Source organism: Pristiophorus japonicus, chromosome 10 (genome assembly GCF_044704955.1).
Source record: "Pristiophorus japonicus isolate sPriJap1 chromosome 10, sPriJap1.hap1, whole genome shotgun sequence".
Taxonomy (NCBI): Eukaryota; Metazoa; Chordata; class Chondrichthyes; family Pristiophoridae; genus Pristiophorus; species Pristiophorus japonicus.
Genome location: NC_091986.1, coordinates 123,605,539 through 123,677,627, shown reverse-complemented (window position 1 = coordinate 123,677,627; position 72,089 = coordinate 123,605,539). Strand labels below are relative to the sequence as shown.

The following is a 72,089-nucleotide window of genomic DNA, read 5'->3' as shown; positions in this document are numbered from 1 at the left end:
AACTTACCGCATCAACGGACGCACCCCAACCGAAGACTATGCAGTCCGAAGTCCTCTCCTCCGTCCGGGGTGCAGCTCGCCGAGAAGGCCAAGTGCAGCGAACCCCGAAACCGTGATTCACCAGCAACTGTCTAAAGGGATTGGTGAGCATAGCCCCTGAACCCTCAGAGCTATAACTTAGTTAGTTAGGGGAATTGGGAGGGGGGAGACTGGGATAACTTGAGTAAATGTATCTGCATTCTCCTCTTTACCCCATTTAGAGTTTAAGCTGTATTATTTTCCCCACATGCTGTAATTTGACATTTTATTCAATGTGTTGTACCCTTCAGTGTGAATTGGTCTGTGTGTGTTATTAAAGGTGTGCCTTTTACTTATTTTTAAACACAATAAAGCCATACCTGCTTCCTACCTTGAAACCGATTGTCTGTCCAAGTCTGTCACAGTCCCTTCATTATTCCAGTGTCTAGAACCAAGGGTGTGGGAGCGATTCGGAACTGCTCATATAAGGTCAGAAGGGAAAGCTGACCCCCCGGCAAATCACCCCTTACACATGGTGACCCAGATGGGACACTGGTACAAGGGATGTGATAAGAGAGAGACTGGTTTCAGGAAATGAAGCAAAATGGAAGAGGGGATTTCCTCGTATGTGTTTAAGAGGGTAAATGTGGCTGAAGAGTGGGTACTTGATCTATTGTATGCTGAGTGTCCAGAAGATGCTGCAGCTCAATGGACCGAGAGCAAGGGTCATAAAAAGTCGAAGGCTAATTTGCCTTCAGCAACAGATCCGGCTTCTAGATGAGGAGAATGAGAAATTAAAGGGAGTATTGAGACAGGCAGAATAGAGGTCCAGCGCAAGGGCCACAGTCGGGGAAAGGCTGTGGACAGATGTGGGACAGTTAAAGGAAAGTAGAGAGCTCACTAAAGAAAGGCACAAAACCGAAATGGACCTTTTAGAGTGTCAGATTATTGAAGCCAAGAATAGCGAACTGGCATTGCACGAAGAGAATTCCTGCCTTGCCAAGCAAGTTAAAGAGTACGAGGAGAGGGTGAGAGACATTCAGATAGCCTATAAGGTAGCCAGTACCAGGGAATTTGAGGCAGGAGACCACGGCCCCTGCCAGCAGCAGATCCAAAGCTTGAAACTTGCTCTATCCCGGGCTAAGGGCATGGTGTGCCTGATAAACCCGGGTTTAGCCCAGGAACACCTGGTTGGGCAAGGAGAAACCCCTCAGTCACCGCCTGCAGCTCCCAGGAATGGCCCGGGGCAGCAGGGGTGTCAGCCAGAGTGCGGGGCAGGCAAGGATTGCGAACTACCGGCAGCCCCGAGTTTTAACTCGGCTTGGCAGCATGGGGAAGAGGGTGAGCCAATACAAGAAGGGCCGGAACCAGGGCCAATGCACCCGGTCCGGCAGCAGAAGTTTGGTCCGCCTGATGCCAATGGGGCAGCAGGACCCCTAGAAAGCAACTTCATAGTCCCCCACGGCACCCAAAAACTGAGGGCTATGATAGGCCACCTAAGTAAGCTCACCCAACAGGGGGATCCCTCGGTACACTTCCTGGAAGTGGAACACACAGGGGATATTAACGGGTGCGATGATTCAGAGCAGGCTAAGCAGTTGCTCTTCTCGCTAGACACCAAGCTGTGCCATTCCCTCTCTAAAGACAGCAGAAAGGGGCGAAACACGTACGCTATGGTTAAGGAGGAGGTTCTAGAGGCCATGAGTATGAACGATGGGAGTCCTTTCTCCCGAGTGGAGAAAACAGTGCAGCTCTATGGGGAGACTCCACAGGCTTTTGCCGACAGGTTGTGGCTGGTCTACGAAAGGGCCTGTCGTGGGGTTCTTGACCGGGCCCACCTGAACCCTAACGAGCTGGCTCACTGGCTCCGCAGCCTGGTGGCAAACAGCTTACCTGGAGTAAAGGCAAAAGTCGAGGTCTGGTTTGATCCAAGAGATCCCAGAACCACCGAGGAAACAGTGGTCAGACAGTTGACACTGGCTTACCGGAACGGTAGAGGAACAGAGGAGCCCTCCTTTAAAGGGAGGGTCCATGAGATTAAACCCAGCCAAGGCAAGAGAGAGTGGCATCAGGAAGGTGGGAACCCTCCCCACAAAGGGGGCGAGTGTTGTGCGTGTGGGAAAAGTGGGCACTGGAGGAAGGACTGTAGGAACCCATGGAAAGAGACTAAGGGGAAGGCCACTTCAGCCCCAGCCCGTAAGGCCGGGGCAGGAACACCAGACTCATATGAGACACTTGTAGCCGCCCTACAGACACTCATAAACGGACAGGGAGCAGTAGCTATCGCAACTGGTGCAGTAGCCGGTACGGTAAAACCCTCTGCTCCAACCCACCCAGATGCATGACTAGAGCCAGCGCAGCCTGTGTACCTGTGTTCCCTAGAGTACGATGCCTGGAAGAGACTGTGCGTTACGCTGGAGGTGGGGAAAGTGAAAGGGACCTACCTGCTGATACTGGTGCTTCCAGCACCCTTGTATATGCAGATAACCCAGCTACCTCACCTCTATCGAACGGGGTCCTGTACAGTCTAGTGGGGTTCACAGGCAATGAGCAAACTGGTTCATTTTCTATCCCGCTCACCATTTAGTTAGGGACACTAAAAACCAAATGGAAGTGTGTCCTGATGAAATGGGAGCAGAAGGGAAAAGGGATCCTGGGGGCTGATTTTATCATTGGCCACCAGATCCTAGTGGATCTCAGGAACCACTGTCTATGGGGAGCCATAGTGACTGACAGGGAAGGTGAGGTGGCGGTGATCCCAGAAAAAGAGGCCAAGGGAACAATGTGTACCGTGAAGCCAAAGGAGGGTTATGACTTGGAATTACTGATCAGTAACACCCCAGTGGAGTACCAGGCGTATGTACGGGCACACCTTGCAGCATGACTGTGGTAGGGTAACGGGGGTGGAAGTTAGTATAGTAGGGGACCCCATGACCCGACCACAAAAGCAATATAACTTCCACAGGGAGGCAGAGGCAGACCTGACAACGGCGCTGGGATCACTGGTAGAGCAAGGGGTGTTAAGACCGATAGCAACCCATGTGAACTCTCCACTGTGGCCGGTTAAGAAACCGAACAACTCATGGAGGGCCACCGTGGACTATCGAGTACTAAATAAGAATATCCCTGCCTGTGCACTCACTGTAGCAGCCGTAGCGGATCTCATAGGCAGTATTCCAGCATCTGCGACCACTTTCACGGTGCTGGACATTTCAAATGGGTTCTGGTCCATTCCTTTAAAATGGGAGGACCAGTACAAATTCGCCTTTATCTTTAAGGGTCAACAATACACGTGGAACTGTCTTCCCCAAGGCTTCCACAATAGTCCCAGCATTTTTCACCAATGCATGGCGAACTGTTTAAAAGGCTTTAGCAGACCCCAGCAGTTGGTGCAGTATGTGGATGACCTGCTCCTGTTCACCGATCAGGGGGAGGAACATGGCCCACTGCTGGCTGAGCTGCTGAAGCTGCTAAAAGAAGAAGGGTTTAAAGTAAACCCCAAGAAGGCACAGATCGGCCAGAAGGAAGTCAAATTTCTGGGGCTGACTGTGCGCGCTGGGGAATGGGCCATAGTCAAGGCTAGAAGGGAGGCAGTACAGGAGTTATCAGCCCCCAACACAGTGACAGGGGTAAGATCCTTTCTAGGGCTCATCGGGTACTGCAGAGATTTCATTGAGGATTATGCAGGCACCGCAGCCCCTCTGCTCAGGCTCCTACACAAGGGTGTAGAGTGGGACTGGGATGAGGGTTGCAAGGCAGCATTTAATCAGCTCAAGAAGGACTTGCAGACCACGCCAGCCTTGGGAGCGATAGATGTAGGAAAGGAGTTTTTCCTGGAGGTGGCAGCCAGCGGGGACAGTTTGAGCTCAGTGCTGCTTCAAGAGCGGCACGGCCAGCTGAGGCCGGTTGGTTACTCCTCCAGGATCCTCACAGATGTGGAGAAGGGATACTCCAACTGTGAGAGACACCTCCTAGCCACACATTGGGCAGTGAAAAGATCCTTGATCTTCACGGGAGGGTCTCTTCAAACACTCCAAACCCACCACACACCGACTCAGAAACGCAACTTACCGCATCAACGGACGCACCCCAACCGAAGACTATGCAGTCCGAAGTCCTCTCCTCCGTCCGGGGTGCAGCTCGCCTAGAAGGCCAAGTGCAGTGAACCCCGAAACCGCGATTCACCTGCAACTGTCTAAAGGGATTGGTGAGCATAGCCCCTGAACCCTCAGAGCTATAACTTAGTTAGTTATACTAACTAACTTGAGTAAATGTATCTGCATTCTCCTCTTTACCCCATTTAGAGTTTAAGCTGTATTCTTTTCCCCACAGTCTGTAATTTGACATTTTATTCAATGTGTTGTACCCTTCAGTGTGTATTGGTCTGTGTGTGTTATTAAAGGTGTGCCTTTTACTTATTTTTAAACACAATAAAGCCATACCTGCTTCCTACCTTGAAACCGATTGTCTGTCCAAGTCTGTCACAGTCCCTTCATAATTCCAGTGTCTAGAACCAAGGGTGTGGGAGCGATTCGGAACCGCTCATATAAAATCATGCACATTTTGAGGAATATCAAAATAGATCATTTTAATAAATGTGCTTATTTATATAACCATTTTTTCATCTGCACTACTGTATAACATTTAACTCAACAAAGATTGGACATCAATCTGGAAACACTCAGTAAGTAGCAATGGAGAGAGGAAGGTTTAACATTTTAAGTTGAAGGCCTTTTGTCAGAACCCAACAGTCATTGACCTGAAACATTAATCCTACTTCCTCTCTCCACAGATGCTGCCAGACCTGATGATTTTTTTCAAATATATTCTATTTTTATTTCAGATTTCTAGCATCTGCAGTCGTTTATTTTTTGGACATAAATCTACCAATTAGTTAACCAAAGTGGTGAATGGAACTTGAGACATTTATTCTGTCCCATGGCATGATATGAATAGAGATTCGTCATAAGACATTGCTTTCTTTTCTTGACGAGCAGCAGTGACCTTGTTTGTTTGAAGCCCATTCGGCAAAAAAGATGGTGACTAAATGTCATATTCTGATGACTAATTAGTGCAAAATGAACCATGTAGAAATGTTCGCATTACTAAACTAAAAATCAACGTGATTGTCAATGACCTTTAATTTTAAATGACAGTTGGCATGAAGGTTATCTTTGTCAGCATTCATATTTTGAATTACAGAACTAAACTGATTTCATAACTGCCATGGTAAATGAAGAGGAAAGGCTGTGCATTGATCATTTCTCACCATTTGATTACAACTCTAATTAATTTATATAGCTGCCTACTAAATTAAATGTATCTTGTAAGGGAAAAATGGTAATTAATTTTAATTTAAAGTAGATATCTTGTTATTGCAGTCAAGAAATGTTGTGCAGTATATCAGCAAGAAACATTCTTAATTTGTATTGAATTTGCTCAAACTAGCACCTCTCACAGCAACTGAAGTTGTAAACAAACAAAACAATGAAGAGACCTTGTACTCCACACAAATATTTCTGGTCTCCAAGAAATCAATTATTGCGATCCAGTGCACCACTGCACAGCAAAAGACTGTTGTCTATCTGTAAAGCATGCACTCTCATGTTCTGCCACCAGGGAGCGCATCCCCTGAAGTCTCAAGGGATCCCAGCATCCCTTAGGAGCACTGTATAAAAGCCGGCCCCTACGCCCTGTTCCTCACTCTGGAGTGTCTTATTAAAGACTGAGGTCACTGTTACTTTAACCTCCCTGTGTGCAGCCTCATCTGTGTTAGGAACACAATAACTGGCGACGAGAATACGAATCCAACGCAAAGATGCAGCAAACTGTGGGCATCGCGGAGAAGTTCTCGGAGAGTGAGGACTGGGAAGCCTATGTCGAACGACTAGACCAGTACGTTATAGCCGACGAGCAGGACGGAGAAGGAAGCGCTGCACAAAGGAGAGCGGTCTTCCTCACAGTCTGCGGGGCACCGACCTACAGTCTCATGAAGAATCTTCTGGCTCCGGTGAAACCCACAGATAAGTCGTATGAGGAGCTGTTTACACTGGTTCTGGAGTATCTTAACCTGAGGGAGAGCATGCTGATGGCGAGGTATCGGTTCTACACGTGCCAGCGATCTGAAGGTCAGGGAGTGGCAAGCTGCGTCGCCGAGCTAAGGCGACTTGCAGGACAATGTGAGTTTGATGGCTACCTGAAGCAAATGCTCAGAGATTTTTTTGTACTGGGCATTGGCCACAAGACCATCCTATGAAAACTTCCGACTGGAGAGACACTGACCCACAGTAAGGCCATTGCAATAGCACAGGCGTTTATGTCCACCAGTGAAAACACCAAACAAATCTCTCAGCACACAAGTGCGAGCAATATTCACAAATTAACTGGAACTGTGTTTACGAGCAGAAATGTACAGGGCAGCACCCAGAAGTCTGCAACTGCCAGCAGGCCTCAGGTGACCCAGATGACTTAGAGTCCCCAACAAAGGATGAATGCAAGGCAATTCACACTTGTTGGCATTGTGGAGGCTTCCATTCAGCCTATTCATGCCGCTTCAAAGGGTATGTTTGCAAGAGCTGTGGAACAATGGGGCACCTCCAACGAGCTTGCAAACAAGCTGCAAGCTCTACAAAACCTGCTAACCACCACGTGGCAGAAGATCATTCATGGTGGATCAAAGCAATTTCGAGCCTCAGAGAGAGGAGGCAGATGCTGAAGTACACGGGTGCACACATTTTCGACGAAAAGTCCACCTATAATGCTAAATGGAAAATTGAATGGCTTACCCGTAGCCATGGAACTGGACAGTCGCGCTAGCAAATCCATTGTGAGTAAAAAGATGTTTGAGAGACTGTCGTGCAACAAGGCATTCAGACCAGCCCTGAGCCCCATCCACATGAAACTGAGAACGTACACCAAAGAGCTTATCACTGTCCTGGGCAGCGCCATGGTCAAGGTCACCTACAAGGGCACGGTACACGAACTGCCACTCTGGATTGTCCCGGGCAATGGCCCCATACTGTTTGGAAGGAGCTGGCTGGGTAAAATCCGCCGGAACTGGGGTGACATCCGAGCGCTGTCACATGTCGATGAGGCCTCAAGTACCCAGGTTCTTAAAAATTTCCTTCCCTTTTTGAGCCAGGCATTGGAAACTTTTCCGGGGTGAAGGTGCAGATCCACTTGGTCCCAGAGGCACGACCCATTCACCACAAGGCTCGAGCGGTACCGCACATGATGAGGGAGAGTGTGGAAATCGAGCTGGACAAGCTGCAACGCGAGGGCATCATCTCCCCAGTGGAATTCAGCGAGTGGGCCAGCCCGATTGTTGCAGTGTTCAAAAGTGATGGTACGGTCAGGATTTGCGGAGATTATAAAGTAATTATTTATCATTTCTCGCTACAGGATCAATACCCGCTACCTAAGGCAGACGACCTATTTGCGACGCTGGCAGGAGGCAAAACTTTCACCAAGCTCGACCTGACTTCAGCCTACATGACGCAGGAGCTGGAGGAGTCTTCGAAGGGCTTCATCTGCATCAACACACACAAGGGACTGTTTATCTACAACAGTTGTCCGTTTGGAATTCGGTCGGCTGCAGCGATCTTCCAGAGAAACATGGAGAGTCGACTCAAGTCGGTACCACATAAGGTGGTCTGTCAGGACGACATATTAGTCACGGGTCTGGACACCGCCGAGCACCTACAAAACCGGAGGAGGCCCTCCAGCGACTGGATCGCGTAGGGCTGCGGCTGAAGAGGTCAAAATGCATCTTCATGGCAACAGAAGTGGAGTTTTTGGGGAGAAAGATCGCGGCGGATGGCATTCGGCCCACAGACGCCAAGACAGAGGCTATCAGGAACGCGCCCAGGCCACAGAACGTCACGGAGCTGCGGTCATTGCTGGGACTCCTCAACTATTTTGGTAACTTTCTACCGGGGTGATGCACCCTTTTAGAGTCTCTACATGTTTTACTGCGCAAAGGTGAGAACTGGGTATGGGGAAAAAGCCAAGTAATTACTTTTGAGAAAGCCAGAAACATTTTATGCTCCAACATTATATAACCCATGTAAAAGACTTGTACTCGCATGTGACGCGTCGTTGTACGGAGTCGGGTGTGTATTACAACAAGCTAACGTTGCGAGGAAGTTGCAACCTGTCGCCTATGCTTCCAGGTCGAGAGGATGATTGAGAAAGAGGCATTAGCGTGTGTGTTCAGGGTAAAGAAAATGCATCAGTACCTGTTTGGCCTCAAATTTGAGCTGGAAACCGATCACAAGCCCCTCACATCCCTGTTCGCTGAATACAAGGGGATAAATACTAATGCCTCAGCTCGCATACAAAGGTGGGCACTCGCGCTATCAGCGTATAACTATACCATCTGCCACAGGCCAGGCACCGAGAACTGTGCGGATGCTCTCAGTCGGCTACCATTGCCCACCACGGGGGTGTAAATGGTGCAGCCCGCAGACTTGTTGATGGTCATAGAAGCATTAGGACTTGGACCAGCCAGATCCTCTGCTGTCCCTAGTAAAAAACTGTGTACTGCATGGGAGCTCGGCCAGCATCCCCGTTGAAATGCAAGCGCCAATCAAGCCGTTCCAGCGGCAAAAGGACGAGCTGTCCATTCAGGCAGACTGCCTGTTGTGGGGTAACCGCGTAGTGCTGCCAAAAAAGGGCAGGGAGATGTTCATCTCGGATCTCCACAGCACACAGCCAGGTATAGTAATGATGAAAGCGATAGCCAGATCCCATGTGTGGTGGCCCGGTATCGACTCTGACTTAGAGTCCTGTGTACGGCAATGCAGCGTATGTGCTCAATTGAGCAACGTGCCTAGAGAGGCACCACTAAGTTTGTGGTCCTGGCCCTCCAGACCATGGTCGAGGATCCATGTCGACTATGTGGGCCCGTTTTTCAGTAAAATGTTCCTGGTGGTGGTGGATGCTTTTTCAAAATGGATTGAAAGTGAAATAATGTCGGGAAGCACCGCCACCGCCACCATTGAAAGCCTGAGGGCCATGTTTGCCACCCACGGCCTGCCTGACATACTGGTCAGTGACAACGGGCCATGCTTCACCAGTGCCGAATTTAAAGAATTCATGACGCGCAATGGGATCAAACATGTCACCTCAGCCCCATTTAAACCAGTCTCCAATGGGCAGGCAGAGCGGGCAGTACAAACCATCAAACAGAGCCTCAAACGAGTCACAGAAGGCTCACTCCAAACCCGCCTGTCCCGAGTACTGCTCAGCTACCGCACGAGACCCCACTCACTCACAGTGGTGCCCCCGGCTGAGCTACTCATGAAAAGGACACTTAAAACCAGACTCTCGCTGGTTCACCCCAACCTGCATGATCAGGTAGAGAGCAGGCGGCAGCAACAAAATATAAACGATGGTCGCGCCACTGTATCACGGGAAATTGATCTGAATGACCCTGTGTATGTGCTAAACTATGGACATGGTCCCAAGTGGATCATGGGCACGGTGATAGCTAAAGAAAGGAATAGGGTGTTGGTAGTCAAACTGGACAATGGACAAATTTGCAGAAAGCACCTGGACCAAATGAGGCTGTGGTTCACAGACTGCCCTGAACAACCCACAGCAGACACCATCTTTTTTGAGCCCACAACATAGACCCAAAGGATCAACGACAGCACGCCGGACCAGGAAATCGAACCCATCACGCCCAACAACCCAGCAAGGCCAGGCTCACCTAGCAGCCCTGCAGGGCCAACAACACGCCAGCCCAGCGAGGGCACAGCCAACACACCAGAACAGACATTTGTACCGAGGTGGTCCACCAGGGAAAGAAAGGCTCCCGACCGCCTCACCTTATAAATAGTTTTCACTTTGACTTTGGGGGCCGGGTGGGGGAGTGATGTTGTGTATCTGTAAAGCATGCACTCCCATGTTGCACCACCAGGGAGCTCATCCCTTGAAGTTCCAAGGGATCCCAGCATCCCTTGGGAGCACTGTATATCAGCCGGACCATAAGGCCTGTTCCTCACTCTGGAGTGTCTTAATAAAGACTGAGGTCCCTGTTACTTTAACCTCCCTGTGTGCAGCCTCATCTGTGTTAAGAACACAATAAAGACAAAGGGAAGTTTCTATGGCAATGTGTCAGGAACGCTATAGGGGTGGTCAGGAAATTGTCCAGGTGCTGGGAGTTCATAGCGTCTTCCCAGATCACCAATATAAAACACATCTTTGGCGGAGAGAAGAAACAATTTGCCTTCCTCCATGGCACTGTTGCAATAGCAGAAATGAATTAGCCTAGTTGCAGTCATGTGAAGGTTTATACCCAGGTGCAACATTACCACTGCTGTTTATTAGGCATTTGGCAGTTGTTCTTAAGATTTTTTCTTCTGTTTGGGATACATGGTGCAACCATGACAGTGATTTCAGCCTGCTTCTACCACTGAATAAATGTAATTCAGTAAATTCAACGCTCTGATGGTGGTTAGGATCACAAGTAAATTGAATTCCAACAGTCAACTTACTCTGCAGTGGGTTTCAGTCTACCACTGAAAAGTAATGTTAATTTGGCTATTTCAAGAGGGAAAGGGTAGAAATAGATTAAAACATATACTTTTCCAATGGCAGTCAAGGAGGTTAGTGTAATGAAATGGGACAGTAATGAAGTGAACACTATATTGCCTCTGTCTATTGTATTACTGTTTGTACTTTACAACAGGTTAGAAACAGTGTAGAAACTAAACCAAGACTTTTCCCCTTGGATATTTTTGATTGATACTTCAAGTCAGATCGCCAGAAATAGGCACGATTTTATCTGCTGCTGAACTTTAAATTGATAGATTAAAACATAATTGTTGTTAACTCAGCACCAACGATAAAATATGCATTACTGCACTGTTCAATTTTTCTTAAGATGGACACCAACATCTTGTGAATCCTTGAATGATATTGTTGGTTGACCTAACCAAGTTATTAATATTGCTGGTCATTGAAATCTCTGAAACTGCAGAGAACTGGCACATGGGTGAACATCATAGACAGTCCCTCGAAATTGAGGAAGACCTGCTTCCACTCTAAAAGTGAGTTCTCATGTGACTGTACAGTCCAATACGGGAATTACAGTCTCTGTCACAGATGGGACAGACAGTGGTTGCAGTAAAGGGTGGGTGAGGAGTCTGGTTTGCCGCATGCTCCTTCCGCTGCCTGCATTTATTTTCTGCATGTTCAGAGACGAGACTTGAGGTGCTCAATGCCCTCCTGGATGCTCTTCCTCCACTTAGACCGGTCTTGGGCCAGGGATTCCCAGGTGCCGGTGGGGATGCTGCACTTTATCAAGGAGGCTTTGATGGTGTCCTTGAAATGTTTCCTCTGCCCACCTGGGGCTTGCTTGCCATGTAGGAGTTCCAAATAGAGTGCTTGCTTAGGGAATCTCGTGTCGGGCATGCGGACGATGTGGCCCGCCAAACGGAGCTGGTCGAGTGTGGTCAGTGCTTCGATGCTGGGGATGTTGGCCTGAGCGAGAACACTGATGTTGGTGCGTCTTCCTCCCAATGGATTTGCAGGATCTTCTGGAGGCAGCGCTGGTGGTTTGAAGACCAGGACCTCAAATCTGGCACCAAGCTTTGCAGTGTCTACTGTATATGGTCTACATCTCTGAGCTATTAAAGAGGGCGAGTATCATTACTGCTCTGTGGACTATCTGGCTTAGTGCCAGATTTGAGGTCTTGGTCTTCAAACCCTCTCTTCCTCGGGCGACCGAAGGCTGCGCTGGCACACTGGATGTGGTGTTGGACCTCGTCATCGATGTCTGCCCCTGCTGATAGTAGGCACCTGAAGTATGGAAAATGTTCCACGTTGTCCAAGGCCGCGCCATGGCTTTTGATGACCGGGGGGCAGTTTTGTGTGGTGGGGTCAGGTTGGTGGAGGACCTTTGTTTTATGGATGTTTAGTGTAAGGCTCATGCTTTTGTACAACTCGGTGAAGATGTTGATGATGGCTTGGAGTTCGGCCTCTGAATGTGCGCAGACACAAGCATTGTCCGCATACTGTAGTTCGATGACAGAGGATGGGACGACCTTGGATCTAGCTTGGAGGCAACTAAGGTTGAACAGGTTCCCATTGCTTCTAGAGTTTAGTTCCACTCCAGCAGGGAGCTTGTTGAGAGTGAGATGGAACATTGCAGCAAAGAAGATCAAGAAGAGCATTGGCGTGAAGACGCAGCCCTGCTTAACCCCGGCCCGTATATGGATTGGGTTTGTGGTGGATCACGGCTTGCATGTTGTCGTGGAGCAGGTGGAGGATGGTGACAAACTTTTGGGGGCAGCTGAAACAGAGGAGGACGCTCCATCATCCCTCACAGTTGACAGTGTCAAATGCCTTTGTGAAGTCGAAGAAGGCCATGTACAAGAGTTGGTGCTGTTCCCTGCATTTCTCTTGTAGTTGTCGCGCGATGAAGATCATGTCCATTGTACCCCTTAGTGGACAGAATCCGCATTGTAACTCTAGGAGCAGCTCTTCAGCCACAGAGAGAAGATGGTTGAGGAGGATTCTTGCGAAGACTTTCCCAGTGGCCGACAGCAGGGAGATTTCTCTGCAGTTGCCGCAGTCGGATTTATCCTCTTTTTTGAAGATGGTCACGATTACGGCATCTCAGATCTCCCGGCATGCTCTTCTCCTTCCGGATAAGGGAGATGAGGTCATGCATTCGTACCAGTAGTGCTCCTCCGCCATACTTTAGTGCCTCAGCGGGGATTCCATCTGCTCCTGATGCCTTGTTGTTCTTGAGCTGACGGATGGCCTTTTCTACCTTTTCTAATAAATTGCAAACGCAAGGCACTTCTGAACTTAAAGCAGCAACCCAATTTGGGAGCAGCTGAAGGCCGAGGTCCAACAACAAACCTAAAGAACAGATGGTGGGTGGAGAAAGCACAGGAGATCCAGCAGCTGTCCGACAGCCATGAGGATTCTTCACCACAGTTAAGTCAACCTAGAGCCCAAGCACCCAAGGCCCCACCCCACTGCTGGCCAACAATGGGGAGGCACTCATTAAGGACACCGAGGTAATCAGGGCCCATTGGAAGGAGCACTTCGAAGATCTCCTTAACCAAGACTCTGCCTTCGACAAGAGTGTCCTCGACTCCATCCCACAGCATGGTACCCGCCCACCATCTCAGCAAAACCCCAGCCCTGCACGAGGTAGAAGCAGGTGGATGAACAGACCAGAGGCTAGATTTTACACTTTTGTGCAGATCGCTCAAAAATGGGCATTATTTCCGACGTGGGTGGTAAAAATGGGTTTTCAGATCACCGGCTTGTCGCCCATTCTCAAAGCCATTGGTCTCCAATTTTGAAATTGGGCGTTACCGCGAGCAATATGAAATGGGCGTTAGCATTAAATCTCTCTGACTTTCTGCCATAAAGTGTCGCCGACCTTAGCAACGGCATGGCAATGCTCAATTCCCGTGATTCAGGAGGTCAAGGGACATCATGGCATGCACAGAAGAGAAGACAGAGAGAGAGGGAGCTGAGAGCGAGTGAAGGAGTGTGTGGCTTTGGCTGCTTTGGGAGGAAGAAGGGATTAGAGCTTTAGAGCAAATTGGGGGAAAAAAAATTAGCTGTTACCAGCCAGATATTTGCCCGAATTTGGTGCCTATAATGGAGGGAGAGGAGGAGGTGACACAGCACGCTGTGGAGACTGATGCTGGCAAGAGCAGTGAACAGGGAGAGGAGCACATTGGAGGATGCAAAAGAGCGAGGAGGTTCTCGGATGTGGCAAATGCTTCCTCCTGCAGGAGGTCGAGTTACGCTGGGGTGATTTGACCCAGGAAGGGCATGGGAAGCCCATCCCAAAGGCCTCCCAAAAGATATGGGTCGAGATAGCAGAGATGGTTTCGTCGGCGACAAACGAGGTGCGTGAGGGCAACCAATGCCGCAAACGATGAAATGAGCTTGTTGGATCCGTAAGAGTAAGTATTACATTTATTTACATGTACTTATATATTTATATAATTTGATTTGTAACAGTCATAAGTGACTAGAATCAGATGTGAGGTCTTTCACTTTTACCGGGAAAGTTTTACTCAAAGCCTACGATCACGGTGTACGTCTTTAGATAAATAATGATAATTATCATAATAATCATGATTACCTCTGTCGGTTATGTGTTGTATCAGTCTCTGTGATAGTACCTAGCAATGATATCACGCAATGATCTCATGTCATGTCATCCTGTTACCTTTTACAGAAGAAGCGATTGACAATGAGGTCCGTGTAGAGGCAAACGGGTGGGGGGGGCCACCAGTCATCAGCGACATCACCGATATTGAGGAGCAGGTGCTCGCACTCATGGGGAAGCACACCTGGATGGCCACGAAAGCAGCTGCAGACCCTGAAGTGAAACGACGTGAGTAAAGTATGCACCATTGCGTGATGTAAGGTCAATTGATGCCACACCCACTTATATCCAAAGAATTATAGGTTCTATAATTGTCCTATAAATAACGCTGGCCTAATGAAAATCATTGCAATGCACAATGTGTTGATGGTCATAAATGTGATGTCTGCGATGATTTTGATAGTGGTGGTGCTTTTGTTGTGCCTGTGCTGTGTGTAGCACTGGACTCACCTTGTGATCCTAGCACTCCCTTCTCCTCTAATAACCTCATTTGTGTTTTGCAGCTCAACCAGCAGCGTGTCCCAAGGCAGGACCACGGAGGCCAGAAGGTGGGGATACAGGGCCGGACTCGGCGGACGATCCATCATCTGCTGCTGAGGAGCTCCGATTCTCGCCCGTCAATCTGCTGGGTCTGTTCTCCATGGCTGAGAGCGCCGACTTCGAGGAACCTGCATCGCCAGGTTCCAGAAGGCATTCCACCCCAAGGCCATCTAGTGCTCCTCTGGGCATTGCCGCCTCCACTTTGGAGGTACCAAGCCCAAGCACCTCACCAGAGGGCACCCCATTTGTCCTCAGGATGGCGCTGAACCCACGGAAGTTTCATGGATGCAGCAGGTCTGGTCCATGAGTGGCAGATGAGAGCGGAGAGATGGTTAAGTTCTCCAGGAGAACTGTAGACATTGGTGACCAGATCCTTGATGCATTGGGGGGCATATCCTGACAACTGGTCACCATCTCCGGCACCATGACTGAGTACGTTCCGCGGATGGCGGAGGCCCTGGAGGCAATAGCCAGGGACACTGCTGGCACAGGCCTCCCAGTGGTCCCGAAGCATGGCAGTCCACCCCTAGGTTCCGCACCACGACTGTCAAAGGCACATGAGAGGCAGGACCAAGATCCTGCTTCTGGATCCAAGAATGTTCCCAACTCGCCACCCTCTGCTCCCGTACCCGTGCAACCACCGCCTCTGCCTAAGGAGTTCTTCGGCCAGACGGCGTGGAGCGAGGAGGGGAAGAGGTAAAGGTGGGGAGAAGAAGGGGGGGGGGAAGGAAAGTGAGGTGCATGTCCACAGGTGATGGCTGTGTTACATCTCCATCTGGGTGTATGCAATTTGTTGTAATATATGGGGGGAGGGGGCCACCCTCCAGCTTTGCATTTGTGTTCTGTGTTGCTGGACATGTTGACCATTTGATTGATGTCAATGGTTGAAAAAGTGGGGTGGGGGTGGAGTGTTTTTGCCCGTGATACTTATGATTTCAGACCAATGGTCACATAAAATGTTTTTTATTCAACATAACTTTGTTGCGCATTGTCTCAGATAGCTAGACCGTTGCACACTGGTGATTCCTTAACATGAAAAAGTTAAATAAAACTTACCTTGCATCAACTTAAACTTTAACTGGCACCAAGGTGGTGCCCACCATTGATGTATGAGCTGCACACACAGCAGTGTGTCAGCTTTGTCAATTACAGCAATGTTCTTTCAGACAAATCTCTCATTTATGAGCTCCTGACGTAAGAGTCTTGTAGCCACCACGGGCCCTTTCATGCGGTTGGAGGGGGGCATGGGCATGATTGCATAGTCAGCCTGATTGTCTGGCCCTCGTCCTCCTCTTCCTCGCTCTCCTGAGGTGGATCATCAGTCCTTCTGGCAATTCTTGTCCCCTCCTGATTTCACCAGGTTGTGCAGCATAGAGCACACGACCATGAATTTAGTTACTTGCTCAGGGTTGTATTGTAGCTCCCCTCCTGAGTGCTCCAGGCATCTAAAGCGCTGCTTAAGCACAATAATTGTTTTCTGGACCACATTGCGTGTGTCTCTGTGGTTCTGGTTGTATCGCTTCTCAGCCTCGGTGTGGGTGCCACGCAGGTGGGTCATCAGCCAGGTGGTTAGGCCATATCGGTTGTCACCAAGCATCCAGCATTGTCCTTGTGGCTGACTCTTAAAGATGTCAGTGACAGCGCTCTCATGCAGGATGTGTGCCTCATCGAAGCTACCCGGACATTTGGCATTCACTACCATTATGAGCTGGTTGTGGTCGACAACTAATTGGACGTTCAGAGAGTGCAATCCTTTTCTGTTACGAAAAAGCTCTGGGTCCTGAGAAGCTGCCTGCATGGCGATGTGAGTACACTGTATTGTTCCCTGCACTCTGGGGAACATAGTAACGAGGTAGAATGCTCCAGCCCTGTCAATCTGAGCCTCCGTGGTCATGGGCAAGCTGATAAAGTCCATTCTACGTGTGTACAGGGCCTCTCTGATCTGTCTGATACAGAGATGTGTGGCATGGTGAGACATAGGGGAAATGTCGACTGCGGAGGCCTGAAAGGAACCGGACGCGTATAACAACAGTGCCCTGGTGACCTTGATCTCAACGGACAATGATGGCCTGGTGGCAGGCTGCATATCTGGCCTGATGAGCTCGCATATTTCAGTGATCACCACCCCGTGGAAGTGCAGTCTCCGAAGGCAGGTGCGCTCAGACACATCGAGGTAAGACCTCTTCTCCCTGTAAGTGAGGGATGTGTATCATCTGGACCTCCTTCTCATTCTGGCACATCTTAGATTTGGCCCATAATGATGTGCATTAGAGATTGTGCCATTTGCACTCTGCAGCATCTGCATATTAATCGATGCAGGCTAAGAAATGGCTGGTCCCATTCCAATGAAAGTATAATAGCGATTGATCAGAAGCAATAATTTCCACACTAAAATACACCTACAGTAAAACCCAATCATCCAGAATCTGAAAAGATGTCTGTTGAGATGGTCACTTCACCTGAGAAGAATTCTAGAGTCAATCCAAACTCCCCCAAAGTTGAAGCAACCTTTTCAATGAAGCGACCTGCGATTTGAAAAATGGCGTCCACACCGCTATAATTAGTTCAGAACAGTTCCACTTTTTTAGAGCGGTGTTTTGGGCGAGCAATATTGTGGGCGAGATGTATGCGAGGTGATGAAAGTGACACTGGGCGATCTCCTGGGCGTTAGTTTCGGCAAATTTGATCTTTACGACAAAAAAAAGTGGGCAGTCGGTATTATTGAATCTCAGCATTAATTACGTGCTGAAAGTAATGCTGGGCAATATTATGGGCGTTGGTTTTGCCCATTCTGATGATTCCACCCCAAAAAAGTGGGCAGGCGGTATTATTTTTTCCTGGCGTTACGTACCATGGGGAAAGTAACGCTCAGCGATAACTGTCCGAAAAATGTGCGTTAGTTTCCATTTTGTGGACAAATGGGCGATATCTGAGCGTTATACCTCATTTCAGCAGTAAAATGGACATTAAGTGGGTGTTATGCATGCAAAAATAATGGAAAATCTCGCCCCAGGTGCTGGGAGAGATTTGAGAATAGGAGGAAATATGAATGAGATAAAGAGAGAGAAATAAAGAAACAAAGATTACAGAAATTCTGGGGAATAAATCAGGAAAATAAGCTGATGGGGAAAATATAGATTAGAAAATTATTAAAAGGTCAGGAAATGAGACAAGTAAAAAGCAGAACAGGAGGAGAAAGAAAGGAAGAAGGATAAAGATTAAAGTAGAAAGAGAGGGAAAGAGGAGGAAGAAGGAGAAAGAAAGAGAGTAAAGCAAGACAGACAAACTGACCAATCAATGAAAAATTTTAATCAAAAATAAGAACCTTCTAAAGAGAAAAAAAATATTTTCTCCAAATAATATAACTTAGAACAAAAATGATTTTATGTACTATTTTTGATGGTGCCTGTATCCCAACTCTTGCCAGAATTGCCTAACTTTGGCTGGTAGCTAATTAATAAGTTGCTTTGTGAGCTAAGAAGTTACTAAGTACACCATGTGATAAAGATAGCATTACATAACCAGAATTTCGTAGTCTCCCTGTATGCAGTGATTATGAGGCGGGTGGTCCTGCACAACATCGACCAAATAGCGACAGGCAGCTGAGGGGCAGGTAAAGTACAAGAATAGGAGAGACATAATAGTGGGGGATGCTATAGTTTGGGATATAACCATTTTCTTTTTAAGTTCCAAATGATATGTTGCCTCCTAATGCCAGGATGAAGGACATCATGTAATGAGTGGAAAAACTTCTGGAAAGGGAGGGAAGATATTCAAAAATTGAGGTTCACATTGGAACTAATGACAGATAGAAATAGCAGAAGGAATTTTTAGATGCAGGATTGAAAAACATGACCTCAAGCATGGTGTTCTCCAGATTACTTTCTGTGCCACCCACTGGACAGGTTAAGTGGAGGAACGTTAGGGAGATTTGTGTGTGACTGCAGGGCTTGTGCAGGAGGGAAAGGTTGCCTTTGTGACAGCACTGGGGCAATTTCTGGAACAAGGGAAAGTTATATTAAAGGAATAGTCTTCGCTTGAATCAGTGGCACCAATGTCCTCACAGAGAGAGTAAATAGAGCATTGCTGGAGAACGTAAACTAATATGGCAGGAGGCTGGAGAAATATTTGAGAACAGAAAGGGAAACCAGGAATAATAATAGACCATTTAGCAGATAAATCAGGAAGCACCTTTTCCCGTGGATATTTAGAACTTATTCCTGCAAACGGCTGTGAATGCTGGTTGAACTTTTCAAGACTAATTTTTATTAGCTAAGGGCATAGAATTAGAATCATAGAATGCTTACAGTACAGAAGGAGGTCATCTGGCCCGTAGAGCCCGTGCCAGCTCTCTGCATGAGCCCTTCAGCTATTTCCACTCCACTGCCCCATATCAAGGGATATGGATCAAATGCTGATGAATGGAGTTGAGGTACAGATCAACCATGATCTAACTGAATGGCAGAATAGGCTCAAGGGGCTGAATGGCCTACTCCTATTCCTATGTTCAGCAAGCTTACTTTGGCCACACCAACCTTTCTGCAATCTCCATTACTGAGAAGAACAGGAGCAGCAATTTTGTGGAAAAATCATCTCTTTCAAGTTATACACCATTTTGACATATATTACCATTCCTTCATCATCACCAAGTCAATATCCTGGAATTTCATATCTAACACCATGTGGGAGCATCACAAGGACTACTGTGATTCAAAGACACAGCCCACCACGACTTTCTCAAAACAACCAGGTGTGTGCATTAAGTGCAGTCTTGCCAGCATTATCCACATTACTTAAAGTTTCTTGTATCTAATGAAAACCCATTGAACAAATTTTGCATAATAATGTCCCATAGGATAATTTGTCGTTCATATTTCTTGTATTGCTTATATTCATTTCGCTGCATGGAATTAGTCAATAAAGCCACACGGTGTGAAAGAATGTTTGTTTGATTTGGCTCTGCAGTACCACTGGACCATTTGGTACCATTTTTGTTTTTACTCACCAGAAAGTTTCATTCGTGAAATTGCAGCACTGGGCATATCTTATGACATTTAAAAGCCGTGAAGCCAGTGATTGATTGGTTTGGTTTCTGATATGACAACTATTTCAATCGGTAAGGATGGGGATCTTTCACTGAAAATTACTCCAACTAGATACAATCCCAAAGCAAACTGCACTCACCTGAAGCATCCCACAGGAAAACACTCAATTTCTCATCTCATTAGTCTTGAAGGGGATCTGCAATGGAAAGTAAAGTATAATTTTGATCATCATGGTATTATTATCTGTGATAGCCAAGCATTATCATGTGCACCCAATTGAAAGTTAAACATCCCAGTTTCTAAAGATTTGACATAGAGTATCACATTCTCCAGAAGACCATGCACATAATTGGCAGGGTACCCTCTTTAACATATTACCAAAGAATTATGCCTTTCAATAATAAGAAACTATGCACCAACTGCAGTCAAGCAGCAAAATCTTTATTTCCATAATCAAATCTGCTATAAAGTTTAAAATATTATGAAATGAAAAATGAGCTTGGTTCTGTGAGTAAGCTAAAAGGCTGCTAACCTTCACAGATGCTATTTTACAATAGAGATATCAGAATGCAAATTTTATTTATATGAGAATCTTAGAAGAAATATCACACTGCATTATCAATATTGTAGAAATGTAAGCCTTGATTTCTTTAGGCAAATCTAAGGTTGAGGGGGATGGAAAATTACTCTGCGATTCATTCAACCACACATTGCCAACTTAATATCTGTCACCTCCTCGCCCCTATTTCCCACTCCCAGGGCTTAGCAAAGTACAGATGGGCATATTCCAACAAGATGAAAATTAGGGAAATGAGTCATCTGCGATTTGTATCTTTACAAAGCTGCATACAAGGAATATCTAGAAGTCTCAGATGCCCAGCACTCTCCTGAAGCATCCCACAGGAGGTGGAATTGGAGGGGATCCAGAATTTAATGTTTGGTGCCAAGGTGTGTGTATTTGCTCACAGAGCAATGAAGAGGAGACCCAATAAAATTTTAAAATATTTGGCTCCTTTGCCAGCAGCATGGAGACTGCAGCAGCAAAACTGCTCCTCAGACTAGTACACCGTCCCAGCAGAGACCAGCGAACCTACCGCCAAGATTGAAATGATCTGAGGCCAGAAGTCAGGAGCATATTTTTGTCATGGTAGCAATTCCACACTGCAAAATCTAAAGGTGATTTGCCAGTCTTGCACCAAATGTTGCAGACAAAGTTTGACTTCAGCGGGAGCGCAAAACGAACGGATCAGTCGCCTGTTATACACCTGGACAATGTTCCGGCCAGGGCATATAATGGGGAGCTGATCCGCTACTGCTTGTTTAGCACTCAAGCCGAAGTTGAATTTTACACCCATTGCATTACATAATGAACAGATAGATATTCAGTTTGGTGCCCGGGTATAAGACTGGCATTGTGGTTTGGCCACCCGTTATGGAAACTACCAAATCCATGGAAGTGAAAATTGGGCGGTTTGTAGAAGGACGAGCTGATCTATAACTCCAGTTTTATGCCTATGCGACAAGTTGAAAATCTACCCCAATAATTGTTTCTAGCTTGGAAAGTAACAGGCTTGTTTGCCTATTTGCCTATTATTCCAATGGCAGCCACATCACAAATTTAACAGCATTCCTTAAATTGCATACAAATAGTGACAGTACAAAAGAAAAGTGTTGTTATATATTATAAAATACAATCAATATCTTAAATTGTGTACGACAAGTCTGTAAGATAGATTTTATGAACCACTCAAGCTTTACAGTATCAATTGAATCCCTCGAGGGTGTTAAATCTTTAGAACGCACTCTCAGCCAACTATTATTCTATTTATTACAGTGACAGGCATTTCATTCAGTGAGTGCATTTCATATGTTTCTTTATTACAAGGAGATCCATTATGAATGAATTAAATTTGTGGGAGATCAGTCTGTCTTCCCCCCTCCCCCCCCGCCACCCCACCACCACCTTAAATGTAAGCATCACTTGTTATTGTTGTAAAATTCATTTTTTGATAAACTGGAATCTTTATTGCAGGAAGCAGAATATTTTAAGAGAAGAAAGGCCATTTGTCCCAACAAGCCAACAATCCCAACAGACCCACCAGAAACATTTCTAATTCTCCGGAACCTATTTATGTTATTTGTTTCAAATGCCTTCCATTGGGGATAATTTTAATCTAATTTGCCCTTCACAATACTGACTGGGTTGGATTAGCTGCCCATTTTATACCCCACCCAATTTTACTCTCCACTGATTTTACTGTTAAACGAGAGGCCGAGCAAATCCCATCAGTTTCTCTCCAGGCAGGTTAAATTAAAATGACCCTACACACATCTAGTATCTATTGTATGATCATTTGAAAATATATAAAAGCTCAACCAAAGCTAAGATTACATTTAAAATGCCAAAGCAACAGAAGCAATCCAAAAACTCAAGCACCCGCATCCTCAAAGATAAAGCCTTGAAAACCCTGTGTGTAGATGAAGCTGAAATGGTTGCACATGCCCCTGGGCTTTCGTACTTATCATCGAAATGTTTGCTCTGTCTGCAATATGAATACATTCTGTACTTTGGTATCTAGATCCACAAATATTCTAGATCTGTTTTGGTACATTACAGCTTTTAAAAATATTAGGGGACTAAGCTTATGATTTCAGGAAGATTTGCCAATCCACTGGGGAGATTGTGTCATCCTGTGTATGCATTCATTTCTTTCTGGTATAAATGCCAAGTTGTTGTTGATGTTGTTTCTGTTCCATTCTTCCAAAATAAACATACCTTTATCTGTCATTTATTTAAAATAGATTACAAGCTACTTAAAAATATTTGTTACAAAATCTTCCTCCTCCTTTTGGTTGGTTTATATTACTGTCGATACAGGCACGTACATATATACATGGACACAAACACATGGTGATACTGCCGTTGCCTGTACACTAGTTATATCCTGTACGAACACAGTAGAGGTCATTTTCATTTTCACTGCCTCGGTCAAAACATTGCAAAGTAGATAGCCCACCTATTGCAAAATCCCATTGATAAAAATGGAGCTCTGCCCGGCTACTGTCCAGGTGACAATGTTGAAAATGACTCCCAGTGTCATTTTGAGAAGGTATTTAAAACATTTCAACATTTTCTAGGAGTTGGTGAGAATTATAGCCAGCAGTGGTTGGCAAAGCTCACCGTCAATATCTTGCTCTGGACACAATTTGTTGCACATTGCTCAATCTAGATTTTTGTTCTGGAAGAGGAGTTGTAGCATTAATTACAAACTTGGGTTGTATCACATGATTGAGTATAATCCTATCAATCTAATCTAATCTGCTCAATGCCTATGCTTTTCTGGAGTATAAAGTACCATTTCTCTAAGTCTGTTGTTGGTAAATGAGGGACTTTAAAGTAGACATTAATTTAATGGTACTCCTCTTTTCAAGTGTATCCATATCACCTGCCAAGTGGGGGGACAAAAACTGTAAACAGCTGAGGCCTAACCAAGGTCATGTACAGAGGGAGAATAGTATTTTTTGTTTTGCATTTAATAGTCCTGGTAATATATTCTAGCATTCTATGAGCTTTTCCAGTAGCCTCCTCATACTGGTCATGTACCTGCAATGTCTCGTACAATATAACACCCAGGTCCTTCTCCCATTCAACAGCCTTGAACATGCAACCCTGAATGGCATAGATATGCTGTTTGTTGCCCCTACTCAAGTGCCTAATGTTATGTCTTTAGATGCTCTGATAAAGACTCCACGAGGCAAAGTATTGCACTTGAACTGTAGTGACCTTAGTCCATTTAATATTACTCCAGAGTGAGGATACCACATGATGGACTCCCTGTTATACTTGGGTTCCTGTGGTGTTCAGGTGACCCCTGGGCCTCCACCAGTTGCACCCTCTGGTGGTGCCAGCATAGTGTATACAGTGTGAACCTTGTTGATGTACCTCCAGTAAACAAGTCTCCATCTTATGCAACTATACCGTGACGACACAGAGAGTATATCTATAGTGTACATATATAACATCACTCTCCCCCAAGTCTTTTGTGCCAATACCTTTGCACTATGTGCTTTGGCTTGGCTCTCTCCCTATTAATCCCCAAGTCCTTATTGCCACAACGTTGGGTAGTGGTTACCAGTTGGGATGGTTCGATGATGCAGTGGGACTTCAGTGGGTTCTGGGTGTGATCCATGTATGAGTCCATGGCTACATACATTCATTTCCCCTCCTCCCTCCCCATATGTAGATCATGCCGATGGCTCATCACATTCATATACATTCGTCCAGAAAAGGAAATTTGCATTTACATCATTGCATTTGTGGTATAGCTGTGAGGCACGTACATTTGACTGGTGAGATACATTGATGGTACATCTTTGGGATCAGTGCTGGGGTCAGCACCGGTGCATGAGGACAAGCTAGTTCTAGAGCTGCTGGATGGTATCCAGGCAGCCTGAATGCAGAGCGTTGCCCGGTGCTGGCAGTTGTCCGTTCTCGGGGCCTTTGCCGTTGTTTCTAGCATCGAGCAGGTTCACAGATGCCTATGACCTCCCTGTCCTCTCCTTGCGCCCCAGGTTGCTGCTGCTCTCAGAGGGTTTGGGATCCTGGCTGGTCCCGGTCCCAATTGGGAGAACCGCCGCAGGGGACCCCTCGCTCCTGGGTGTAACCTTGACGGTGATGAGGTCTGGGAGCTGTGCCTTTGCGCAGTTTGCTCTTTCAGGCTCATGGCGGTTGGTGCCATCGGGTGCCTGAGAGGTAGAGCCGATCAGGGGCAGGGTATCGATACCAGTGCCATTGCCTTCCTGAGATCGCTTGCTCTGCAGCTTGTCTAGCTTAGCTGCTTGTGACCACACTCCGTGGTGCATCACCCTGGTCCCAGGGGCACAGGCTACAGCATCGGGTTGCCTGCTGGACCTGTGTGCTTCCGATGGGTGTTTGCCCGCTAGATAATCAGAATACAGTTGAAATCCTGCATCGCAGAATGTTTCATTGCTTATTGTAGATGAACTGTAGCTTCGATCGCAATCGCCCGACTTTTCTTTGCTTAATACATGTATAAAACTTTGATCATCAATTACAAGCTTTACATTTAGCTCACAGTTGTGATTACATTGAGTGAGAATGTGGGACTGTCCCTATAAGTGTGGTGGGTTGCTGGCCTCCTTTAAGAGAGCCTTGCTATCTTTACCCCAATCCTCTGCTTTGCTTGGTACCACGTGTTGCTCCATCAGCGCTGCACCTCCTGGTCTGGCCGCCGCCATCTTTTCCTTCAGCGCTTCACCTCGTGGTTTGGGCGCCATCTTTCTTCCATCCATGATGCCGGCTGCTGTGATCCTCTTCTCCCTGGGTTCTGCCACCGAAGCTGGGAAGTTGCCTTTGGATCCGATTTTCTTCCTCCAGAGTCCTGCCACTGGAGCCTGGAAGGTGCGTTCGGGTCATCTCAGCTGGATCATCTCAGCGAAGTCGTTCTGAGTGGTCTGTGCCTCGGGTGCTGTGCTGGTCTGCTCTCCGGTGCCAGATCCAATCTCAGGTGGGGGCTTGCTTTGCCTTTGAGCACGGTGGACATCGATCGCTGGAGGGATGAAATCTTCCCAGCTCCAATGAATCTTCTCCATCCACCTTCTTCCGAGTAGCGTTGGTCCATCACCTGCAACAATCCACAGTGGTAACTTGTGCATCGCGCCATCATGGAGTACCTTAACATTCGCATTACCAACAACTGTCATATGTTCATTGGTGTAGGTGAGCAGCCTACACCATAAGACCTTGGGGGAGGGTGATGTCATGTATCTTACATTATTATATATAACTGTATCTTAACATGCTATACATGACTGTAATAAGATATGACCTGTAACCACCAGCATACCTTACCACCAGGGGTGCACTTGCAAGAGACAGGTATATAAGGGCAGGTCTCAGGCAAGTTAGCCATTTTTGCCTGAAAGTCCGTAATCTCATCGCCAATTGTTATGTCTTTAGATGCTCTGATAATGATTCCACAAGGCAAAGTATTGCACTTGAACTGTAGTGACCTTAGTCCATTTAATATAACTCGAGAGTGAGGATACCACATGATAGACTCCCTTTTATACCTGGGTATCTGTGGTGTACAGGTGACCCCTGGGCCTCCACTAGTTGCACCCTCTGGTGGTGCCAGCATAGTGTATACAGTGTGAACCTTGTTGATGTACCTCCAGTAAACAAGTCTCCATCTTATGCAACTATACAGTGACTACACAGAGAGTATATCTAAAATGTACATATATAACACCTAACACTACATTTATCTGTATTAAAAGATCACTGCCAAATAAAGGCAATTTCACTCACTGCATGTTGATCTGCCTGTAATCTATTTTTCTCATTTAAGATCCTTGCACCTCCACATATCTTTATATCATTCACAAACTTTGGATAGTTCCCCTGACACTGGCCTTCACTGATAGTGACAAGCAACAGCCCGAACACAAATCCCTGCAGGGCTCCACTAGTAACTGGTCCCATCCAGTGTCAGTACCATTAATAACTACTTTTTCTCTATAAGAATGCAATCAGTTCCTTATTCAACCCAATATCTGCCAACCAGTCCCACAGTACTCCACCTTACTCAGTAGCCTTTTGTGCAGCATCTTCTCAAAGCCCCTGGTCTCTTATTTTTGAAATTGGGCGTTACCACGAGCGATATGAAATGGGCGTTAGCGTTAAATCTCTCTGACCTTCTGCTGTAAAGTGTCGCCATCTTTAGCAACAGCATGGCAACGCTCGATTCCCACGATTCAGAAGGTCAAAGGTCATCATTACATGCGCAGAAGAGGAGACAGAGAGAGAGGGAGCAGAGAGGGACTGAAAGCATGTGTGGGTGTGGTGTGTGCTTGTTTGGCTGTTGTGGGAGGCAAGAGGGAGATTCACCAGCAGCAAAAAGCCAACTAAGCATCAAGAACACAGTTGCCACCGAGTCTTTGTCCAACAAATAAATATAACATGGAAGGGATGGAGGAGGCCCTAGAGCTGGTAGCCAGGAACACTGCTGGCAGAAGGCTCCCAGTGGTCCCAGAGCGTGGCACTGCACCCCAAGATGCAGCACCCCCATTGCCAACGACACGAGAGCCAGGAGCAACATCTTGCTTCTGGCTCAGAGCACGTTCCCACCTCAGGACCGTCCTCTCCCATATCCGTCCAAGCAGCAGTTTGGTCATCACCCCCTGCCCCAGCCCCAATGAAGCAGCATCTGAGGAGCTCCTCGGCCAGGCGGCTTGGAGTCAGGAGGGGAAGGGGATGGGATAGAGGTGGGGAGGAGAAGCGGGGATGGGAATGGTTGGTTTTTACAGAAATACTGATGATTTCATACAACTGTTCGATTTAAATGTATTTTATTTCACAAAACCTTATTGTGCATTGGCTCAGATAGCTGCACCATTACACACTGGTGATTCCTGAACATCAAAGGGTATAATTACACTTAACTTCAATCAACTTAAACTTTATCTGTTACCAAGGTGACGCCCACCATTGATATATGACCTGCACACCCAGTAGTGTGTCAGTCTTGTAAATAACACCAACATTTTTTCAGGCAAAGCGCTCATTGATGAGCTCCTGATTTAAGAGTCTTGCAGCAATCATGCCACCACTGGTACTTTCCTGCAGTCTACAGGGGGGCGGGGGCATGGCTTCAGCATCAACCTGATTGTCTAGCCCGAGGTCAGCGTCCACCTCCTCATCCTACTCTTCCTCCCTCTGCTGAGGTGGACTGTCAGACTCTTCAGGCAATACTTGTCCGCTCCTGATAGCCAAGTTGTGCCGCATGGAGCATACCACCAGGAATTGAGCTACCTGCTCATGGTGGTATTGGAGCTTGCCTACTGAGTGGTCCAGGAATCTAAAGTGCTGCTTAAGCACTTCAATGGTTTTCTCCACGATATTGCGATTGGCTCTGTGGCTCTCGTTGTATCGCTTTTCGGCTTCAGTGTGGGTGTCACACAGGGTTTCATCAGCCAGGTGGCGAGGCCACTTCCTTTGTCACCAAGCATCCAGCATTGACCTTGTGGCTGATTCTTAAACAAGTCAGATAAAATGCTCTCATGCAGGATGTGAGCATCATGGATGCTGCCCGGAAGTTTAGCATTCACTGCCATTATAATTTGCCAGTGGTCGACAACAAGTTGGACATTCAGGGAGTGAAATCCCTTGCAGTTCCTGAAAACCTCTGCATCCTGAAAAAGTGCCCGCGTTGCGATGTGTGTACCGACTATTGCTCCCTGCACCTTGGGGAAGTTTGCAATTCTGGAGAATCCTAGAGCCCTCTCAGTCTGTCCCTCCCTGGTCATTGGGAAGCTGATCAAGTCCCTCCTGCATGCGTACAGGGCTTCAGTGACCTGTCTAATGCAGCAATGTGTTACATGCTGAGACAGACTGCAAATGTCGCCAGTTGAGGCCTGAAAGGAACCCGATGCGTAGAACAATAGTGCCGCGTTGACTTTGACCTCAACGGACAGTACAGTACTGATGGTGCTGGCAGGCTGCAGATCTCTACTTATGAGCTGGCATAATTCAGTGATAACCTCTTTGTGGAAGCGCAGTTTCCAAAGGCAGCTGGTATCAGGCAAGTTGAGGTAAGACTGCTTCTCCCTGTACTTGCGGAGAGTGTAATGTCTGGTCCTCCTCATCAGTCTGGCCTGTCTTACATTGGGCACATAACGCTGTGGAGCATACCTTCTGCCATCTTGAGTGTGCAGAATGTAATTGGTCATCAAGAGAGGGTGAGAAAGGACATGCCCCATTTCAATAGCTATCTGTTTTCCACCGATTGGTCAAAGAATGAATGTTCCGAATGTTATGGATTTGAACCCAACCTGTGTCAGACTTGCCACTAGGGGGCACATCTGTGGGAGACCTATGGGTCACCTGTGTACCCTGGAGCAAGCAGGCATAAAAGGCAGCCCACCATGCCGCTGCCTCACCTTGGAGTTATATTAAAGAGACCAAGGTCACAATGGTTTGAGCTTACAACACACTCTCAAGGAGTTATTCTGAACTTAACAACTGGCGACGAGTTTCAGATCACGAACTTTCATGCGGAAATGGCTGCCATTGGTAGTTTTGAGCGATTTGTTGAGTGTGATGATTGGGAAGCCTTCGTTGAGAGTCTCGACCAGTACTTCATGGCAAACGAGCTGGACACGGTTGAGATGGAGACTAAGTGCAAGGCGATTCTCCTCACCGCATGTGGGTCATCGGTATATGGCCTCCTCAAAAATCTACTGGTTCCAGACAAACCAACAGACAAGACTTACACAGAGCTGTGTGTGCTGACTCAGCAACACCTCCAGCCAAAGGAAAACATCTACATGGCCAGGTATCGCTTTTACACGCAATATCGCTCCAAGGGCCAGAACGTGGCAAGCTTTGTCGCCGATCTAAGATGCCTTGCGGGACAGTGCGAATTTGCAGGATCTTTGGGGGAAATGTTGCTGGACATTTATGTGCTCGGAATTGGCCACAAGGCCATCCTCCGCAAACTGATGTCTGCAGAATCCCTAGATAAGAGCAAGGTCATCACGATAGCCCAGGCCTTCATATCCACGAGCAAAAACATGAAACAGATATCTTCACAGAATCGAAGCTCACCGGCAAGTACTGTGCATAAAATGTACATGGCAGGGCCCACACGACTGCAGAGGCCAGGCCTAGGGTGACTCAGAGGCCGCTGTGGAGTTCTAATGCGAATCCATTAACACCATGTTGATGCTGCGGGGCAGCCATAGAGCCCATCAATGTCGATTCAAGCACTAGTGTGCAAGGACTGTGGAACAATGGGGCACCTCAGCAAATGTGCAAACCTCTGTCTCACCACGTGGCAGAGTCAGCAGAGGACGACCGATCCCGTGCAGATCACATTGAATGAGCAGGAGAGGCAACTCAATCTGAGGATGAAGAGGAAGTGTATGGGGTACACACCTTCACCACCAAATAGTGTTAAAAGTTAAACTTAACGGCATTCCAGTCTCCATGGAATTGAACATGGGGGTGAGTCAATTGATTATGAGTCAGAAGGCTTTTGAGAAACTGGAGTAACAAGGCACAGAGGCCAAAACTGAGCCTGATTCACACTATGCTGCGCATTTACGCCAAAGAACTCATACCTGTTATCGGCAGTGCGATAGTGAAAGTATCGTATGACGGAATTGTGCATGACTTACCACTATAGATTGTACCAGGCGTTAGCCCAATGCTGTTCGGCAGGAGCTGGCTTGGCAAGATCCGGAGGAACTGGAATGACATCAAAGCACTGTCTTCGGTGGATGATGCCCCGTGCGCCCAGGTGCTAAACAAATTCCAGGCATTATTTGAGCCAGGCATCGGCAACTTCACAGATGCCAAAGTGCAGATCCATCTTGCTCCTGGGGCACAGCCTGTTCATCACAAGGCCCGAGCAGTATCATATATGATGCTAGAGAAAGTCAAAATCGAGCTGGACAGACTGCAATGAAAGGGAATCATATCGCCAGTCGAGTTCAACGAGTAGGCCATCCAATCGTGCCAGTACTAAAGAGCGATGGGACGGTCAGAATCTGCGGGGACTACAAGGTGATGATCAACTGAGTCTCGTTAAAGGACCAGTACCCACTACCCAAAGTGGAGGACTTGTTCGCAATACTAGCAGGGGGAAAGTCGTTCACCATGCTAGACCTAACTTCTGCTTACATGACACAAGAGCTGGCTGAACCGTCAAAGAGGTTGACGTGCATCAACACGCACAAAGGACTGTTCATGTACCACAGATGCCCCTTTGGAATTCGCTCGGCTGCGGCCATCTTCCAGAGGAACATGGAGAATCTGCTGAAATCGGTTCCATGCACCATGGTGTTCCAAGACGACATCTTGATCACTGGTCGCAACACCACCGAACACTTGCACAACCTGGAAGAGGTTCTAAAGCAATTGGACAGAGTGGGACTCAGGCTGAAATGCTCCAAGTGTGTTTTCCTGGCGCCAGAAGTTGAATTTCTGGGGAGGAAGATCGTGGCAGACAGCATCAGACCCACGGACTCCAAGACGGAGGCCATCAAGAACGCAACCAGTCCACAGAATGTGACAGAGTTGCGTTCGTTCCTGGGATTCCTCAACTATTTTGGTAACTTTCTACCAGGGTTGACCACACTGCTGGAGCCCTTGCACATATTGCTACGCAAGAGTGCCGACTGGGTTTGGGGTAAATCTCAGGAGACAGCCTTTAATAAGACCAGAAATCTGCTATGCTCTAACAAGTTACTTGTATTGTATGACCCATGTAAACGTCTAGGACTAGTATGTGATGCGTTGTCGTACGGGATCGGTTATGTGTTACAGCAAGAAATGTGTCAGGCAAACTGCAACTGGTTGCATTTGCGTCCAGGAGTTTGTCCAAGGCTGAAAGAGCCTACAGTATGATTGAGAAAGAAGCGTTGATGTGCATACGGGTTTAAGAAAATGCACCAATATCTATTTGGCCTCCGGTTCGAGCTTGAAACCGAACACAAACCGCTTAGTTCACTGCTCTCAGAAAGCAAAGGTGTTAACACCAATGTTTCGTCCCGCATACAAAGATGGGCACTAACATTGTCTGCTTATGACTATGTAATCCGCCACAGACCAGGCACTGAGAACTGCGCTGACACTCTCAGTCGGCTGCCAATGCCCACCACCGGGGTGGAAATGGCGCAACCCACAGACTTGCTTTTGGTAATGGATGCTTTCGAAAGCGAGGGGTCACCCGTCACGGCTCGCCAGATCAGGACCTGGACCAACCAAGATCCCGTGCTATCACTAGTAAAAAGCTGCATCCTCAATGGTAGCTGGTTGGCAGTTCCCGTGGAAATGCAAAATGAAATCAAGCCATTTCACCGACGCAAGGATGAATTCTCCATACAATCAGATTGTCTCCTATGGGGGAATCACGTGATCTTGCCCAAAAGAGGCAGGGAAACATGAATAGCGACCTACACAGTACTCACCCAGGCATAATCATGATGAAGGTCAGGTCGCACGTCTGGTGACCCGGCATTGACTCCGAATTGGAGTCATGCGTACACCAATGCAGCACTTGCTCACTGTTGAGCAATGCACCCAGGGAGGCCCCCCTGAGCCTGTGGTCATGGACCTCCAAGCCGTGGTCCAGGGTCCACGTGGATTTCGCTGGCCCCTTTCTAAGGAAGATGTTTCGAGTAGCAGTGGTTGCTTACTCAAAATGGATAGAATGCATAATAGTGTCATCATGTACGTCCACTGCCACCATTGAAACCCTTTGGGCCATGTTCGCCACCCATGGTTTGCCCGACATCTCTGTCAGTGACCATGTTTTACTTGCTCGGAATTCAATGAGTTCATGGCCCGCAATGGCATTAAGCATATCAGCTCTGCGCCATTTAAGCCCACATCCAATGGCCAAGCGGAACGGGCAGTCCAAACCATCAAGCAAAGCTTGAAACGCGTAACGGACGGTTCCTTGCAAACCCGGTTCTGCAAGGTCCTGTTCAGCTACTAGACCCGCCGCCACTCGCTCATCAGGGTTCCCCCTGCAGAATTTTTAATGAAGAGCGCACTCAAAACTAGGCTCTCCTTAGTCCACCCTGACCTCAATGATCACGTAGAAACCCGGCGGCACAGGCATAACATGTACCATGATTGCGCGGTGGCATCGCGTGACATTGAGATTAACGATCCGGTGTTTGTTCTAAATTATGGTCACTGTCCCAAGTGGATTGCTGGCACTTTCTTAGCCAAGGAGAGGAAGAGTGTTTGTTGTGAAATTGTTGAATGGGCAAACGTGCAGAAAGTACCTGGATCAGACCAAACTGCGATTCACGGACAACCAAGACCAAGAACAGTTTGAAGAAGACCCCACCATCTATGATCCACCAACACACACCCAACCAGCAATTGACCTCACTCTCAACCACGAGGATGAACCCACCATGCCCGACAGTCCGATCAGACCAGCTGCGCTGACATGCAGCAATGGTCCAACCAACTCACCCATGCCAGGACTTCAACTCAGACAATTGACCTGGGAACGCAGAGCGCCAGATCGCCTCAACCTGTAAATAACTTGTACTTAAAAATTTTGGGGGAAGTGATGTTATGTATGTGAATCCAACCTATGTGTCAGACTTGCCACTAGGGGGCACACCTGTAGGAGACCTATGGGTCACCTGTGTACCCTGGAGCAAGCAGATATAAAAGGCAGCCCACCATGCTGCTGCCTCACTTTGGAGTTATATAAAAGAGACCAAGGTCACAATGGTTTGAGCTTATAACACAGTCTCGTGGAGTTCTTCTGAACTTAACAATCGGTCACAGTATGATAAAGATGTTTGTTCAGATGTTCACATCACCTCTAAAGACCTCCAGAGTACATCCGAGCTCCCCTGAGGTTGAAGCACAACAGCCTTTTAAATGATGCGACATGTGATTTAGAACTGTGAGTAGTTCCGGTTAGTTCCACTTTTTCCCAGCATTTTTTGGGGTGAGCAATATTGTGGGTGAGATGTGTGCAAGGTGGTGAAAGTGACGCTGGGCGATCTCTGGACATTAGTTTTGGCAAGCGTGATCTTTACGACAAAATAAAGTGGGCGGTTGGTATTATTGAATCTTGGCGTTGATTGCATGTGGAAAGTAATGCTGGGTGATATTATGGCCATTGGTTTTGCCCATTCTGATGATTCCGCCCAAAACAAGTGGGCAAGCGATATTTTTTCCCGGCGTTACACACATGGAGAAAGTGAGACTCAGTGATAAGTGTTTGAAAAACGAGCATCTGTTTCCATTTTGTGGCTAAATGGGCGATATCTGGGCCTTATACGTCATTTCAGCAGTAAAATGGACGTTAAGTGGGCATTATGCATGCAAAAAAAGTGGAAAATCTAGTCCCTTATCCTTTGCAACCAATCAGCCAGCCATGATCTTCATGCGGTGGCTGGAACAATCATGGTACGCTGCTCTCCCGCAGGATGAAGGAATCATGGCAGCTGCCAGGATAGCAGGCATTCACAACAAGGATCATCTGCCTGTGGTCACACAGGGGACATTGAGGGAGTGGTAGCCCTTGCAATTGCGAAACACCTTTCCATTTTTGGATGGGCCCACAATGCCACATGCGTGCAATCAATGTTCCCTGAACCATGGGGAAGCCCACTATCCTGATGAAGCCACAGGAGCGCTGATCCTGGTTCTCCCTGAACATGCTGAACTTTATGTAGACCATTCGTCAGCTGTAGAGAGCAATGGTCACCGGCCAATGCAGCAATGTACTGCAATCTGCAAGATGTTACATATATCGTCTACAGGATCCTGGAAGGACCCAGTAGCATATAAATTGACACTTTCACTGGCACTGACATCGAGGTCCTGGCGCCAATTTCAGCTTCGAGGTCTGTGTGCAGGAGATGGCAGAGCTCCTTGACCACCTCCTTGTCGAAACGCAGTCTTATGCACTGTTCCTCAGACATATCAAGGTACAAAGAATGCGCATGGTAAACCCTGAGGGGGTAAGGCCTCCTGCCCCAACATCTGCGGCCTGTCCTCAGGCATGGACCCACATTGCCCATATCCCATCTGTATAACCGGCACCTTCGAAGTAGTCACTGCAGCATGACGTGGTGGGCCAGTACTGCCCCTGCAATGTATGTAACCCTTGGCAACCTGTATAATACCACCACCAGAGGGCCCACCTGTTGGAGTCCCAAGGGATCCCAGCATCCCTTGGGATCACTCTATATAAGTTTAATTAAAGGAGCTAATGTCACACTTACTCATTGCATACAGTACTCAGTTGTATCACTTTATTATGAGCGTAACAATTGGCGACGAGATAACGAACAGCCATGCAAAAATGCAAAGAACTGTTGGTATCCTGGAGAAATTCTCAGAAGGGGACGATTGGGAGGCCTTCGTGGAGTGACTCAACCAATACTTTGTGGCCACTGAGCTGGAAGGGGACGAGAATGCTGCCAAACGAAGGGCGATCCTCCTTATCGTCTGTAGGGCAACAACCGATGGCCTCATGAAGAATTTTCTAGCTCCGGTGAAACCAACAACCAAATCCTATGAAGAATGGGAGTAACTAAATCTGAAGGAAAGTATTTTCATGGCAAGGTATCGGTTCTACGCGTGTCAATGGTCTGAAGGCCAGGAAGTGGCGAGCTACATCGCCGAACTAAGGTGCCTTGCAGGACATTGCGAATTCGATGGATTCCTTGACCAAATGCTATGAGACATTTTTGTGCTTGGCATTGGCCATGAGGTTATCCTTCGCAAACTATTGACTGTTGAAACACCGAATCTGAACAAAGCCATAACGATAGCCCAGGCATTTATGTTCACCAGCGATAACACCAAACAAATTTTGCAGCATAAAGAGAGTTCGGCTAGTACTGTACACAAAGTAACGTCGTTTTTAGGCAGGAATGCATATGGAAGAACGTACATGCCGGCAGCTGTATGACCTCAGATGACCCAGAGCCTGCCTACAATCATTAATGCGAGGCAGTTAACACCTTGTTGGCGCTGTGGAGGTGATCATCGAACCAATCAATGCCGCTTCAAACACTATGCGTGCAAAGGCTGTGGAACAATGGGACACCTCCAGCGAATGTGCAGACAAGCTGAAAATCCTGCAAACCACCACCACGTTGCAGAGCAAGATCGATCCATGGTGGATCAAATTGAACTAGTGACTCGAACCGAGTACGCATAAGTGTACAAGGTACACATCTTCATCACGAAATGTCCACCGATCATGTTAAAAGTTGAACTGAATGGAATTCCAGTATCCATGGAACTGGACATGGGTGCAAGTCAGTCTATCATGAGCAAAAAGGCCTTCGACAGGCTGTGGTGCAATAAGGCACACAGGCCCAAGCTTAGCCCCATTCATACCAAGCTAAGAGCTTTCACCAAAGAGCTGATCTCTGTCATTGGCAGCGCAGAAGTAAAAGTCTCCGATGATGGAGCAGTGCAGGACACCCCACTCTGGATTGTGCAGGAGATGGCCCCACACTGTTCGGCAGAAGCTGGCTGGGAAAAATCCGCTGGAACTGGGACGACATCCGAGTGCTTTCGTCCATCGACGATGCCTCATGTTCCCAGGTTCTGAGCAAGTTCCCATCATTGTTTGAGCCAGACATTAGAAGTTTCTCAGGGGTGAAGCTGCAGATTCACTTGGTTCACGGTACACGCCCCATCCACCACAAGACACAGATGGTACCATATATGATGCGAGAGATAGTGGAAATTGAGCTGGACAGGCTGCAGCGAGAAGGCATCTTCGCGCCGGTGGAGTTCAATGAGTGGGCCAGTCCGATTGTTCTGGTTCTCAAAGACGATGGCACGGTCAGAATTTGTGGGGACTATAAAGTAACGATTAACCGTTTTTCGCTACAGGACCTGTACAAATTACCCAAGGCAGACGACCTATTTGCGACACTGGCAGGAGGAAAGACGTTCACAAAGTTGGACCTGACCTCGGCCTACATGACGCAGGAGCTGGAGGAATCTTCGAAAGGCCTCACCTGCATCAACACGCACAAAGGTCTGTTCATCTACAACAGATGCACGTTTAGGATTCGTTCGGCTGTGGCAATTTTCCAATGGAACATGGAGAGCCATGGTGCACCGTGGTCTTCTAGGACAACAGGTCACAGGTCGGGACACCATCGAACACTTGCAGAACCTAGAAGAGGTTCTAAGTTGGCTAGATCACGTGGGACTGAGGTTGAAATGCTTGAAGTATGTTTTCCTGGCACCAGAGATCGAGTTCTTAGGAAGAAGAGTCGCGGTAGATGGCATCAGACCCACCGATGCCAAGATGGAGGCCATCAAGAACACGCCGAGACCACAGAACGTGATAGAGCTGCCGTCGTTCCTGGGACTCAACTATTTTGGAAATTTCGTAGCCGGGTTAAGCACCTTGCTAGAACCCCTAAATGTGCTACTGCGCAAAGGAGATGACTGGGTATGGGGGAAATCACAAGAGGCTGCTTTGGAGAAAGCCAGAAATCTGTTATGTTCCAACAAACTGCTTGTTCTGTACAACACATGTAAACGATTAGTGCTAGCTTGTGATGCGTCATCATACGGGGTCGGGTGTGTGTTACAACAGGCTAATGAATCAGGACCATAGCAACCGTTCGCCTATGCGTCCAAGAGTTTGTCCAATGCCAAAAAGGCTTACAACATGATTGAAAAAGAAGCTCTGCCGTGAGTTTACAGGGTGAAAAAATTGCACCAGTATCTGTTTGGTCTCAAGTTTGAGCTAGAAACTGACCATAGGCCGTTCATATCGCTATTCTCAGAGAACAAAGGGATTAACACCAATCCCTCTGCCCGCATCCAAAGATGGGCGCTCACGCTGTCTGCATATAACTATGTAATCCGACAAAGACCGGGCACAGAGAACTGCGCTGATGATCTCAGTCGGTTACCATTGCCCACCACCGGTGGTTTTGCCTAAGAAAGGCAGAGAAACGTTCATACGCGACCTACACAGCACCCACCCAGGCATAGTAATGATGAAAGCTATATCTATGTGTGGTGGCCCAGCATCGACTCACACTTAGAGTCATGTGTGCGCCAATGCAACACTTGCTCTCGACTGAGCAATGCACCCAGAGAGGCACCGCTAAGTTTGTGGTCATGGCCCTCCAAACCGTGGTCTAGGATCCACGTTGACTTTGTGGGCCCATTCCTAGGCAAGATGTTCTTGGTTGTTGTGAATGCTTATTCAAAATGGATTGAATGTGTAATAATGTCTGTAAGCACGTCCACTGCCTCCATCGAAAGCCTACGAGCCATGTTTGCCACACACGGCCTGCCTGATATCCTTGTCAGTGACATAGAAACATAGAAACATAGAAAATAGGTGCAGGAGTAGGCCATTCGGCCCTTCTAGCCTGCACCGCCATTCAATGAGTTCATGGCTGAACATTCAACTTCAGTACCCCATTCCTGCTTTCTCGCCCTACCCCTTGATCCCCCTAGTAGTAAGGACCTCATCTAACTCCTTTTTGAATATATTTAGTGAATTGGCCTCAACAACTTTCTGTGGTAGAGAATTCCACAGGTTCACCACTCTCTGGGTGAAGAAGTTCCTCCGCATCTCGGTCCTAAATGGCTTACCCCTTATCCTTAGACTGTGACCTCTGGTTCTGGACTTCCCCAACATTGGGAACATTCTTCCTGCATCTAACCTGTCTAACCCCGTCAGAATTTTAAATGTTTCTATGAGGTCCCCTCTCATTCTCCTGAACTCCAGTGAATACAAGCCCAGTTGATCCAGTCTTTCTTGATAGGTCAGTCCTGCCATCCCGGGAATCAGTCTGGTGAACCTTCGCTGCACTCCCTCAATAGCAAGAATGTCCTTCCTCAGGTTAGGAGACCAAAACTGTACACAATACTCCAGGTGTGGCCTCACCAATGCCCTGTACAACTGTAGCAACACCTCCCTGCCCCTGTACTCAAATCCCCTTGCTATGAAGGCCAACATGCCATTTGCTTTCTTAACCGCCTGCTGCACCTGCATGCCAACCTTCAATGACTGATGTACCATGACACCCAGGTCTCTTTGCACCTCCCCTTTTCCTAATCTGTCACCATTCAGATAATAGTCTGTCTCTCTGTTTTTACCACCAAAGTGGATAACCTCACATTTATCCACATTATACTTCATCTGCCATGCATTTGCCCACTCACCTAACCTATCCAAGTCGCTCTGCAGCCTCACAGCATCCTCCTCGCAGCTCACACTGCCACCCAACTTAGTGTCATCCGCAAATTTGGAGATACTACATTTAATCCCCTCATCTAAATCATTAATGTACAGTGTAAACAGCTGGGGCCCCAGCACAGAACCTTGCGGTACCCCACTAGTCACTGCCTGCCATTCTGAAAAGTACCCATTTACTCCTACTCTTTGCTTCCTGTCTGACAACCAGTTCTCAATCCATGTCAGTACACTACCCCCAATCCCATGTGCTCTAACTTTGCACATCAATCTCTTGTGTGGGACCTTGTCGAACGCCTTCTGAAAGTCCAAATATACCACATCAACTGGTTCTCCCTTATCCACTCTACTGGAAACATCCTCAAAAATTTCCAGAAGATTTGTCAAGCATGATTTCCCTTTCACAAATCCATGCTGACTTGGACCTATCATGTCACCTCTTTCCAAATGCACTGCTATGACATCCTTAATAATTGATTCCATCATTTTACCCACTACCGATGTCAGGCTGACCGGTCTATAATTCCCTGTTTTCTCTCTCCCTCCTTTTTTAAAAAGTGGGTTTACATTGGCTACCCTCCACTCCATAGGAACTGATCCAGAGTCAATGGAATGTTGGAAAATGACTGTCAACGCATCCACTATTTCCAAGGCCACCTCCTTAAGTACTCTGGGATGCAGTCCATCAGGCCCTGGGGATTTATCGGCCTTCAATCCCATCAATTTCCCCAACACAATTTCCCGGCTAATAAGGATTTCCCTCAGTTCCTCCTCCTTACTAGACCCCCCGACCCCTTTTATAACCGGAAGGTTGTTCGTGTCCTCCTTCGTGAATACCGAACCAAAGTACTTGTTCAATTGGTCCGCCATTTCTTTGTTCCCCGTTATGACTTCCCCTGATTCTGACTGCAGAGGACCTACGTTTGTCTTTACTAACCTTTTTCTCTTTACATATCTATAGAAACTTTTGCAATGGGCCGTGTTTCACCAGTGCTGAATTCAAGGAACTCATGACCCGCAATGGGATCAAGCACATCACACCTGCCCCGCTCAAGCCCGCATTCAACGACCAAGCAGAACGGGCAGTCCAAACCATCAAGCAAAGCTTGAAACGTGTGTCAGAAGGCTGCCTGCAGACCTGTCTGTCCCGCGTCCTGCTCAGCTACCACACCAGACCCAACTCACTCACCGGGGTTCCCCCAGCCCAGCTGCTCATGAAAAGGGCACTCAAAACAAGGCTCTCTCTTGTCCACCTTGATCTCCATGATCCTGTCGAGGGCAGGCGGCATCAACAAAGCATGTAACATGATCGCACAAACTTGTCACACGAATGACCCTTTATTTGTACTCAACTATGGAAATGGTCCCAAATGGCTTGCTGGCGCGGTCATAGCCAAAGAAGGGAGTAGGGTGTTTCAGGTCAAACTGGCCAATGGACTAATGTGCAGAAAGCATTTGGACCCAACCAAATTGTGTTTCACAAACAGCCACGAGCAACCCGAAGAGGACATCACCAACATCGACCCTCCAACACACACGCACACACACACACACACACACACACACAGACACACACACACACAAGTGTCAACCGACATCACAGTTGACCACGAAGCTGAACTCACCATCCCCAGCAGCCCGGGAAGCCCAGCTGCCCAGTGAAGAACCAACCAACTCACCCACACCTGCATTTGTACCGAGCAGCCGGACAAGGGAGCGAAAAGCCCCAGATCGTCTCATGATGTAAATAAGTGTACTATTGACTTTGGGAGGGAGTGATGTTATGTACATAACCCTTGGCAACCTGTATCATACCAGTCCCAAGGGATCCCAGCATTCCATGCTGTACCTGGAGTTTAATTAAAGGAGCTAAGGTCGCACTTACTCATTGCATACAGTACTCAATTGTATCACTTTATTATGAGCGTAACAGCCCCCATCAAGTCACCAAAGTTAAAAGCGGGATGGTAATCAGTAATGGATCCAAAATGGAACTCTTCAATGGTGCCAAAATGATAGCTATCAAGGTAAATGCTCAGCAGCCGCAGCACGCCAACACCTATGCAATCTGCTAGGAGAATAGGTAGTATTGTGTATGGAGAAAGAGTCAGACTGAACACTGTGAGCTCAAAGTAAAGTGTGACCTTAGTCTTTTATTGCAGGTCTCCAGAGTGTTTCTCCAACCTGTGAAGCCTCCTTAAATACCTGTGCTCCCAAGGGATTATGGGATCCCTTGGGACTCCAGGGGATGAGCCCTCTGGTGGCTGTACAGTGTAAATACAAGTATACATATATAACAATATTCCCCACCCCCCCAAAGTCAATCGTGTAACTATTTACAATGTGAGTCGATCTGGGGCCCTTCTTGCTCTGGTTGATCGTCTCGGTGTGAAAGCTGGTGTTGTTGAATCATTTGTTGTGCCCTCGCTGGGCTGCTGTGCAGCTGGTCTTGCTGGGCTGCTTGGTGTGTTGGGCCCTGCTGGGCTGCTGTGGATGATGGGTTCTACTTCGTGGTCAACTGTGATGCCGGTTGCCACTGGTGTGTATGTTGGGGGATCAAAAAAGGCCGGGTCAAAGGTGGGTTGCTCAGGATAGTCCATGAATCTGAGTTTGATTTGGTTCAAGTGTTTCCGGTGAATGAGTCCATTGAAAGTGACCCCAAACACTCTGCTCCCCTCTTTGGCCATGACAGTGCCGGGAAGCCACTTTGGACCTTGTCCATAATTTAATACAAATACAGAATCATTGATTTCAATCTCGCGTGAAACATTTGCGCTATCATGGTATGCACTTTGTTGAAGTTGCCTGCTAGCTAACCTGTTCATGTAGATCAGGGTGAACTAACAAGAGCCTTGTCTTAAGTGCTCTTTTCATGAGCAGTTCAGCAGTGAGTGAGTGGGGTCTCGTGCGGTTGCTAAGCAGGACTTGGGATAGACAAGTCTGCAGTGAGCCTTCAGTTACCCTCTTCAAGCCTTGATGGAGAAAGAGTCAGACTTAACACTGTGAGCTCAAAGTAAAGTGTGACCCTAGTCTTTTATTTCAGGTCTCTAGAGTGCCTCTCCAACCTGTGAAGCCTCCTTAAATACCTGTGCTCCCAAGGGATTATGGAGCCCCTTGGGATTCCAGGGGATGAGCCCTCTGGTGGCTGTACAGAGTAAATACAAGTATACATATATAACAGGTGACCTCTGTGCCCCGCTTACTTCCCTTTATATACCGCCCTGGCATCGCAACCGTGAGTTGTCAAAGCCAATTTTTTTGTGGCGAGTTCACCGCCAGCCAGTAAGTGAGGTACAAAAAATGATGATCACGTCACCGGCACTAGCGAGATGTTGCACATGTACTTACATAATGATTTCCCTGCCGGTAGAAGGTGAGGTGGTACTTCTTTGCGCCGCTGCAAAAACTCAACCAAAGTTTGCAGCAGGCGGTGACATCGCCGAGCACGGTTGCTAAGCCATTTGCGCTGAGGTTACATCTCTCCGGGGTGCTATCGGCTGGCTGTAAACACTGAATTTCGGCCCCTTAGACTTTACTAACTTCAGGCGAAGGATCTGTGCGTGAAAAATGCAGTCAATTTGGTACTTTCAAAGCTGGTGGCTGATGTCGGAGGCCATTTTAGCTTTTACAATAACAAGGGTGTCAGCTGGTTTCAAAAGGTGCTAACTTCAAAAGCTTTTGCTTTTGAAATTGTTCAAAACATTGTAGAAAGGATCAACGGCATCTTTTGAAATTCCAAAACCAGCCATAGTTTGCCTACTGCAGGATCACGTTAAGTGAAAGATATTATTGATGTACACAAAAGCAGTGCAAAGAACAGACTGCAATCCTTCAAACTTTCATTTGTAACCAAAGGATTAATTAAATGTATTGCAATCTCCATACATTTTCTTTAAAACATCCATTTACCTCACATAAAGAAGCATGCAAATACAGCTTTTCACAAATCATTGAAGGAAAGGCTCTTGATGCTTCAAATTTCCCCATTATCTAACCTTTCTTTTAATAAAATGTGAAATGCAAAGGTAAAGCAATGATGCAATTGAGCTTATTTCCATAGTTACTGATAAACAATGCTGGTAATCATTCCTTTCCTTAAGGTAATGATGTTCTCTCTCGCTTTCCAAAATGATCATTCTTAATGTTGTTTACTTCTTTCTGTAATCTCAACAAAATGGATGATGCAATACTTGATTATTCAGCAGGTGCTTCGTGATAAACTGCTAATCACAAACAAGAGGATTTATTGTGTGAATATTAATAACACCCAAGTGGTTAATTCACAATTGTTAAATGATTTATTTTAACTATAATAGTTCTTGGCTCAAATTGCAATCATTGGTATTCTCATCAGTAACAAAGAATTGAAAATACCTTTAAAAAAAATCAATGTTCAGTTTCACCACAATAGGGCTTTCAGTTTTATTTTCCACAAGCCTAATGTTAAAGCCACAAGGGTAGAAATCCCATGGACCCATTTCCTGTGGTGGAGGTGCAGCTGGGCGGGACTCCTGCCTGCTGCTTTGACCTGTTGCTGACACCATGCTAAAGAAATACCACCAACGATGTCTCCGCAAGATCCTATAAATCCCCTGGGAGGACAGATGCACCAATTTTAGTGTCCTCGTCCAGGCCAACATCCCAGCATTGAAATACTGACCACGCTTGATCAGCTCCACTGGGAAGGCCACATAGTCCGCATGCCAGACACGAGACTCCCAAAGCAAGAGCTCTACTCGGAATTCGTCCACGGCAAACGAGCCGAAGGTGGGCAGCGGAAACGTTACAAGGACACCCTCAAAGCCTCCCTGATAAAGTGCGACATCCTCACTGACACCTGTGAGTCCCTGGCCAACGACCGCCCTAAGTGGAGGAAGTGTATCTGGGAGGGTGCTGAGCTCCTTGAGTCTCGTCGCCGAGAGCATGCAGAAATCAAGCGCAGGCAGCGGAAAGAGCGTGTGGCAAACCAGACTCGCTACCCACCCTTTCCTTCAACCACTGACTATCCCACCTGTGACAGAGACTGTGGTTCTCGTATTGGACTGTACAGCCACCTAAGAACTGATGCTAAGAGTGGAAGCAAGTCTTCCTCGATTCCGAGGGACTGCCTACGATGATGATGATGAAATCCCAGGGACAGGATCATTTACCGAATCAAGGTAATGGCATATGTCAGAGCAGCACTCTGCCACTCCAAGAGAGGAAGCCTGAGCTAGGATGGTTAAACATGTTGAGCATTGATTCTACTAAGTCTCACCTTCATCCTTAGCTGCAACAATACAAACGCAGAATAATGCAGATGCTGCAATCTGGAATAAAAACAGAAAATGCTGGAAATCTCAGCAGGTCAGGCAGCATTTGTGGAGAGGAAGCAGAGTTAATGTTTCAGGTCAATGATCCTTCATCAGAACTGGAGAGTGTTCAAAAGGAACAAAGGAACAGATTCTTAACAAGCACTGAAAGGGGGAGAGGAAGAAAGAACAAAAGGGAAGATCTGTGACAGGTTGAAACATAGTAACATAGAAAATAGGAGCAGTCGTAGGCCATTCGGCCCTTCGAGTCTGCACCGCTATTCAATATGATCATGGCTGATCCTCTATCCCAACACCATATTCGCGCTCTTTCCCCATACCCCTTGATGTCTTTTGTGTCTATAAATCTATCTGTCAACTCTTAAATATATTCAGTGACTTGGCCTCCACAGCCTTCTGTGGTAGAGAATTCCACAGGTTCACCACCCTCTGAGTGAAAACATTTCTCCTCATCTCAGTTCTAAATTTCCTACCCCGTATCCTGAGACTGTAACCCCAGCCAGGGGAAACATCCTCCCGGCATCCAGTCTGTCCAACCCCGTCAGAATTTTATACGTTTCAATGAGATCCCCTCTCATTCTTCTAAACTCGAGTGAATACGGGCCTAGTCGACCCAATCTCTCCTCATACGACAGTCCTGCCATTCCAAGAATCAGTCTGGTGAACCTTCGCTGCACTCCCTCTATGGCAAGTATATCCTTTCTTAAGTAAGGATACCAAAACTGCACACAATACTCCAGGTGTGGTCTCACCAAGGCCCTGTATAACTGTAGTAAGACATCCTTGCTCCTGTACTCAAATCCTCTTGCAATGAAGGTCAACATCCTAACTGCTTGCTGCACCTGCATATTTGCTTTCAATGCTTGGTGTACAATGACACGCAGATTCCTCAGTACATCAACACTTCTCAAGCTATCACCATTTAAATAATACTTTGTCCTTATGTTTTTTGGACCAAAGTGGATAACTTCACATTTATCCATGTTATACTGCATCTGCCATGTGTTTGCCCACTCACTCAACCTATCGAAATCGCCTTGCAGCGTCTTTGCATCCTCCTCACAACTCACAATCCCACCTAGTTTTGTGTCATCAGCAAACTTGGAATTATTACATTTGGTTCCCTCATCCAAATCATTTATATATATTGTGAATAGCTGGGGCCCAAGCACTGATCCCAGTGTTACCCCACTAGTCACTGCCCGCCACCCTGAAAAAGACCCGTTTATTCCTACTCTCTGTTTCCTGTCAGTGAACCAATTTTCAATCCATGCTAGTATATTACCCCTAATCCTATGTGCTTTAATTTTGCACACTAACATCTCATGTGGGACTTTATCAAAGGCCTTCTGAAAATCCAAATACACTACATCAACTGGTTCTCCCTTATCTATTCTATCAGTTACATCCTCAAAAAACTCCAGTAGGTTTGTTAAACATGATTTTCCTTTCATAAATCCATGTTGACTTTGTTTAACCTCATTGATATTATCTAAGTTTGCCGTCATCACATCCTTGATAATAGACTCTAGCATTTTCCCTACTACTGATGTTAGGCTAACTGGTCTGTAGTTCCCTGTGTTCTCTCTCCCGCCTTTTTTAAATATTGGGGTTATATTTCTTGGAAGACAGGAGAAATTAGAGAGACAAAAGAGTTGATGGCCCAAATTCAAATGGTAATGCCAGGAGTTGGAAAAACATTAGTCAAACATGTGAATGGTGGGATAATGACCAACTGCCATTAGAGACAAGGAGAAAAAAAGAAAAAAACAAGCTCTGAGGGGGGGGGAAGGGGGTGGTAGGCAGAAGGGAGCCAAAGATTGGCAGCGGTTACGCTCTGAAATTTTTGAACTCGATGTTGAGTACAGAAGGCTGTAAAGTCCCTAAACGAAAGATGAGATGCTGTTCCTCGAGCTTGCGTTGAGCTTCATTGGAACAGTGTAGGAGACAGAGAGGTCAGAGTGGGAAAATTAAAATGACAGGCGACTGGAAGCTCGGGGTCACACTTGCGGACTGAATGGAGGTGCTCTGCAAAGCGGTCACCCAATCTACGCTTGATCTCCCCAATGTAGAGGAGACCACATTGTGAGCAGCATATACAGTAAACTAAATTGAAAGAAGTGTAAGTAACTCGCTGTTTCACCTGGAAGGATTATTTGGAGCCCGAGATAGTGGGAAGGGAGGAGGTAAAAGGGTGGTGTTGCATCTCCTGCGCTTGCATGGATAGGTGCCGCAGGAAGGGGAGGGGGTGCTGGGGATGACTGTGGAATGGATCAGGGTGTCGCAGAGGGAGCGGTCCCTTCGGAATGATGAGAGGAAAGGGAAGATTTGATTGGTGGTGGGATCACGTTGGAGGTGGCAGAAAGAGCGGAGGATGATCGGTTGAACGTGAAAGCTGGTGGGGTGAAAGTTGAGGACAAGGGGAACCCTGTCATGGTTCTGAGAGGGAGGGGAATGGGTGAGAGCAGCGGTGTGGGAAATAGAACAGGCTTGGTCGAGGGCCATGTTAACCACGGCGGAGGGGAATCCTCTGTTGAGGAAAATGGAAGACATGTCAGAGGCACTAATATGAAACGTGGCATCGTCAGAGCAGATGCGACGGAGATGGAGAAACTGGAAGAATGGAATGAAGTCCTTACAGGACGCGGGGTGAGAGGTAGTGCAGTCCAGGTAGCTGTGGGAGTCAGTGGGTTTGCAGTGGATACTGGTCGAACTGGATACTTACCCCAGAGATGGATACGGAGAAGTCGAGGAAGGGAAGGGAAGAGGCGGAGATGGACCATGTGAAGGTGATGGAAGGGTGGAAATTGGATGCAAAGTGAATGAAATTTTCAAGTTCAGGGCGAGAGCAGGAAACGGCAATGATACAGTCATCAATGTATTGGAAAAAGAGGTGAGGGAGGGGACCCGAGCAGGACTGGAACAAAGAATGTTCCACATATCCCACGAAAAGGCAGGCATAGCTAGGACCCATGCAGATTCCCATAGCAACACCTTTAATTTGGAGGAAGTGAGTGGAGTTAAAGGAGAAGTTGTTCAATGTGAGAACAAGTTCAGCCAGGCGGAGGAGGTTGGTGGTGGATTGGGACTGGTTAGGTCTCTGCTTGAGGAAGAAGCAGAGCGCCCTCCAGCCATCCTGGTGGGGGATGGAAGTGTAGAGGGATTGGACATCCATGGAGAAAAGGAGACGTTTGGGACCGGGAAACTGGAAACTGTTAAAGTGACGGAGGGCGTCGGAGGAGTCGCAGATGTAGGTGGGAAAAGAGTGGACAAGGGGAGAAAAAATAGAGTTGCGATAGGAAGAAATAAGTTATGTGGGGCAAGAACGGGGTGAAATGATGGGTCTACTGGGGCAATCCTGTTTGTGGATCTTGGGAAGGAGGTAGAAGCGGACTGTGCAGGTTTAGGGAACTATGAGGTTGGTGGCTGTGGAGGGAGGATCTCCAGAGGAGCTGAGGTCAGTGACAGTCTGGGAAATTATGCCTTGATGTTCAGTAGTGGGGAATAGTCCAGGGGGAGGTAGGAGGAAGTGTCAGAAAGTTGGTGATCAGAATCTGCAAGGTAAAGGTCAGTTCACCAAGCAACAACAGTGTCACCCTTGTCAGCAGGTTTGATGACAAGGTTAGGGTTGGATCTGAGCGAGCAGAGTGCTGCAAGTTGAGAGGGAGGTAGGTTGGAGTGAGTGAGGGGAGCAGAGAAATTGAGACGGCTGATGTCCCGTCGGCAATTTGCAAAGAAGAGGTCTAGAGAGGATAAGGGGCCAATGGGAGCGGTCCAGGTGGAGCGAAAACTCTGAAAATGGGAGAAAGGGTCAGCTGTGCAGGGATAAGACTCCTGGCCAAAGAAGTGGACACAGAGGCAACGGCAGCAGAAAAAGAGCTCAGCATCATGCCGAGCTCGAAATTCATTGAGGCGTAAGGGGATGAAGCTCAGGCCTTTGCTGAGGACTGATCGTTCGGGGTTAGAGAGAGGAAGGTCAGAAGGGATAGTGAAAACACGGCAGGGGGAAGAAGGGATTGGATCAGAGGGAAGTGTGGGAGAAGGAGGTTCCAGAGGGACGTTGGGGTACAAGAGTTCTTGAAGTTTACCCCCTCCCCTGTCCCTGACAGAGCCTGTTTCTTTCTTTCTTTTTTTCTCCTAGTCTCTAATGGTAGTTGGCCATTATCCCATTATGCACACCCTATCTGAACTAATGTTTTTCTAACTCCTGGCATTACCATTTGAATTTGGCCAATCATCCCTTTTGTCTCTCTAATGTCTCCTGTCTTCCAACCTGTCACAGATCTTTTCTTTTGTTCTTTCTTTCCCTCCCCCTTTCAGTGCTTGTTAAGAATCTATTCTTTTTGAACACTCTCTAGTTCTGACGAAGGGTCACTGACCTAAAACGTTAACTCTGCTTCCTCTCCACAGATGCTGCCTAACCTGCTGAGATTTCCAGCATTTTCTGTTTTTATTCATCCTTACCTAATTCAACAGCATTCATGGAGTGTGCACGTTGCCCAGTTTTCCTTCTTATTTGCAGTACTTTACATTTCACTTCATTAAATTTCATGTCATTGTTTGGCCAACTCACATATTTTATTGAACTACTTTCTATAATTCCTGGCTTGCCTTCTTTAATTCCACTGCGCATCCTAATTTGGTATCATAGAAACATAGAAACATAGAAAATAGGTGCAGGAGTAGGCCATCCGGCCCTTCGAGCCTGCACCATCATTCAATAAGATCATGGCTGATCATTTCTTCAGTACCCCGTTCCTGCTTTCTCTCCATACACCTTGATCCCTTTAGCCGCAAGGGCCATATCTAACTCACTCTTGAATATATCCAATGGACAGGCATCAACAACTCTCTGTGGTAGGGAATTCCACAGGCTAACAACTCTCTGAGTGAAGAAGTTCCTCCTCATCTCAGTCCTAAATGGCTTACCCCTTATCCTCAGACTGTGTCCCCTGGTTTTGGACTTCCCCAACATCGGGAACATTCTTCCTGCATCTAACCTGTCCAGTCCCGTCAGAATTTTATATGTTTCTATGAGATCCCCTCTCATCCTTCTAAACTCCAATGAATACAGGCCCAGTCGATCCAGTCTCTCCTCATATGTCAGTCCAGCCATCCCGGGAATCAGTCTGGTGAACCTTCGCTGCACTCCCTCAATAGCACGAACGTCCTTCCTCAGATTAGGAGACCAAACCTGAACACAATATTCCAGGTAGGGCCTCACCAAGGCCTTGTACAAGTGCAGTAAGACGTCCCTGCTCCAATACTCAAATCCCCTTGCTATGAAGACCAACATACCATTTGCCTTCTTCATCGCCTGCTGTACCTGCATGCCAACCTTCAATGACTGATGAACCATGACAGCCAGGTCTTGTTGCACCTCCCCTTTCCTAATCTGCCACTATTCAGATAATATTCTGCCTTCGTGTTTTTGCCCCCAAAGTGAATAACCTCACATTTATCCATATTATACTGCTTCTGCCATGTATTTGCCCACTCGCCTAACCTGTCCAAGTCACCCTGCAACCTCTTAGCGTCCTCCTCACAGCTCACACCGCCACCCAGTTTAGTGTCATCTGCAAACTTGGAGATACTACACTCAATTCCATCATCTAAATCATTAATATACATTGTAAACAGCTAAGGTCCCAGCACTGAGCCCTGCGGCACTCCACTAGTCACTGCCTGCCATTCTGAAAAGGACCCGTTAATCCCGACTCTCTGCTTCCTGTCTGCCAACCAGTTCTCTATCCACGTCAGTACATTACCTCCAATACCATGTGCTTTGATTCTGCACACCAATCTCTTGTGTGGGACCTTGTCAAAAGCCTTTTGAAAGTCCAAATACACCACATCCACTGGTTCTCCCCTGTCCACGCTACTAGTTACATCCTCAAAAAATTCCAGAAGATTTTTGTCAAGCATGATTTCCCCTTTATAAATCCATGCTGACTTTGACCAATCCTATCACTGCTTTCCAAATGTGCTGCTATTTCATCCTTAATGATTGATTCCAACATTTTCCCCACTACTGATGTCAGGCTAACTGGTCTATAATTACCTGTTTTCTCCCTCCCTCCTTTTTTAAAAAGTGGTGTTACATTAGCAACACTCCAGTCAATAGGAACTGGTCCAGAGTCGATAGACTGTTGGAAAATTAACAATCCACTCTTTCTGGGGCCACCTCCTTAAGTACTCTGGGATGTGGATTATCAGGCCCTGGGGATTTATTGGCCTTCAATCCTGTCATTTTCCCGAACACAATTTCCTGCCAAATAAGGATATCCTTCAGTTCCTCCTTCTTACTAAACCTTCGGACCCCTAGTACGTTCGGAAAGTAATTTGTGTCTTCCTTTGTGAAGACAGAACCAAATTACTTGTTCAATTAGTCTGCCATTTCTTTGTTCCCCATTATAAATTCACCCGAATCCGACTGCAAGGGACCTACGTTTGTCTTCACTAATCTTTTTCTCTTCACATAGCTACAGAAGCTTTTGCAGTCTTTTTTTATGTTTCCGGCAAGCTTCCTCTCGTACTCTATTTTCCCTCTCTTAATTAAACCCTTTGTCCTCTTCTGCTGTATTCTAAATTTCTCCCAGTCCCCAGGTTTGCTGCTTTTTCTGCCTAATTTGTAAGCCTCTTCCTTGGATTTAACACTATCCTTCATTTCCTTTGTTAGCCACGGTTGAGCCACCTTCCCCATTTTATTTTTACTCCAGACAGGGATGTACAATTGTTGAAGTTTGTCCATATGATTTTTAAAGGTTTGCCATTGCCTATCCATCGTCAACCTTTGAGTATCATTTGCCAGTCTAATCTATCCAATTTGCGCCTCATACCATCAAAGTTACCTTTCCTTAAGTTCAGGACCCTCGTTTCTGAATTAACTTTGTCACTCCCCATCTTAATAAAGAATTCTACCATATTATGGTCACTCTTCCCCAAGGGACCTCGCAAAACAAGATTGCTAATTAGTCCCTTCTCATTACTCATCACCCAGTCTAGCTTGGCTAGCTCTCTGGTTGGTTCCTCGACACATTGGTCGAGAAAACTATCCCTAATACACTCCAGGAAATCCTCCTCCACTGCATTGCTACCAGTTAGGTTAGCCCAATCAATATGTAGATTAAAGACGCCCATGATTACTGCTGTACCTTTATTGCACACATTCCTTATTTCTTGTTTGATGCTGTCCCCAACCTCACTCCTACTATTTAGTGGCCTGTACACAACTCCCACTTGCGTTTTCTGCCCTTTGGTATTCCGTAGCTCCACCCATACTGATTCCACATCATGCAAGCTAATGTCCTTCCTTACAATTGCATTAATTTCCTCTTTAACCAGCAACGCCACCCAGCCTCCTTTTCCTTTCTGTCCATCCTTCCTAAATGCTGAATACCCTTGGATGTTGAGTTCCCAGCCTTGGTCACCCTGGAGCCATGTCTCCGTGATGCCAATCACATTGTATCCATTAACTGCTATCTGCGCAGTTAATTCGTCCATCTTATTCCAAATACTCCTCGCATTGAGGCACAGAGCCTTCAGACTTTTCTTTTTAACACACTTTGACCCTTTAGAATTCTGCTATAAAGTGGCCCTTTTTGTTTTTTGCCTTGGGTTTCTCTGCCCTCCACTTTTACTATTCTCCTTTCTATCTTTTGCTTCTGTCTCCATTTTATTCCCCTCTGTCTCCTTGCATAGGTTCCCATCCCCCTGCCATATTAGTTTAACTCCTTCCAAATAGCACTAGCAAACACTCCCCCTAGGACATTAGTTCTGGTCCTGCCCAGATGCCGACCATCCAGTTTTTACTGGTCCCACCTCCCCCAGAACCAGTTCCAATGTCCCAGGAATTTGAATCCCTCCCTTCTGCACCACTGCTCAAGCCACGTATTCACTTGAGTTATCCTGCGATTCCTACTCTGACTAGCACATGGCACTGGTAACAAACCTGAGATTACTACTTTTGAGGTCCTACTTTTTAATTTAACTCCTAGCTCCCTAAATTTGTCTCGTATGACCTCATCCCGTTTTTTTACCTAGATCTTTGGTACCTATATGCACCACGACAACTGGCTGTTCACCCTCCCCTTTCAGAATGTCCTGCACCCGCTCCGAGACATCCTTGATCTTTGCACCAGGGAGGCAACATACCATCCCGGAGTCTCGGTTGCGGCCGCAGAAACGCCTATCTATTCCCCTTACAATCGAATCAATTCCAGCCCTCAGACTTTAGCTTTAGACTGTTCCATATTGTCCCTTCCCTATCCTCTTTACGATCACCGCATGTCTCGCCTATTCACTGCTATGCCTATGTAACCCAGAATTCCATTTGTGACCTTTCGTATGCACATTTTGGCTGCCGCTCCAGAGCCAAGTCCATTAATTCAATTCCTTTTTTTATCGCTCCGGTTTCTCCAGCCTATCCTCATAACTGAAGCCTATCATCCCTGGTGTCATCTTAATGAATCTCTTTTACACCCATCCGACAGTTAGGCACCTAAAAGTGGATGAGCCATGATCGTAATAAATGGCGGAGGCTCGAGGAGAAGTATGGCCTACTCCGGCTATTTCTTATGTTCTTATGGATACAATATTCAAACTGCTTTTGTACTCTGTACCCCTATTTATAAAACTTGGAATCCTGTACACCTTTAAAAATCTGTTTTATTTTATTTTCCTCACACTTTTAAACATTTGTATACCTATCCCCTAAATCTCTCTGCTTCTCTACTTTTATAGTTTTACTGTTGAGTGTAAGTATCCTCTCTTTATTCTTCCTTCCAAAATATATCACCTCACATTATTCCACATTAAATTTCATCTGACATCGATCTGCCCATTCTACTAAACTGTCTGTGTTCTCCTGATGTTGATTACAGCCATCTTCATTAATCAATTTGGCAGCTTTATATCATCTGCAAATGTTGATATAATGCCCCCATACTTAAGTACCAACATTGACCCTTGGAGGATGCCACTGTTGACATCTCTCTTGTATGAAAAATATTCCTTAAGTACTATTTTCTGTCCTATAACCAACATCCTACCCATGCTGCTACAATTGTTTTAATACCACGTGCCTTAATTTTATCAACAAACCTCCTCTGTGGCTCCTTATGAAACACCTTTAGAAAACCCATGTGTACATCCACTGCATTTTTTTTATCAATGCTTTCTGTTATTTTGTTGAAGAACTCTATTAAATTTGTCAGTGCAAGTGTGACACTGAAATTTGCACATATACACACGTCCAAAAGGTGATGTAATGGATAAAACGTATGCTAGAAATATTAGGACTGAAATTACACAGAGGTTCCAGTGGTCTTCTATCCCAGGCAGAAGTCTGGTAAAACCCCAATGGAATTTCAGCTCCACTATTTTTACAAATGGAAGGATTGGATCTATTTAGATGTTTTTGGATGTTCAGAATACTTTTATAACCAGTTGTCATGGTATAGCCCTGTTACATGCTCCCACCCATTTTCATTTTGCATGTAATTTCCTACTGTCAGTCACAAAATACTGCAATCATACTAAGGTTACGGTGATCCTACTCATACTATCTGGTAACCACTAAAGAACAGTCAGCATGCAGCACCACAGCAAATGAGATAGCACATTTCACAAATAATGGGAAAGCAGGTGAAGGGTGGGGGAACACAGCTACAGGCCTAAACCAGTTATCACCTTGGATCTGCAGTGTACTCCCAGGACCTCCAGTCTGTGGCAGCTGCCAGTGCGTGTCAGACCACCAGATTTCTGAAGAGCCCTTCTCTTTGGTTCTCTTTGTTCATTCCTTGCTGTATTATGTTTACTAACTGGAAAATAAAGTGATATGGCCAGGAAAACCACATCCACCTCATTAGCATACTAATGCTGACACTGGTCCTACTGCAGGTATAGAGTCAGGCCCAGTGCCATGCACTGAAGGAATCCTAGCAATCCCAGCGCAATGTTGTGGAAGCGGAGACCTCATGTAATGGGTCGCCGTTCCATTTCCTCCTCACTGTGCCTGGGATGTGAGCATTCCCCAGGTAAAACAGGACAAATTACCCTCATATTTCCCAGTTGAAAGGATAAGCAGGTATGCTACTCACCAACCTTGCTTAGTAATTTGACACCTCAAGGTGCACAGCAGCAATTCAGTTTTTTGCCTGATGATTTTAGCCTCTCTTTCTTTGGAGCACTGTCTCACCATCATGAGCTGACTCCCCACATAAAAATGTGGGAACAACATAATACAGCAAGGAATGAACAAAGGCTCCTTGATTTATTGGCTTTGCTCATTCAAACATACCACATGAAATGTATACTGTCATAGACTCTACTTAACTTACTTAACCTTCTCTAGGAGACAAATCATCACAGATAAAAGCCTCCAGAAAGACAAATCACCATGTTTCTCTAACTATTGTCTCCTGCAAAACAGCAATTAAATGAAAACTTCAGGACATCAACTTAGCATTATGAAATACAGTATTCAACCCACACGTGTGGCACTCCAGAGATAATATTCCCAAGATTATAGCTAAAGTGTCCTGTAGACAGGACAATCATTTATGTATGCATAGTACTTATTCCTATAATATTCAACTCTTTCCACTGCCGGACAACTAGCTAGCATTTTAAGATAATTGATACTGTGTTATCTAATTTTGATGCGAGTCTATTCCACAAAGCAACTAAACGAAGAAGAAACAATAATTTTATAATCTTTTATCTAACTACATATTTGTTAATTATGTACTCATTGCCTCTGGTCTGACAACTACAGCTGAAATTAAATAACCTGATTGCATCTATGTTATTCATATTTTTAACCACTTTGAAGACCAACATCTATATTGCACAGCCAGTGGCATTCAAAATATGTTGGAATCAGAGTTCCCACTAACGTGCATGCATGTGACCATGCAGTGGTCTAAGAGATCCTGCACAGGCTGCTCACCAGCTTTTACATTGTTGGCACCACGCATATGCAAACATTAGAATGGGCCGTGCATTGTTGAAGGCAGATCGTGCAGGAGGCAGTATGGCTGATGGGGAACATTGGTCGGGATCTTTCCAGGCTAATACATCTGCAAAATCAGCTAGTATTCTGTCCACATATGTATTAGTAAGGCTGGTCAAGTGTGGTCAGTGCTTCGGTGTTGGGGATGTTGGCCTGATCGAGAACACTGATGTTGGTGCATCAATCCTCCCAGTGGATTTGCAGGATCTTGCAGAGGCAGCGCTTGTGTTCTCAGTGTTCTCGATCAGGCCAACATCCCCAGCATCGAAACACAGACCACACACGACCAGCTCCGTTGGGCGGGCCGCATCGTCCACATGCCCGAGACGGGACTCCCAAAGCAAGCGCTTTACACGGAACTCCTGCATGGCAAGCGAGCCCCAGGTGGGCAGAGGAAATGTTTCAAGGACACCCTCAAACCCTCCTTGATAAAATGCAACATCCCCACCTGGGATCCCTGGACCAAGACTGCCCTAAGTGGAGGAAGAGCATCCGGGAGGGCACTGAGCACATCGAGTCTCGTCGCCGAGAGCATGCAGAAACCAAACGCAGACAATGGAAGGAGCATGCTACAAACCAGACTCCACACCTACCCTTTCCTTCAACCACTGTCTGTCCCACCTGTGACAAAGACTGTAATTCCCATATTGGACTGTACAGTCACCTGAGAACTCACTTTTAGAGTAGAAGCAAGTCTTCCTCGATTTCGAGGGACTGCCTATGATGATGATGATGATGATGATGAGGCTACAGATACTCTAACCAGCAAGGGCAGTGGCTTCATCAGTTTTTTCACCGACCAACAGGAGCAATGCAACAGGGCAAGACAATTCCATGCAGCTGCTGGTTTTCCCATAGTCATTGACTGCATCCATGGTGTCATTCAGTTCCATGTGCACAATGCTGTGTAATGCATATTTTGATATAAATTAATTTTATTCTCATTGTTGACATGATAGGTGGCCACTAGCACAGAATCAGTGCCTGCTTGCCTGGAAACTCTCATGGTGCCTTTAGTTTAAGGCAATCACCTATGCCATCTTTATTTGAAGGCGAATGAAGTGTAAAAGGCTGCTTCAGGGAGAATAAGACAATCCTATGCAGCCTGATTGTGCCAATCCCAAATATGCAGGTGCAATAAAGCTCATACTGCAACCAGAAATATCAAACATAACATTAGTATCTTGAAGCAGTGCTTCACATATCTGGACTGATTGGGGGCAGGCCAGTCCACTCGGTGCAGACTTTCCAGAATGATTTTTATCTGCTGTATGTTTCATTATTTTGCCCTGAGAAGAGGCTTCATCATGCACGTCGATGACTTGGAGGGCAAAGCCAGAACAGACAATGCCAATGAGGAGTTAGCAGTGATATCAGCTTTTAACTAAGGAAAACTGATGTGCCAATCACTAATTTCAGACACTTTCTCGCTATACCATTCTTTAAAGAGGCAAATCAAATCTGCAAGGACCCCAATCCAGCTTGTCTTACACATTCAAATACCATCTATTATCGTTTTTTGTCAGACTTCTGCTATATTGTAACCACGACAAGTACTCAGCATAGGCTTTAAACTAAATATAGTTCATTGTTTTCCTTTGTTCTAATGTGTGTAAATGTTGGCAGCTTGATTGGCACGGTGCTGCCCCTTGGTGCCTGTATTTTGTTTCACACTTGCCACTCCTGCTAAGTGATTACTTGTGGAAGGAATATGGGTGCTGGCTGGTGACAAGGCTTTACCACAGGCTGTTGGGAGTCTGATGGCCCCAGCTCTTCACTGAGTTTGCATTGCACAAGCCCTTCATTTACATCAGCCACATCTGGGACAGTGATAGCTAATTTGTGCTGCCTGCGTTCAGCCACCTCTTCCTATTCCTGGTGGGGGGAGCACTTTTTGGGTTGTGTGGGATTGGGGGTGGGGGGGGGGCATTAATCCCATAACTTGTATGCCACCTCTCCTTGAGTTCTTGCAAAATGTTATGCAGCTTTTGACCTTTAAAACTGCCAACATTTATATAGTGTCCTTATTGTAGAAAATGTCATAATACACTTCACAGCAGGGGAGAAAATGGTCATCAACCCTGTCAGGGAGAATTGGAGAGATGACAGAAAGCATGATCATAAAGAAGGATTTTGAGAAGGCTTTTAAAGATGTGAGATGCAGTGAAGGAGAGGATGATTGATAGGTTTTTAGATTTGAGCCTCCACTTTAGGTCACACAGGACTGCAAGCAGTCAAGAAAGGGGATAAAAAGGGACTGGAGTTTCTGGTGAGGGCTGAAAATTATGGTTTTGGTCTTGTCTTTTTCAGTGCCGACCTATAATGCACTGTTAGTCAGGCAGACAAGCAACACAGAGGTGATCCTGGAGTCGGGGAAAGTGGTGGAGAGATAGAGCTGGTTGCTGTCAGCTTTCATATAAAAGCTGACTCTGTGCCTAGAGATAATATCTGGGAGATACAGCTCACATTTTAGTTTACTGACTAAAAACAACAACATTTTGGGTAATCCAACAGGAATAAATATTCCACAAAAGTTTCAGTAACTCACAGTTAACTCCAAATAACACATCAATAGTAATTTTTCAGCTGACATGAGCAATCTAATCAAGTAAGTGACATGGGAATTTAAATTAGAAACATTGGGCTCAAGTTTCGGACCCCCGCTAGAACGGCGCACATCAGAGAGGTGCGCCTAATTTGTGGAGCTGATAAAGTGCCAGATACTTACCTCGTGATTCTCCGATATCTGTAGACCCGTTTGCAGCTCAGCGCGATGCAGCAGGAGCTGCTGGGGGCGGAGCTACAGCCCTGCGCCAAAATGAGTGGAGGCTGCGCGCGTGCACAGTAGCTCCTGGCCCTCCCAGCACGTCCTGTCTCCGGGCAATGACCCTATCCCTGGCCGAAGGGACGTCGCCCCTATCCCGGGCTGAGTGGCCTGATTTCCCTTATCTCCTCGGTGGCAGGGCCCACCCGACCGGCATCTCATCGGGGACGGGCCACGCCCGAGCTCCTCTTCGGCGGCGGGGCCCGCCTGACTGGCATCTCGTTGGGAGTGGGCCTCGCTCAAACTCCTCCTTGGTGGCGGGCCATGTGAGCAGTTGGCCACAACACTCTGTGATATCAAGCAGGCTTACACACAGTTCGGAGGGAAGCGTCCTTTTGATGTTTCGCGACTCTACATGGGATGGGATAAGCACTATTGCTACCTGTTGTATCAGTGACCCCAGTGGAAACTACAGAGGGTGGAAGGCCACCTGCATCGGGAATAACAGCACCGCTGCGGTATCTATGCTGAAACAAGACTTCAAAGAAGGAAATATGACTTTGCAGTCAGCACTTGAATTGGCAGTTAAAGTGTTGAATAAGACGATGGACGTCAGCAAACTATCGGCCGAAAAGGTGGAAATTGCAACGCTAACCAGAGAAAACGGGAAAACGAGCATAAAGGTGCTGAAGCAGAAGGAAGTGGAGGTTTTGATTAAGTGACACGAGGCAGAAGAAGCAAAATCTGAACATGAGAAAAAGGAGAAGGAGCAAAAAGAGAAGGACAAATAGAGCTGCAAATGAATCATTGAAAATCTAGTTCACTGCAGGTTCTCAATTTATAGAATTGGTCGCATCAGATACCAACCATCCTTCCACTTCAGCAGGCTGTTGGAGGGCTCCCGGTGCTGCAGCAGGTGAGTAGAAACTTTTAATTTTTTATTTATTCATTGATATTTTTAAATTTTTTTTCCTTTTTTTTTTGATTGATTTATTGGTTGGTTTATTGATTTATTTATCAGTTATTATTGATGATGGCTCTTTATTGGTAAAAGTGAAGTGTTTTTAATGCTTTGTAAAATCCCCTAACTTCTCTCCGCGCCCCCTCCATCTCTCGCTACCTGCGCCTAATTTCTGAGTGTACAAAAATCGACACTTACTCCATTCTAAGTTAGTTTGGAGTAACTTTTCGCTGACTAAACTTGCAAAACAGGCGTAAGTGGCTGGTAGCGCCCCCTTTTGAAAAAAAACTGTACTAAAACAAAACTATTATAACTAACTAGAAATGGAGCAAATTGAATGCTGAGAATTGTGATTTCTAAGATACTTCATTCTAAACTAGTTGCTCCAAAAAATAGCAGCAACTCGAGCTGAAACTTGAGCCCATTCACACTAGCACAGTGTATGGGAATGAATCTTAAAATTCTTGCAGTAAAAAGAAAAGAAAGACTTGAATTTATATTGCGCTTTCAGAACTTCAGGATGCATCAAAGCTCTTTGCAGCCAATGAAGTATTTTTGAAGTGACATCACTATTGTAATGTAGTGGAAGAGAGAAAGAAATATATTGCTATTTTGTACCATAGTTGACCAAAGATTATTTGATAGTGACACTGTTCCATTAATTAGCACAGAAAATCTGTCAATTTGATAAGCACGTTTTTAAACAATTTTTAAAAATTCAACAACTTTTACATTTTAAAAATGTTTTTAAAAACCAATGACCTGGCTGATAATGGGTTCTGTTGCACAGGAAATTGATCATTAACCAACACACAGAAGCACTGCAAGATTCACATTCCATACAGTTAAATTTTAACAATTTAATATTTTTGGTTCACTTTAATCTATCTGTAAAACAAGTTTGAACAGAGATTTCCACAGTGTCATTCACCTGGGCTGCATGTAAAGAAACAGAGATAATGCACTCTGTGCTCAAATGACTTGGGTATGATGGGCCAGATTTTGCTGTCAAAGTAACAGTGAGGTTAATGCACTCACTGGTATTTATACATAAATGGTACAGCAACTTCACATGAGGGCCATATGCAAGGTTAAATATGAATATCCAAAAGTTGCTTTCCAAGTTGCACCACTCCACGTTAGCATCACGAGAACGGTATTTCGCTGACTGCCTCACCATTGACATCTATTGAAGTTTCTGTATTTGCGTGGTAGATACGAACTAAACACTAATTAGTAGCGTACGTACTCTTTTGACGATGTGATAATTGTTAGTTAATGTCAATCAACCTCTATGGCACTGAAAAGTAACCGTTACAAGTGTGGAGTCTTCAGGTTTTGAATTTGTCAGAGGGATTTTAAAATGTAAAATAAAATAAAAAATGTATGTGTCTTTTTTCTCTCTCTCTCTTAATCCAATCTTTCTTTCTCTCTCTTTTTTTCTCTTTCTGTACTTGATTTGACATTAAATTCAATCCATTTAATTCACCCTCCTTCTCAGTCCTCCTGCTGCTTAGTTCCCAATCCTTCAATCTCACTGGCACAACAGATCCCCCGTTGGTTACCCTGTTCGCTCAAGTCCCAGATGCCCTGTTTTCCTCGCTGTGCTATTATCAGCTCGCATTTTCAGCAACTTAGTGGCATAAATGTTTTGAGTTGAAAGCTGCAGGGGCAACTCAAGCTAACGGCAGGTGCCATTAGATATGGACGAAGCACTGGCCTATTATATGCACACAACTCTCGCATATAACCTTAAACAATAAAAGACCATCTGACAATATACTCAATAATATTACAAATCTCTTGAATTATAACAGTGGCTGATAAGAAAAAAAATCAATGAGCTTATATTTCACTATGTTGCATTATAAATGAAATCATAGGAATGAGAAAAAATTAGCTTTAAACTTCTGATTATTTATCCACAGGAAGCAGACAACATTTGTTGATTCGGTATAAACTATACACTATCAGTTAGACATGCACCTTCTATATATCTATCCATCATTTTTTTTTTAAATGGCTTGTCCTTTCATCTTTTCATTCAAAAGTATTATTTCAACAATATCATGGGTTTACCCACATTTGTTGGGTGCAACTCTGGTTACGCCAGCCCTGTTACGTTTGTATAACTTTTTCTTATTTACATAAAGCCACTTTCATGCTATGGCCACTGGATGGCATTGTGAATCAGATTTGACGACTAACATCCGAATAATTTTTATTACCATTTTCTCACTAACTGTAATACTTAATCTTCAAAATAAATGTTTAAAATAAAGAAACACATTTCCACAAGAAAATTGTCTAATTATTCTTGAAGATCTAAGCCTGTCTCAAAAGCTTGGATTTTGACTGGATTTTTTTCCTTGCATTAACTGAGATAGAGGCCCCGAATTCACGGCCCCGACAGTCACCAACAAGGTGCGCACGCGCCAGTAGGGACCCTGCAAGTTCCAGATTAAGGCATGCAAAACCAAGAACATGCATCTGGAAGTAAAGGGCCTCTGAGGCCGGATTTGCCCAAGTTCTGCCCAGCAAATGGTCTTGAAATTCTTATCAGAGTAAGACTTTTAAAGGACAAAAATATTTATTTTTGGCAATGATTTAAACATTTAAAATCCTGTCAAATAAGGTGTTTATTTTTGGACCCTTTAAAATATGTACATTTTTTTAATTGAATTTTTGTTAGAAATAATGAATGAAATTCCATTTTGATTAATTTTAATATGTGATTTTTTTTTGGAATTATTTTAAGTGTTTGTGTGTTTTGGGGAGTATTCCCATTCCGTATCGGAATCACCATAAATATGAATGGGAATACCCCAACTTGGATTGGTTGGGCTGGCTCACATGATCCCAGGAACACGTGCTAAGCGCAGAAGTCCCTGGGATATATGGGCCTCTACACAGGCCTTCGCGTAGATACCCAGGATCACAAGTTTCCGAACCTCCTGGACCACCAGGTAGGTTCGTAGACATTTTTCAGGACAGAGGCATCCGCCTGCGAGAAGCCTCTGACCGCAATTTCTGGGCCAGAGTGTTCTATCACATCTGGGTATTCTAAATAGGTACAGAATTTCCCAGCATGCAAGGTGTGTATCAACAGCAATTAAGGTTTCATTTCAGGGAACTAATGAGTTTATCTCAACATACTTGCCTGGAGTTGCCGCTCGGGGCGCAATCGGGAAAATGCTCCCGGTTTTGCCAAGGTAAAATTATGCCCAAATTGTCACTCAAATTCATTTGCATAAGCTCAAATATAAAATCTCCCATGAATCAGCGCAATTGAGCAATGTTATCAATCATAATCAATTACTGACTGGAACAGGGCTAATGGGGCCACAAGATTACTGCATTAAACTGGGATGTCATTATTTGCACTAGCAAAATGCTCTGGTTGGCTCGCAATGATCACATTACCTGATTATTGATTGGTCCCTTTGGAGGAGAAGACACACCCAGCAGTTTCTCTGGAATGTGTAATTGGAACCGGTCAACCCAAGTTCTGAGTGACTTTGCAAAGTGTAATTTGAGCCATTCTGTCTGCCGATTCCAGTCAGGAGAGAGCACCCCCATCCCAGCCCAAGTTCCTGACACCCACAGCCCATGTTCATGCCCCCCAGCCAAAGTTCATGCCCCCCGAGCCAAAATTCCTGTCTCCCAGCCAAGTCCATGCCCCATCCCAGCCAAAGTTCCTGACCTTACCCCCACCCCTCTATCCTCCTCCCTGCCCCGGCCGCCTGCCTGCCTGCTGCCACACCACAGATTGGTCATTGCGTGTGGGTCACAGATTATTGTAAGGTTTATTGGGTATGAAGTGAACAGTGACACATGGAAAAACATGATCCGTCTTGCTTGAGTTCCCTCTCTCCCCTTTGATTCCCTCTCCCACGTCCCCTCTCTCTCTGCTGCCCACCCCCCACTCTCTCTCTCCCCCCCATCCCCCACACACACGCTCTATCTCTCTCCCCCACTTTCTCTCTCCCCCCCACTCTCTCTCTCCCCCCCACTCTCTCTCGCTCTCCCCCCCGCTCTCTCTCTCTCTCCCCCCCACTCTCTCTCTCTCTCCCCCCCACTCTCTCTCTCCCCCCTCCACTCTCTTCCCCCCCACTCTCTTTCTTTCTCCAACCCCCAACTCTCTCTCTCTCTACCCACCCCCCACTCTCTCTCTCTCTTCCTCACCCCCCCACTCTCTCTCTCTCTCTCTCTCCCCCCCTACTCTCTCTCCCTCCCACTTTCTCTCCCCCCTGTAGTGTCTCTGCACCTTGTTACAAACTCACACGAGGCATAGATATATCAGACACGGTCACTCTGTGATCTTCACTTTATTCCCAGGACCAAAGAGTGCTGACCCTGGGTGGGACCTCCCCTTTTATACCTGGAAACCCAGGTGAGGAGTGTCTTCCACAAGCTCACCCCCTGTGGTCAGGGTGTGCATTTCAAGGATACAGGTACAGTGTGCATGAATTACAGTTACATAACTATTGTCATAGCAAGATGGTGAAATACATGACATCACCTCCCCCCTTGAGTCTTTTAATTTCAGAGGTTAAGTCTATTGGGTGGTCGACGCTCCCTCGTGGAGCACCGCAGTTGTGGCTCTGGTGGCTGAGCCTCAGCACGCATCTCTGTTACTTGAGGTGATTCCGGCCTGTCCAGGCTGGCCGCAGGGACTGTGCATGCTGAGGGCTGTCTTTGTTGCTCGTACACTGGCAATGGTGTGGGTGCTATCTCATCATGCTCTTCTTCCAGTTCCTCTGTGTCTATGCTGAGCCTTGTCTTTACTTGGTCCAAGTGTTTGCGGCATATCTGCCCATTGTTTAGTCTGACCACCATGACCCTGTTTCCTTCTTTGCCAATTACTGTGCCCTCAAGCCATTTGGGTCCCAAAGCATGTTTAAGAACAAATACCGGGTCATCTATTTCTATACACCTCCCCCTTGAGCCTCGATCATGGAGCTCGGTTTGGGACTGGCGCTTGCCCTCAACAATATCTGCCAGGTCTGGGTAAATGAGTGACAGCCGTGTCTTGAACGTGCGTTTCATGAGGAGTTCCGCTGGCGGGACTCCCGTGGGCGAGTGCGGCTGGGACCTATAGGCCAGCAGGAGGCACGATAGTCAGTACTGAAGAGAGGGTCCTTGGATGCGTAGCATACCCTGCTTTATGACTTGGACCACCCGTTCCACCTGGCCATTGGAAGCCGGCTTGAACGGCACTGTCTGGACGTGCTTGATCCCATTGCCCGACATAAACTCCTGGAATTCATGGCTGGTAAAACACGGGCCATTGTCACCGACCAGGATGTCCGGCAAGCTGTGGGTCGCAAAAACCGTATGCAGACTCTCCACGGTGATGGATGTCATGCACGAGTTCAATATGATGCACTCGATCCACTTCGAGTATGCATCGACTACGATCAGGAACATTTTCCCCATGAACGGGCCCGCATAGTCTCTGTGAATACGTGACCATGGCCTGGTGGGCCAGGGCCACGGGGAGAGTGGAGCCTCTCTGGGGGCATTGCCCAGCTGGGAAACATCGTGCACCTGCGAACCCAGTGTTCCAGGTCTGAGTCAATCCCCGGCCACCATACATGTGACCGGGCAATGGCCTTCATTAATACGATGCCAAGGTGCTCGCTGTGGAGTTCCCTGATGAACGCTTCCCTTCCTTTCTGGGGCATGACTACCCGGCTGTCCCATAACAGGCAGTCGGCTTGGATGGAGAGCTCATCCATCCGTCTCTGAAACGGTCTGACTTCCTCTGGGCACGCCCTGTGTGCAGGCGCCCAATCTCCAGTCAGGACACATTTTTTTATCATGGATAGGAAGGGGTCCCTGTTGGTCAAGAGTTTGATCTGTCGGGCTGTGATGGGGGAGCCCGCAGTGTCAAAAGCCTCAACAGCCATGACCATCTCGGCGCTCTGCTCCGACGTCCCCTCGGTGGTGGCCAGTGGGAGCCTGCTGAGTGCGTCAGTGCAATTTTCGGTGCCTGGCCGGTGCCGTATGGTGTAGTCATATGCAGCCAGCGTGAGGGCCCTTCGCTGTATGCGAGCTGACACGTTAGTGTTGACAGCCTTGCTGTCAGACAACAGGGATGTTAACGGCTTATGGTCCATCTCTAGCTCGAACTGTCTACCGAAAAGGTACTGGTGCATCTTTTTCACACCGTACACACACGCGAGTGCCTCCTTCTCGACCATGCCGTATCCACGCTCTGCCTGGGAGAGTGACCTGGAGGCGTAAGCCACCGGTTGGAGTCAGCCGTCATTATTACCCTGCTGCAATACACACCCAATCCCGTAGGATGACACATCACATGTTAAAACCAGTTTTTTTACAGGGGTCATACAAAGTCGTTTGAACACAGCAGGAACCTCACCTTATTGAAAGCCCGTTCTTGACAATCCCCCCAAAACCATTCACATCCTTTACGGAGGAGCATGTGTAACGGCTCCAACAATGTGCTTAAGTTTGGCAGTAAGTTCCCAAAATAGTTCAAAAGTCCCAGGAATGATCTCAACTCCGACGTGTTGCTGGGCCTGGGCGCCCGGCGAATTGCCTCAGTTTTTGATTCAGTGGGCCGGATCCCGTCTGCACCAACCCTCCTGCCCAGGAACTCGACCTCTGGGGCCAAAAACACGCACTTGGCCTTTTTCAGCCGCAAGCCTACCCGATCCAATCGGCATAGCACCTCCTCCAGGTTGTGGAGATGTTCCTCGGTGTCTCAATCCGTTATAAGGATGTCGTCTTGGAATACGACCGTTCCAGGGATGGACTTGAGCAAGCTTTCCATGTTTTGCTGAAAGATAGTCGCTGCCGAACGAATGCCAAACGGGCACCTGTTGTAGACAAATAATCCTTCGTGCGTCGTGATGGTGTTGAATCTTCCGCCAGTTCCTGAGTCATGTAGACCGAAGTGAGCTCCAGCTTCGTGAACAGCTTTCCACCTGCCAGCGTGGCAAAGAGATCCTCCACTCTCGGAAGCGGGTATTGGTCTTGCAGCGACACTCGGTTGATGATGGCTTTGTAGTCGCCACAAATCCTAACCGAGCCATCTGCTTTGAGGACGGGAACGATGGGACTTGCCCAGTCGCTGAATTTAATGGCCGAAATTATGCCCTCTCTGAGCAACCTATCCAGTTCACTTTCAATTTTCTCATGCATCACGTACGGCACCGCTCTGGCTTTGTAGTGCACTGGTCTGGCATCCAGAGTGATGCGTATCACTACTTTAGTGCCCTTGAATGTACCGACACCGGGTTGAAACAGTGACTCGAATTTTTGCAAGACCTGCGAGCATGAACTTCACTTCATTTCCAATTCATCTCAGCTAGCCAACTCCTCCTCAAAAGCCGGGGCCATTTCCCGGAACAATCTAGAGTGACAGCCGGTTCTGTAATCCATTATGTGTTACCACCAAGTTTGCACTGCCCAGCACTGGGATGATCTCTTTGGTGTACGTACGTAGCTGCATCTCAATGCGTTCCAGTTTGGGCCTGCTAGCTCCGTGTGGCCATAGTCTCTCAAACTGATGGGTGCTCATGAGTGACTGGCTAGCTCCTGTATCCAGCTCCATGTGCACCGGGATGCCATTCAGTAAGACTTTCATCATCATGGGTGGCGTTTTAGTTTATGAGTTGTGGACGTCAGCCACATGAACTCTCTGAACTTCCGCATCCATGGTTGTTCCCCAGGCCTCATCCTGCATTGCAAACCCCTCATCTGGTTCCTGTGTCTAGCAGATTCACCTCGCTACTGCCTTTTTGCACATCCTGGCCAAGTGGTCACTGACGTTACAAATCCTACAGGTATAAAGCTGGAACCTGCAGCTTTTGGCAGTGTGTCTACCCCCACACCTCCAGCATGAGCTGAGATTGCTGTGAACAAAAGGACTATTTTCAGGCATTCCTCTCTGATGGCCCGTTTGGCTGTTTCTAAGCACTCTGAATGGTCCTATCACGGGATGCATTGTTCCTCGTGATGGCGTGAATTGCCGATCCCCTTTCCATTGTCCCTGTTGCGGGCCCACCCTGGAGCTTGTTGCTGCCTGGGCGGTGTCGAATTGCCCTTGCCTGCCTGCCTGGGCGGTGTCGAATTGCCTTTGCCTGCCTGCAGGGTTCTGTATCACTTTTACAACATTAATTCCCTGGTTCATCGCAACGTTAAAACCAGGGCTGCGTGCATAAATTAGTTTGGTCTCCTCTTCCCCTGCCATGAAGGTCTGAGCTATCAATGCTGCCTCTTCTAAAGTCAGGTCCTTGGTCTTTATAAGCTTCCTAAAAATGCCGGCATGATTAATGCCCTCGATGAAAAAGTCCCTTAACATCTCCCCACTGCAGGCATCGGAGAACTTACAGAGACTGACCAAACACCGTAGTTCCGCCATGAAGTCCGAGACGTTTTGACCCTCCCGACGCCGGTGAGAGCAGAACCGGTGCCGGGCCATGTGTATGCTACTTGCCAGCTCGAGATGCTCACTGATCAGCTGGCTGAGCTCTTCGAAGGACCTGTCTGCTGGCTTTTGGGGTGCGAGCAGGTCTTTCATCAGCGCATACGTCTGTGGACCACAGCTGGTCAGTAAATGCGCCCTCCGCTTGTCAGCCACTGTCTCTTCCAGCCAGTCCTTTGTGACAAAGCTCTGCTGGAGTCTTTCCACAAAGTCATCCCAGTCCTCACCCACCCAGTAGCGTTCCTCTGTGCCACCGGTGGCCATCCTCGTGGTTCGCTAATTCCCGTTTCTCGGCGCCAGATGTAGTGTCCCTGCACCTTGTTACAAACTAACACAAGGCATGTATATATCAGGCACGGTCACTCTGTGACCTTCACTTTATTCCCAGGACCAAAGAGTGCTTCCCCTGGCTGGGATCTCCCCTTTTATACCTGGAAACCCAGGTGAGGAGTGCCTCCCGCAAGCTCACCCCCTGTGGTCAGGGTGTGCATTTCAAGGGTACAGATACAGTGTGCATGAGTTACAGTTACATAACTATTGTCATAGCAAGATAGTGAAATACATGACACCCCCCACTCTCTCTCTTCCGCCCCATCTCTCACTCTCCACCTACCCCCCTCCAGTCTCTCTCTCTCCCACCTCTAATGTTTTCTCTCCCACAGAGGGTGGCGAAAATATCCGTTAGATAATCACAGCGATATTCGAGGCAAAGTTCCTGAAGATAAATCCAAAAGCTAGACAAGCGGCAGCTCTACGCGGCACAGCTGCAACTCACAATACATGGCCTACTTCCAGTGTTGGGTTCGAGAAATCTGTGCATGCGCAGGAGGACAGGGGCGGAGTCCAGGGCACGCAGGCGCAGAAGGACGCTCAAAAGACTGGTGCAAATAATCACTCTGACTAAACTAATTTAAACTGAAAATGTGTTCAAGTAATTGCTGTAGCTGAAGAACCAGGCCAATCAGTGGTTTCAATTGGCTGCTAGCCGCAGGTCTTGTGTGCTCAGGGGAGATGAATTGATCAAATTTGAACTCATTTAATCTAAATTTTAGTAATTTAAAGTAATTGTTGCACTAGTATGAGAAACAGTGAGTGAGGCTTCAATTGACTGCTGGCCACATGCAACTGCCGGTCAATAACGATGGATTAATGTGACCATGGGTGCTTGTGAGCCCATAGTTCAGTGCACAATGTGCTGAACACCCCTGAATGGGTGCAATCGGCAGAAACTGGCCATGCTGTCCTGGGGATATGGCCAGTTTTGTCGATGGGAACTGCTTCGGGAAAACTGACTTTTGAATTAATGTAAAATATCAGAGAAACCTGAGTGAAAGTGGTCATGGGCATATCTCACTTATGTTTTAAATTCCATGATGTTTTGTGGTATTTCAATCAATTTTGCCCAGATTGCACTTATAACTGGGTAGAAAACATACAGAAACTCGTTGGTGTCAATGCAATTTTCCCGCTATACGTGGTAAATGTTATAAACAAGAAATTTAAATAGAGCTACTTTTGTACTCGCCCATGCAAAAGTGTCAGGGCCAGGATCCAAATCACGACCCAGCTCCAACAGGAAAGAGTCTCAAATCACTTGAATTTTGCACCAGTTATGTGACTGCATTGTAACGCCAAGTTTATAAAATCACCTGAAAGCCGAGATCTTGGAGATGGCAAGCAATTTTTAAAATTATTTTTACATTCATTGACATTACTGGCTTTTTTTGCCCATCCTTAATTGCCCTTGAGATGGTGGTGGTGGGCCACTGTTTTTGAACTGTTGCAGGTCTTGTGATCAGAGAGCAGTTAAGATTCAACCTCTTTGCTGTTAGTCTGGAGTCACATACAAGCAGGATGGTAGATTTCCTTCCCTAAAGGACATGAGCAAACCAGATGGGGTTTTACAACAATCCCATAGTTAGTGAATGTTACTGATAACAGTTTTTTAAATTCTGGATTTATTTAATTAACTGCATTTAAATTCCCCAGCTGCCATGGTGGGATTTGAACTCACGGATCAGATTATTAGTTCAGGCTCTGGATTACTAGTCCAGTAACATAACCACTATGCTACCATACCCTTAACACATCATAGGACAACAAGACATCATCCCTGCAATGATGAGGAGCTCAGTAAGTCGGTAAGAAGGGCTTACATGTGTTCTTGAAATCCCTGGGGTGATTGGAGGCAATGGGGCTGCTGTTGCAGGAGTACAAGCTGCTCCAATTACAGTCAGAGAGGGAGTTAAACCTGATTGTAAAACAGAGCCGTAATTTGTGATGGGAAATAGGCAATCACCAAAAGTGTAAAGAAAGAAATTGTGTGAACAGCTGCTTGAACTCTCCGAAATAGTCGGCATGGTCAATACGGTTTGAGCAGCACCTTTGTAATTGACACCTATTGTGCCACGAAGCATACGTTTTCTGCATCATGGTCATGTGTCTCACATGTAACTCTCTCTCTCTCTCTTTCCTGTGTGTATGTGCGTAGGTGCGGCTGTAGACTCATGGAGATCAATGCTTGCATGAAAGTTTTAACATGTTTTAGTTAGTTAATAAAACATTGATACTTTTCTTAAATTCATGGCTTCAACTATTCTCTAAAGAGGTATCGACACACCTCACATTAGCAAATGCTTAGTGTCATTTGCCCGATATAGCCGACTTTCTGGGATCAGCAAGGACGGTGTAAGCAGTGGGGACTGTGTTACAATTATGATTACAATCTCCTTACAGAAAAACAAAAGTGACATGTGAACAGAGACAGCTGTTATCATGTTTATAGAGAATGCGAGGAAACACCAGCGGTAGGTCAGGGCCATAAAAGACGAGTGGCGAGTGGCCCCTGGACAGTATGGCGGCACACCACTTTACCACTTCACGGAGCAGCGCGAGCTGGTGCAGGAGGGCAACGGCAGTGAAAAGAGCGACTGGTTTGGACGTCACCATAACCCAGGTCGATGACTGGAGCATGGGAAGTGTTATGAATTTAACCCTTTGTAACTTGCATTATACCTGACCACCAGAAGGCCCACCTGTTGGAGTCCCAAGGGATCCTCCACCATCCCTTGGGAGCATAGTATATCAACAGGCCACCCACGAGGTACCTGCACTCTGGAAACTTAATAAAAGAGCTAAGGTCACACTTGCTCATAACACACAGTACTCAGTCTCACCATTTATTATGAGCGTAACATGTGGCGATGAGGTAATGAACAACTGCGCGAAAATGCAAAGAACAGTCAGCATCCTGGAGAAGTTCTCAAAAGGGCTGATTGGGAGGCCATCATGGAGAGATTCAACCAATACATTGTGGCCAATGAGTTGGAAGGGGACGAGAATTCCACCAAACGAAGGGCGATCTCCCTAACTGTCTGTGGGGCAACAACCTATGGCCGCATGAAGAATCTCCTGGCCCCGGCAAAACCAGCAGAGAAATCCTATGAAGAATTGTTTAACTGGTCCAGGAGCACCTAAATCCTAAGGAAAGCGTTTTGATGACGAGATATCGGTTCTACACGTGTCAATGATCGGAGGGCCAGGAAGTGGCGAGCTACGTCGCCGAACTAAGGCGCTTCGCATGACATTGTGAGTTTGAGGGATTCCTAGAACAAATGCTCAGAGACTTTTTTGTACTGGGCATCGGACATGAGACAATCCTTCGCAAACTGTTGACTGTAGAAACTCCGAATCTGAGTAAAGCCATAATGATAGCCCAGGCATTTATGTCCACCAGCGACAACACCAAGCAGATTTCGCAGAGTAAAGAAGTTTCGGCCAGTACTGTGCATAAAGTAACGTTGAGCAAAAATGTACATGGCAGAAAGTACATGGCGGCTGCTATGGTCCAACCACAATTGACCCAGAGTCCGCCATCATCTATTAATGCGAGGCAGTTAACACCCTGTTGGCGCTGCGGAGGTGATCATCGGCCCCATCAATGCCGCTTCAAGCACTATGCGTGCAATGGTTGCAGAACAATGGGACACCTCCAACGAATGTGCAGGCGAGCTGAAAACCCTGCAAACCCTGCATACCACCACGTTGCAGAGGAAGATCGATCCACAGTGATCAGACTGAGTTGGAAACTCGTACGGACGAGGCAGAAGTGTACAGGATACACACGTTCATGATGAAATGCCCACCAATAATGTTGAAAGTTGAACTGAACGGCATTCCAGTATCTGTGGAGCTGGACACGGGGGCAAGTCAGTCCATAATGAGTAAAAAGGCCTTCGACAGGCTGTGGGGAAAGAAGACACACAGGCCCAAGCTCAGCCCCATTCACATTAAACTAAGGACGGTTAATCGTTACTTTATAGTCCCCGCAAATTCTAACTGTACCGTCCTCCTTGAGTACCAGGACAATCGGACTGGCCCAGTCGTTGAATTCCACCGGTGCGATGATGCCTTCATGTTGCAGCCTGTCCAGCTCAATTTCCACTTTTTCACGCATCATGTACGGTACCGCCCAAGCCTTGTGGTGGATGGGTCGTGTATTGGGAATCAAATGGATCTGCACTTTCGCCCCCGAGAAGTTTCCAATGCCTGGCTCGAGTAACAATGGGAACTTGCTTAGAACCTGGGTACATGAGGTGTCGTCGACGGATGAAAGCACTTGGATGTCGTCCCAGTTCCAGCATATTCACCAAGGAACTAATCCCTGAAATTGGCAGTGCAGAAGTCAAAGTCTCCTTTGTTGGAGCAGTACACAAATTCCCATTATGGATTGTGCCAAGGGATGGCCCCAAGTTGTTTGGCAGAAACTGGCTGGGGAAAATCCGCTGGAACTGGGACGACATCCGTGCAGGACCAGTACCCGCTACCCAAGGCAGACGACCTATTTGCGACCCTGGATGGAGGGAAGACATTTACTAAGCTGGACCTGACCTCGGCCTATATGATGCAGGAGCTGAAGGAGTCTTCAAAAGGCCTCACCTGCACCAACACGCACAACGGTTTGTTTATCTACAACCCGTGCTCGTTCGGGAATCCGTCGGCCGCGGCAATATTCCAGCGGAACATGGAGAGCCTGCTAAAGTCAGTTCTTTGCACAGTGGTCTTCCAGAATGA

At 46.7% G+C, this 72,089-nt stretch overlaps 1 pseudogene; it reads left to right on the top strand.

The window, feature by feature from the left end:
- The first annotated feature begins 40,474 nt into the window (after positions 1–40,474).
- On the top strand, positions 40,475–58,391 carry LOC139274616 (proteasome subunit alpha type-4 pseudogene; annotated as a pseudogene).
- The last annotated feature ends 13,698 nt before the right edge of the window (positions 58,392–72,089 follow it).